Source organism: Sceloporus occidentalis, unplaced genomic scaffold (genome assembly GCF_023333645.1).
Source record: "Sceloporus occidentalis isolate IW3139 unplaced genomic scaffold, rSceOcc1.0.p SCAF_62, whole genome shotgun sequence".
In the NCBI taxonomy this organism is placed as follows: Eukaryota; Metazoa; Chordata; class Lepidosauria; order Squamata; family Phrynosomatidae; genus Sceloporus; species Sceloporus occidentalis.
The window spans coordinates 1,674,750-1,735,697 of record NW_028317042.1 but is presented as its reverse complement, the minus strand read 5'-3'; the positions used below and the strand labels follow the sequence as shown (position 1 = coordinate 1,735,697).

The 60,948-nt window shown below is 39.1% G+C and overlaps 1 protein-coding gene across 1 annotated transcript; it reads left to right on the top strand.

Moving 5' to 3' along the window:
- The first annotated feature begins 5,552 nt into the window (after positions 1–5,552).
- LOC149287279 (tetraspanin-11-like) lies at positions 5,553–28,590 on the top strand. The gene is made up of 7 exons (XM_089493005.1): positions 5,553–5,639; positions 7,348–7,539; positions 18,473–18,547; positions 21,241–21,345; positions 22,441–22,599; positions 23,078–23,164; positions 28,510–28,590. Exons 1-7 carry the CDS (start codon positions 5,553–5,555, stop codon positions 28,588–28,590), a joined length of 786 nt encoding a protein of 261 aa, XP_089349131.1.
- Positions 28,591–60,948: the final 32,358 nt, after the last annotated feature.

The window sequence follows — 60,948 nt, the reverse complement described above, 5'->3', positions numbered from 1 at the left end:
GTATTGGCATTGTTTCTACTCTAAATGAGTTAAATGACTTTTACGTCTTACATCAAGCCAGAGGGTGACAGCAAGCTGCCGAATGTCACTTTATGCTCTCACGAGAAACCCAGTCACATTCTCCCCTCGCATTGAAGAAGATTTTATCCATTCGACAATTCATCCCGCAAGATAATAGGGCAGCAATTGATGCAATGTGGAGCAGACACTGCATGCAGTATTGTGTAGATACTTTGGTCCCCTGAAGCTCTCCCCCTAGGGTGGCCATCTTCAGGGTCATCTACACACATGGGCAGATTAGCCCCGATATACTCAGAAGGGGCAGTAAGTGATGAGAATCTGAGGTGCCCAGAAGGCCTGGTAACCAGAACTGATTTCCAGAGAATCCTGGACAAACCCAAAAGGATCCTGGGTATATATATTAATCAGTACTTGGCCAGTTTTACTTTAACCAAACAGCATCTTGTCAGTTGCATGATATCTGGGAACTCTCTAGGTTTCACCCAGAGTCTCAGGGTGAAGCCTGGCTTCACCTAAACTCTGAGTCTGTGTTGGTTACACTCACTTTCCATCGACTTCCGTTCCACTCCCCACCTGCCCAATGCCATCTGGGAGTAGCCTTTGATGTTGTAGATCTTATTGGAAGACCATGGGCAAATTAGTGACATGAATGTTGTCATTTGTGATGTGGTGGCATCACCAATGTCTTGTTTGAGGTCATAAATCATATTATATTTAAACCCAGTGGTTTAATCCTGATTAAAAAATTAAACACCAATGAGTCCATTATCATATTAGTATACGTATGTTTCAGTCAGCCCCAAATTTAGGCTTTAGCCTAGAACTTTCCTATAATAGTTCTGACAAATGATGTACTTATTTTATATATATATATTTTTTGAAATATAAAAAATTATAATTATAATAAATAATGTTAATTCATTCTTCAGTTCTCCTTCTCGGGTAAAATAAGTCAATGAACTAGAAAAATAAATATTAAAAAATGATAGCTTAGCACAGCGTCCTCTTTTCTGCATGTGTATAAATTATCTTTGTGATAGCTTGCTGGGCTTCCACTGAAGTAAAGAGAAGCAGGCAACTCAAAGGTCTTCAAAGTAAATGAACACAGTGGGTTTTATGTGAACCATACAGAGGATTTTCCTATATGAATATTGAGGTCGAGCCAAGTAGAGGCACGAAAGTAAGTTGCCTAGTGTGAAAGTTAAAAATAGATTAGTCTATAATTGGAGAAAGTGTTATTTGTATTACTTTTAAATTTGGTGTCTGGATGGGTGTCATGAGTGGGTGTCATTAGCCATTTGGGGAGATCATTTGATGTCATAGCATTGCCTCTATTGCAGCTACTGCCTTGCCACATCGCAACACAATGACGCTGAGCGCTGCAAGGTCATTCTAGTAAGATAGATGGTCAGTCCTGGCCTAGCCCCGAGTTTGCCTCTCCCTGCTTATGGCCACAACCTTGAAGCAAAGGTGTGTCTATCTATCTATCTATCTATCTTTCTATCTATACATATATTCCCTATTTCATGACTTGACCAGAGATGATTCAGGATGTGATAATCCTATGTTAAAAACTTCTGAGGCAGGGCATAGTTATCAGTGGGTATTATTACACACTGACCACCAACCTCCAAAAGCTTGATTTCAGAACCTGCCATACTAACACGTTCATTAAGCACAGACAGCAATGTATTTACCTTTTGGCACTGCCCTAGGCTGGACCCAGAAACAGCAACCCCAGCCACCCCCTGCTCAACCAGCATCTTCCCTATGTAAAGGCATGGAGGCTGTGCTGAGCTGGTAGATGCTTCCATAGTGTAAATTGGCCAGTTGGGGGACATCATAGATCTCCTCTGTAACCAGCCCATTGGGCAGCAGCACACCAGAGGACCTGATAGTCCAAGAGGGCAATCTGCCCCCAGTTTTAGCTTAACTCTTCTTTTAGAGTTTTACCCCATGACCATTGGGGCCTTTAATGTCAAGAGGTAAATGTCTGTTATCTATGTGTCTAATCAAGTATGCTTCCATATAAAATTCTGTCTAGGAATGTTTTTTGTAGTTTAATCTTAGTTTTGCATGTTCTAATCTTAGCTCATTACCATTTGTGCACCATATGGACCTCTAGCACCATAAGAATCAAGCAAATCCAGGTTTTTACACATAAATACTATAGCACTGTGTATAAATGTCATACGTAAAAAAAAATCATTAAATATAATTATATTAATATTTTATCCCTTTGCCTTTTATTTTATTTTCAGTTACGGAAATATTGAATTTATGATGTGCCATAAACCTGTTGGATCTTTAACTATCTTGGACTGGCTTGTTTCTTTACATTTATGAAATACATTAGAGAGACAGCTCAATGTGCTCTCCCTCTAGAAACAATGTTGTAGGGGCAGACGCCAACCAGAACATCTTGGCACCACTATAGTCACAGCATTGGTGATGCCCTAATGGCCTTGGTGGCTTCACAAGCCTTTCATACAAAGTCATTCAAAAATGGCCAACTCATCAATTCGCACACATTTCTTATTTATATTCACATACGTTTGCACCACGTGATTTTATTTGCTAGTGGGCTTTAAGAAGAAACTCTAAATTCCCTTAGAGTTGGAATATGGTTCTCGGCTGGACACCTGAAAGCCATCAAATTAACACTGAATTTGAGGGGCAATTGCATGTATGGAAGAATCTGACCCATTTTACAGAATCAACAACGTTATCGGTGAAAAGTAAATATTATTAGCATTATCCGTAAGTATACTCAGTGGGTCTATCAGAGACCAGTTTTTGTATCTCCGACTTCCAACCTGCGTGAATGCCTCCATAATAGGACCAAACAGGTGATTATGCCAGTAGATGGCGGCAGCCAACTGAAATCTAAGGTTGGTGCAGAGCACAAGTTGGAAGGCACTCAGGAAACTTGATCGAACCATTTTCCTCTGTGGCCATCATAATACCATAGGATCTGGCTCAGTCAGCTTAATGATGGGACATGCTCGCTAAAAGCTGCTGTCTCGCGCTCTACACAACCACTCGCTCTTGGAAGGAAACATCAACAACATTGATTGCATTTTACTTTAGAATCACTGCGGAGGCTACATAAACATTCAGCCATAGCACAGCATCACGGTGAGTAAAAACCCTGATGAAGGTCAAGGTGATTTTAAAAAATCCTCTTTTCTATGTTAATTTAAAATGTATGAATTTAAATGTTAAAATAGCTCAAGTTGTGTATTTACTGCGTATTTAAGTATGCTCAGCAATGGTCTCTAAATTGGTACCCCCTCCCCAACTGTACCAAATTGGTAGCCCCCCTTAAGTTTTCGTGCACTGGAAGTATAGTCAACAGGTACATAAATCAAGACAGGAGAAAAGAACCACATGAAATGTCACATTTTACTTATTAATTCTTTAGGATATGTTTATGCACATTCTAAACATTCTTGAATGTTCTCACATTCCACCCTCTGGTTCCGACACTCTTCTTTTTATCAAACATTCCCTGTTTAATCATGAAATAGCTGGATCTTTCTGTCATGTCTTTCCTCTCCATCTACTCTTTTGGTGTATACGTACATAGTAAGGATCTAAGTCCATGTGGGAACACTTTGGGATCCACCATGTTTTGATGACAATACACCAAAAGCTGTTGAGCTGGCTGTGAGGGTATCATGGCTGATAAATATTCAATTAAAGGTTAATATGCAAAATAAATATTAAACCTATTGTAAATCTGGATTATATTGTTCGGTTGTTAGATTTTCCAAATCCATTTAAAGGTATAGGATGAATTGTTGTGCAAAAAATATTACACATCATCATTTATTTAAAATGTTCTTCAGATGACCTTCCAGAAAAATGCATCTATCCTTCTATTGAATAAATGAAAACATTCCTTGTTTGGACCTCACATGCATCCTGTACATCAGTAACATGGATTTTGCTTGAATCTTTGAGATTCCTAAGAGTTTGTCTTAGCAGTTTATAATACATTTATAATTAATAATATATTATAAGATATAATATTGTTATAGATAATAATATATTATATTATGCATTTATCTAATATATTATGCAACTTCATCAATTGATTTAGGTATGTTTGGTCAGATGTTCTAGAAAGAAAATAGCCAACACTGATACATAAATACTCAATTTAATCAAAGAACATGGGGTTTATGTATGGAAAATGATTTTGGTGTAACTTAGTTTTGTCCTTATAGCAATGAATGGTATGGTCCATTGAGCAGGAACATTCCATATTTCAAACTTTATACCAGAATCTAATTTTTAAATAACCCTTTGTCCATTAGAATGGTAATTCCCTATATGATGTAAAGACGCGGGCTTTTAGGGAATCATTTGAACCATAAGTTGTATTTTATCGTATTTACTATATTGCGGAATAGGTAGATTGCCTGCTCTTCTGCCCACTTCTGCACCAGTGGTACACATAGATATTGTTAAAAAATATATTTTCGTCTATGGTAAGTGGAAAAAGTCTAAAACAGAAGTCCTATATCAATACGCCTATCCCTTAAATGTATCAAGTTTACAACTTAAAATTGCAATTTGCTGGAATGTGTATGAGAACTGCGGGTAGCTACGGTAATATATTTAATCTTTAACCTAAAATTGAATCTGTTTCTTTCTATCTGCCTTCAAGCTGTTTTTTTTATGAACAAAAAATAGGTAATTCTGTTCAGATCAAAAAAAGGACATTTTTTTTGTGTTACCCTGTAAGTCTCAGCTTTATCTTGGCACCAGAGCAGTGGGAACCAAACAAAGACTAGGGAACACCGCTAATAACATGTGTAACCAACAGCATATAGGTAGGTTGATAACATATTACCCTTTAGTCTAGAACAGTCAGTAGAGAGCTAGCAGCGAGATGTGCTAGTAGCAGCGGTGGATTCTGGTGAATACAGCAGGTCCAGGGGGGCAGCAGGCCTATTACGTCAGTCAAAAGGGAGGTCACTAATCTCCCCCACTGGTCCATTAACATAATGCAGGATTGGGCCATGTTGGCACAGTCCTCCATAGCTTCCTTCTGCCCGGCACAGTGTGTCCTTAAAAAGTAGAGCAATGGGATATGACGTCATGTCTTGTCTCCCAAGAGACAGTTCTCCATTCTCTATGTGTCAAGGGGTATCTCCATTTAAATGTAGACTACTTTTAAAACATTGAGCTCCAGGATGTACTGATGCTCCACAGCGAGGACCGTGGCCACGGAGGGAGTCAGGCCTAGTGAACACCCAGGTAAATACGCTGCGAGTATGAGTAAGTATGCTGCCCTATTGGCCCCAGGCCCTCCAGGCTTGTGAGGTGGGGTATTAGCCCACAGTGAGCCTGGATTGAAATGAATGTTGTTTACATGCTATCAAAGCTTTGAAAGGAAATCAATTAACTACAGAATGCAGATAATAATAATAATGGTCGAGCTTTCATTTGGGAAAAGCTCCTGGGGAAAAAAGCTGAGCTAGAAGTAACTCATTGACTGTTTATTTTTAGCTGCAGCAGATATGACACATTCCTATGATGAAGAAAGAAATGACAGAGGCACGGTCTTTCTGAAATACCTGCTATTTTTGTACAACTTTCTGTTTTGGGTAAGCTGAACACATAATCGATGACACTTCAGATAAAGAAGTCTCATAATTATATACGAATATTTTTCTTGCAAAATTACAGAATGACAGAGTTCGGACATGGTTACATAATTATGCACACACACACACACAGCAACATACTTACACACATACTAACATACTTACACACACACATACTTACACAAATAGTAACATATTTACACAAGCGTACACAGTAACATACCAACCTACCTAAATACTCACACACACAGTAACATACTTACACCCATTATAACATGCTTACTTTAACCCACCCACACTAACATATTAACACACCCAATAATATATTTAAACACACACTAATACACACACACTAACCTCTTTATTAAACACACGCGCATACACACAAACATGCTTACAAATACACACACACAAAAACTCACCCTGCTACATTTGTCGGCCGGTGGAAGCTCTTCTGCCCCCTCGAGGTCTACACACTATACACTCTTTATTTTTAAAGAATTGTGGTTTTTTTGTGTATAATTCATTTATTCTTGTTCCATTATACATTAGCTAAGCTATCCGGTCAGCCAACACTTACTTTATGGGTTTTTTTTTACCATGCCTTGCAATATAATTACCCTAGGGGTAAATTTCAATAGGTTTGATGTTAACTGCTTGTACAGAGTCAGGGATCTGGGCGACTGCATCACAAAAGATTATACAGATTTCCTAAGGACGTTTTTATAGATTGAAGTTATAAAGGTTGAAATTATTATGGCTGACTTACGTAGTAAGATATGTAGTAATATTTTAGCAGAATACTGAAAGCACCCGAGACAAAAAGACTTCTTCTAGTTAGAAAGAAACAAATATCAGCATTGGGAAGTGCGTAAAAATTCAAGATTTTCTTCTTCTGACCTACTTTAGCTCGGCTTAAATTCAGCTGATTAATTATTAGTTGTTGCGTAAATCTGGCAGTATATAGAGTCTGTATGATCTTGCAATGAAATAGAAAATATGGGAAAACTCAGTTACCTATATATATTTTTTTCTTGATGATTGACCGTTACAGTCCTTTAATAGATTGTAACAACAAAAGCCGTACTAGAGGCAGCCATCTTGCTTTTCCAGCTACCTGCCTACCATACCCAGAGAACTCCAGAAGAACTACCGCTTATCTGGTTCTCTGGGTCAATCTTTCGGCTCGCGGGAGCAGGGTTTTGACACCCTGGTGGTTATATATGGAGCTGCAAGTAAACACAGCATTGAAACAAAAGATTCTTGTAGATTCTTGGCCCCAACTCTTTAAATACCATGGGCAATCACTTTTAATTATTCCCTTGCCAGTTTTGGTTGGCTCCACTACCCTAAATATTATGTAAATGGCTCAGATAATAGACATAAACAAGTATTTTATTTACCCAAATTGTCTATTGAAACATTGAAATGGTTCTTGGAGAATCTCTACATGAAAAGTTGCATAATTTTATTGCAAAAAGTGAAAATAATGTTAAAATTGAAACATGTTATATTTGTCTAAACTCAATGCGGTGGTGTGCGATTCCCTTTCCCTACTAAAGACTGAGATGAATTACAAAACCCCTTAATCAAACAAAATTAGGTCAATTAGGTAAATTTCTAGGTCTGAATTAGAAACTTGTACCAACTCTTGTTGTTATGCTTTCTCTTGTCTTCTTAATGATAACAATTTCCTTCCTTGACACAGATGGGTGGTGCTGCTGTGATCGGGATGGGTCTATGGACATTAATAGAGAAAAGTAGCTACATAACCTTCCTTGCCACCAGTACGCTATCAGTGTCCGCGTCCATCCTACTCTTTGCTGGCAGTGTTGTGATGGTCGCCGGTTTTCTTGGATGCTGTGCAATGTCCCGAGAACACAAAGGCTGCCTTTCAGTAGTAAGTAAAATAAAATATGTAACTATTAGTGAACTGTCATATACTACTGGGAATATAGAGGAGTTGACATATAACCGCTTCCTATGCCCTCCATCCAGTCGTGGTATTGTGAAGGAGGTTAATATCGAATTGAACCTTTGGGGAGAGTCCATGCCATACCACTTTCCCTCCCACCTACCCCTGTTCTGGAGGTGTCAAAAAAACAATTCTAAATGCATGAATCATATGATTTATGTTGGCAAAGGTGAAATGATAGCGTCCACAGGTGTCCACAGTTTCTGGCTGTCTGTCCATGACTTTTTCCAAACTTTCTTGGAGAGGGCCTTCCTTCTTGGCTCCTGAAGCTGCCTCTCTTCAATATTATCCGATATCCTACATCACAGTGAACAAGAAGACGTTGCTACAATTGATTTTGCAGCTAGAAGAGTCATCTGGCATGACCTGGAGTCACCGGAAAAAAACTCTGCTCCCCTGGCTGTTCTTCTCCTGTCAAAAAAGAGTTGCTTTTGGAAACACCTACTGACCTACTCACAGCCCAGATTCTCTCCCATACCGATTCTCTCCCATACCCTGCATAGTTAAGGCTCTCTAGAGCTAGTCTGCCCGCCTGAACAACAAGTCCCACCCCCGCGCATTGTTACCTTTGTCGCCATGCAATGCTACTCCCCAGAAGAGGGAGAGCTCCAGGAACCCTTCGTTGAGAAGTTCCCAGGTATGGGTGTCCTTCAATGGATAAACAAAAACACTTTCATTGGCAAACACTACAAACATGTGTACACTATATGGGATCTGTCCAACCCAACTATACCCACCTTTGGTTTTTTTATCCCCCTTTGCTCACTGAAAACAGAAACTCACACCCTACCCTGAAACGCCATCAAATATTAAATTTTGAACAGTATCATATGGTTTATAAATTATTAAAAAAAAAGAAAATGTTGAGACCCCTAAGAGTACAAAAGAATGTATTTGTACTGTAGGCTATTAATTAAGTAACATGTGAAGGATAGAATGAGAAAATCTAATAACCCAAAAATTATACGCTCAATAAAAAGTAATTGGTTCATTTTAGATGTGGTTAAAGCAAAGTATTAATAGTGACATTCGGAAGATAGCATTCAAATTAATACTTTGATTAAATCAAGTCTTTCCCTGTTCAACCATTTACAAGTTAATATTTTTTTCTTATCTTTCATGATAGCAAGAAAATGTAACCTACCCCTGTTTTTTTTTCTTTAATAGAATGTGTCGGCAGATAAGAACGATTTGGCCAATCTAGTCTGCCCAATTACAAAATTATAATTTTAATATAATTACATTTAAGTGATGGCATAATGTTTAATGTCGGAGGTATATCACCACCATCTTAATAGGCCCTGATTTGATTTTAACACTGTTTAATTTTATCACATATGATGCGTTATGTCTACATGCTGGATAGGAATAAGCTGACTCGAGTACGGCAGCTGCTGCATACAACGTCTGCCATAAGGCTTAGCCCAACTCTTGCTGTCCCTAAACATACCCGGTAGCTTTCTGTATGCGCTGACCCTAAGACTCTTGAAACATTAACCCTTTATTAGCCCAACTTAAAGAGTCTATGTAGTTGCTCACCGAATGTGGCTTTCGGGAAACCAACGCGTTAGTCACCTGCATTCAAGCAGGGGTATCAACCATAACACATCTTAAAAACATTGCCCTCATGCATCCACTCCTAACACAAGAAGCTAGTAAGGCTCTTGTTCATGCCCGCTTTATCCCGTCTTAGCTGATTTGCCTCATTTACAATCCATTATGAATGCTGCTGCTGGAATTATCTTGCTCTCACTTGCATCAATTTACTAACACCTCTCCCCTCTGTCAGTGTCTAAATAAATACACTCCTAAGCAGTCTCTCCGATCATCCGATTATCTCCATCTGTCCTCTCCCCTGATTTCTAGCTCTCATTCACACTTACAAGACTTCACAAGGGCTGTCTCTATCCTCTGGAATGCCCACTTTCCGACCTATCCATCTTTTCCCCTGCCTTTGGCCCTTCAAAAAGACCCACTTCTTTGAGGACACCTATGAACGGGTTAATGTCCATCCTCCTATTGTCCTTTAGTTCACTTTTCTAGTCCCTCTCCTACTTTTGGACAATACGTGTACCAGTGTGTCTGGTCCATCTCTAACAGTGGCGCTTTTACATCTTGCGTCCCAAGTCCCTCTAGATTGTAAGCTCTTTTGAACAGGGCTCTCCTCACCTGTTGTTTCTGTAAGTAAAATTGTTATGTTAAACACTACTTGTTATGTCTTGTTTACCCATTGTACAGCAATGCAGAGTATGATGGCGCCATATAGATCAATAAATAATAATTATTAATAATAATAGAATACTGGTAGCAAAGGCATCATTTGGGCATCATTTGGGAGTCTTATATATAATCACAGCAGAAGAATCTGTCCCTTCAACCCACAGACTGGGGGCATAAAATTATATCCTCCAGAATGCCTTTGGCCACCTTCCTACAGGTATGGGTCTGTTGAGACCCCCATTTCCATGCTCGGAAAAAGCTCCTAATGATTTCAATGAGAACACTTTACAGCCATTGAATGGGTTGTTTGAGCAACCAATCAGTGGTGAGAATTGGCAGACCACAGAGGAGATGGATAGTTGTAGCTGCAGCTTCTCCTTAAGGTAAGTAAATTAAATGTTATTTATTTATTTATTTTGTTTCCATACTAAATCTTTCCTGGGCTTTACCTTTAACCCCTTAAGGACAAAGAGCGGTCCCTAAACCCATTGAAAACAATGGATTTTGAGCCTGAACATGTACAGGCTTTGTCATTAAGGGGTTAAATCCAAATGAACCAAAAAAAGGCTCAGATTTATGGCTCCCAAGGTTATTTCTATGTGATCAAATAAACTGTCCGATCTCTTATTACAGGATATGGCAGCAGTACTTTTTCAAAACAGCTACTTCTCTCACCAACTAATTCAGTTTACAGTAAAAAAAACCAACACACTAATGGATGGATTTTTAACAGTTTTTGACATTGTTTTATGACTTGTCATCTGTGTTTCTCTTGGTTGTCCTTGGATACTAACTGCATTGTGGGGAATATGAGACCTTATGTAATAAGCGCAGCTGGAGCACGCTGGAAATGGTTTATTTTAGGAGTATTTTGCTATTTCTGTGTGTGGTTCTACATAAATCCTCTTGAACCCCGTTAATGAACAGAAGTGTGCGGCAGCTGCAGTCAAAACCGTAGTGACATATACGCATACAACAAATGTGGATAGACTTCTCCTGAGAGGTGAGAACTTGACGTCGTATATTGTCCTCCAGGGGAAAATGTTTTAATAATGGGCTCCCTATTCACGAATCGGATCCATAAATATGCAGAGAGATCCATCGCTGGTGCATGATCACTGAGGGTGCAGGAAGCTTCTCAAGCCCTGCCATGTGTCAGAATCAGTCAATAAGAAGTAGTTAAGGAGGGGTTCGATGATAAATATAGGCCGCCTGCTTGATCGAAGGGTTGCGCTGAGATGGGTGTTGCTGGTGTATGGCACCCAGATGCCACTGCTGGTAGCCAGTAGAGACACTGGCAACACCACCACCCTGGCATAATGCGAGAGATTTGTAAACCAAGGCTGAATTCTGCTGTCACTGTAGTATGTGAATAATAACAAAAAAAATATTCCAGAATTGTATAAAATAAATATAGTTATCCAACTGAGTAGCCAAGAGTTTGCTAATGCATTGGCACAGTGGCATGTATGTATACGTATAGCCCCAGTGCCCCTTAATCCACCGCTGCATTTTTCTTAATTACATCCAAAACTGTAGTCCTTCTTTTCTTCCTTCCTTCCTTCCTTCTTTCCCTCTTTCCTTTCTTCCTTTCTTTCTTTCTTTCTTTCTTTCTTTCTTTCCTTCCTTCCTCCCTTCTTTCCTTCTTTCCATCTTTCCTTCCTTCCTTTCTTCCATTCCTTCCTCCCTTCTTTCCTTACTTCCTTCCTTTCTCCCTTCCTTCCTTCTTTTCTTCCTTCTTTTCTTCCTTCCTCCCATCTTTCCTTCATTTCTTCCTTCTTTCTTTCTTTCTTTCTTTTTCTTTCTTTCTTTCTTTCTTTCTTTCTTTCTTTCTTTCTTTCTTTCTTTCTTTCTTTCTTTCTTTCTTTCTTTCCTTCCTTCCTTCCTTCCTTCCTTTTTAATATAGACTGAACTATGTCTTCAGGGCCGGACTGGGATACCGGGAAATTTCCCGGTGGGCCGGCAGGTCCGTGGGCTGGGCGGCCGGCAGACAAACCCTGAAGACAGCCGCTGAGCGGCTGCAAATGGCATTGAAGGCCTCCCTCGGCGCCAGGGGCAATTGCCCCCCAGGCTGCCCGAAATCTAATCAAAGCGGCCGCTGGGTGCTGATGCGGCCGGCCGGCCGGCATCAACACCCAGCAGCCGTGTGCGATGGCCGTCTAGTGATGGGAGCAGCGTGAGGGGTGAAAGCTCCGCCCCCTCGCACTGACCTTTCACCCCTCACGCTGCTCCCATCACTATGCGGCCATCAGACTGCTGGGAATGTAATCTAAACGGCCGATGCGTGCTGATGCCGCCGGCCGGCTCTGCTTTAATACTTTTTTTTTTACTTTATATGGCAAGCCGATCCAGCTTACCATATAAATAAAAAAAAAAGTGTTAAAGTAGCTCCGGCCGGCGGCATCAGCACGCATCGGCCGTTTAGATTACATTCCCAGCAGTCTGATGGCCGCATAGTGATGGGAGCAGCGTGAGGTGGAAGCTCCGCCCCCTCGCACTCAGACTGGTGCAGCACCGGATGTCAGGTCAGTGACATCCTGTCAGCATAGAGGAGAACAGTGTGCAGCTACCAGAGGACGGAAGTCAAGAGAAGTAGAAGGTCAGTAAACCAATGTATTTTTTGTACTGTATAATATTTTTTTGTATTTGTTAAAAACAAAAAGAATCGGCATGTGTGTGTATGTAAGTGTGTCCCCCTATATGCCACTCTGCCTCCAGAAATGCCTTATACCCCCCTATATGCCACTCTGTCCCATGATATGCCTTTTAACCCCTTATATGCCAGAGTTGCATATAGGGGTATAAGGCATTTCTGGATGCAGAGTGACATATAGGGGGTCAAAAGGCATATCTGGAGGCAGAGTGGCATAAAGGGGGTTAAAAGGCATATCATGGGGCAGAGGAGCATATAGGAGGGTATAAAGCATATCGGGGAGGCAGAGTGGCATATAGAGGGCATAAGGCTTTTCTGGAGGCAGAGTGCCCCATGATATGCCTTTTAACCCCCTTCATGCCACTCTGCCTCCAGAAATGCCTTATACCCCCCCTATATGCCACTCTGTCCCATGATATGCCTTTTAACCCCCTTTATGGCAGAGTGGCATAAAGGGGGTTAGAAGGCATATCATGGGACAGAGTGGCATATAGGGGGTTGAGGCATATCAGGGAGGCAGAGTGGCATATAGGGGGGGTATAAGGCTTTTCTGGAGGCAGAGTGCCCCATGATATGCCTTTTAACCCCCTTTATGCCACTCTGCCTCCAGAAATGCCTTATACCCCCTATATGCCACTCTGACCCATGATATGCCTTTTAACCCCCTATATCGCAGAGTGGACAGAGTGGCAAGCCTGGGGGCAGAGGTGTATAACTCGGGGGTAGGTTGTCAAATGAAAGGAAATAAAAACCAAACATGTCTCAATCATAGCTTTTATTAAATATGGAAAAAAATAGTCTACATGAATTTATAAAGAAATAAAAGTTTCTTACCAGAATATCGTGAAGAATAATGTGATCAGTGTTTTGTTCCGCTGAATAAAATTGAACTTTTTCATCTAAAAATGTTGGCAGTAGCAAATGTTTTCATCCCATTATGTGTAATGTATTTAATTTATTAGGGCCTTTTAACACTTTTGCTTTCTGGCATTTTAATAGAAATAATGAGATAAAAAGAATGGCGAATAGTGTGACGCGGGTATGTATAAGGGGTGCGTGTGGGTATAAGAGCTTGACCGTGAGATAAACTATACGGGGCTGGTCTCCAAATTTTTCCAGGGCTGCTTTTCAGTCCTAGTCCGGCCCTGTATGTCTTGCTAATTTGTTGACATTAATCTGCCAGGTATAAAATCACTTGTGTATGAAAAAATATTTACTCTAATTAAATTAAAATGAAAGTAGATGATATATTTATTTTTCTACATCAATGAGATGTCCAACTCTCCAGTATAAACATTTTATAGGCACCTTATGTTAGACTCCATTATAATTACAGTCCGAGGTTACAGTTCCTGTTACATTGACAAATCGCGCTGCATGGATTTGCTCTACTCTCTAAATAGAAGCTGTCAGAAATGTATGTTTATTATAGGGCATAATAAAGTATCACAAGCTTATTTATAAGGCACATCTAATCTTGTAGCGGCGAAGCATTGTAGCTACGGTGCTGGCCCAGTCCTTTATTAAAGCTAAAGATAAATACTTGTGATAGATTAGCTACACAAAAGCATTCACCAAAAGTAATTCCTCTATGAGCTTTTCCGCGGAACTCGTGTTTTCTTGGTTGCTAGGTGAAGTTTCACATTATTATAGTAATGTAGTAAAAAAAGGGAAAATAAGCAGATTTTTAATTTCCTTCTACTCTAAAATAACAGCCTTAGCACTGTGAAGATTAGGATTCCGGGCACATGGGGGAATGGCTGGTAGATAACACTTCAAGGCTCGTAGAACATCCAAGACGGCAACCTCAAGATGCGACATTACTATTATCATTATTTATTTATGATTATATTTTATTTATTTATTAATTTATTATTATTATTATTATTATATTTCTTTATATTTATATATATATATATATATTTATTTATATTTATGTAGCACTAACTAGTTACACGACGCTTCTTACAGTACATATGTTTATATATATATGTGTGTGTAGATTTGGCCATTGCAGTAACCTGTTTTACAGAAGAGAATGTTCTTTTTTTATACAAAGTGTTAAAAAAATATTCCTGTGTCTTTATTACCATAGCAACCAATGTGATGTTCCTGCTGACTGGACCATTTTGCTTTTTGTGTCTTGGGGACGGAGCATCATTAAGTTCGGCGTGTAACAGTAAAGACATTAAAATCCGCTATTCCTACACATATTATACACAGAGTCGATGGGTCCCCGTGCTATATTCTGCAGGAAGACTCTTTATTATAATGGACTGTAGGTTCTGTTTTAGTTCCTTGCGTTAAAGAGCTTGTAATCAGATAAATGAAAAACAAATTGTTTTCTGTCCTTTCCCCCTAAAAAAATTAATATTGCTTTTAATCTACATACTCTTAGATTCAAATGCATTGCACGTGTATTAGTAAAACCTTGCTTTTATTTTACACCCACCCAGCAGCACTACTAGACAGGTGTGTCCAGCATGGGCCACGCATTTACTAGCCATTGGGCCGGTCGTATAAAAACATACAAAAATAGAATTTGACAGCAGATAGTCTGCCCGCTTTTCCTGATATAAAACCCAGGTCTTAATCAGTCCTTGGTTCAGGATAGCTTTCAGGATCAAGCTCCAATGCATGGTTGCATTCCTTTACTGATGGGAGGCTGTTTAATGTATCTACCACCCTCTCAGTAGAGTAAAAGGTCCTTACATTACATCTAACCCTCTGACCCTCTAGTTTTACACCATGACCTCTGGTTCTCACATTTCTCCTCCGTTGAAATTAACTTCCTACAAGCCATTCCCCATTTTAGCCGCCTTCCTCCGAGCTCTCTCCAGATTGACGATATCCTTCTGGAGATGGGGTCTCTGGAGCTGGACCAAATACTCTAGCTGAGGTCTGATCAGAGATCTGTAACGTGGCAGAACCATCTCTCTCTTCCTGCTATTAATGCCTCTCGCTATACATCCCAGCACCCTATACAGTATATTGGATAACTATATTATATCTATTAACATGTTGGCATCCTCTATAATACAGTTTTGGCTTTTTAAGTCTTTTTTTTTTTTTACATCATTTTTAATGCTGCTGGAATGAAGTGCATAGGGCAATGTAAATCCTCAACGTACTTTAGAAGCAGGGCCAACAACTAGAAATTAATTGATCTTTATAATTACTTCTTCTAAACAGAAGTGACAATTTTCGCTCTATATTAAAGTCCTAATTAGTTATGTTAACATTCCCATGAAAAGAAGTAGCGATGTCCCTCCGAGACCGAACCTATTTTTAGAAACATGAATATGTCGCCCTTAGTAATCTGTCCGGCTTTTATCACATCGTGGTTTCCTAAACCGGCATGCATTCTTTTTGTGGAATATATTAAATTCTAATATTCATCTGTTCTAAGAGGCAGCTAAGAGATTTCATAGGTTAAACATATAGAATCACTGAAAATACCTATAAAGTACTGTGGAATAAAAATTATTTCATAACTTCTGGAATCCGTCTTTCAGACGTTAATTGATTTCTTTATGCTTATGCCTTTACGGTAACCTGTTTAAATGATTTTCCTTGAAATGACTGGACTTCTTTTTTCCCTCCCAATTAATATACAAATAATACACAAATAATACAATTTCAATTGTTTTAAAATCACAGTTCTTAACAATGTTAAAGGGACACTCCAGTGTCCAGGGACGGACTGGCAATGGCGAGGTGGCCCTGGCACTTTAAGGCCAGCAGCCGCCTGATGACGTAACTGCGGCTCAATGTCTGCATATGCACGACTATGTTTTTATGCTTATGTACCATTAGGCCGGACATGTCCGCCCAGTGGCTGACACTACAGCAGCAGATCAGTTTTGTGGTGCTGTTGGCCAGTAGACCAGTTCTTCAGGCCAATGGAACCACTTTCTGCACATGGTGGTGCCCTTAGACCCAAGAACGCTTGTTGAGCCAGTAATGGAGCTGAGTGGCGGCAAGTATATCATGTGGCTGGAGATACGTTTGGCCAAAGAGATCCCCTGAACGGCAAATAGCTGGTGGAGTCTTGGGATAATGGTCAAAAGTATATGGAGAGATTCTGCATATATGGGCAAAGCCATAATTTTAGCTACAGTTTAGCTTGCGGTATAGGTCACTATAAAATATTTTTGTTATTTCAGAGTGAAAACCCTATAATATACACCTACACAACCAATCATTGATGTGAATCCTGATGATCAAGTTCTTGACCAGCTTGTCCGGACTTCTCTGTTGGCTTGACGGGCAATAATCCAAAAGACATTCTCAAATATGAGATGGGGGGGATGAGAACAACCTCAAAATATCATCAGACATTTTAACATACAGTCAAATAAAGTTAAGTGGATAATTAGACCTTGTTTACGCACATTGTGCGGCTAGCTAGATCTGAAACTGTTAGAAGAGTCTAAAGCTCAAGATACCAAAAATTTGAACATTCTCCTTTTGATAAATTACTAATGACGTCTGACTGGAAATTATTTAATACATGCAAATATTGGCGGCATGAGCTGAATAACTCTACCGGGACTGGTAGATGATCCAATGCAATGTATTTATCTTTAGATCTTTATTTTCATAATTGACCAGGTGTGTCTATGCTAAATATACCTTTGACTTACCTTTTTATCACTACAGGAGGGCTCCGGAATAAGCAAGTTTTCAAGCTTTTTGAACATACTTCCCGGGGCTAAAAATCTGACTATTTCCTTTAGATGCTTTTATGAATTTTCTCTACTTTGTGAAATGTATATATTGGTTTTAAAGGAACATCATCCTAAATAAGGTATATATCTTGCTTAAGCATATAAAAATAGAGCGCTTTAATTGCAGATATGTTGTTATTTTTTACTAAGTAACCGTGGAACCTGTGTATGTTTCTTCCCAATTAAAAATTACATCTTATATTCCAATTGATGACTTTGCGTCTGAAAAGTGTTTAGACAGAGATCAGCGAAGCAGGAGGCGAGTGGCGTTGTACACAATGTATAGCTAATGAGATATGGAATAAACACAGGATCATCTTGTTTAGGAGAACTATATTTATTTTTTTACAAAGAGTGTATTTATAATCTATCTCTCTATTAATATGCCATTGATACATCTGTATTTAATTTGGTAATTGTATAAATAGCCCCCCGAAAGATGATTGACGTCCGTATGGTAAACTAATCATGTTTGGGTGGTCTACCATGTTGGTGCTGTTTCTAGAATTCTTTTAGATGCACGGAACGAGAGTTTAACCCCTTAATGACAGAGCCCGTAAATGAATGGGCTCAAAATGCATTGTTTTTTTCAATGGGTTTAGGGACCGCCCATTGTCCTTAAGGGGTTAAGAGCACGTAAATAGCATTTCATCAGATTCCAGGATGGCATTTCCAACCAGTGAGTGATCAACAACAATAGTCAACTGCTTTGTTTTATAACTCCTTCTACGAAATGTTGAATGTCTTTGGCCTAAATTCACTCCCTTTATACGGAATGCTAACCATAACTTATCTTCTCCATTCATCACCAATATACCCCCCCCCCGGGGTTATTAGAATGGCCAGAAAGAGACTTTTTGGTTTTAGAGGATGTGGTCAGTGGCATGGCGAGTGACAGGGCTTTGCTAAGCCTTTTTTTTTTTTACATCAATCATTGTAACAGTATAAGGCACTTAGCTTTAGTTTTCTTTAGATAATTTCATTTATAAACCCATTTTCTGCTGTTTCTATACATATTATTGAGTTGTGACTGCAGAACACTGTCATTTACTTATATCCAGCACATCAGTGAAAGTCAAAAGGGACAATCGGGTTTGGGTCAAAAAAGACTGACTGTCCCTTTTCAGAGCCTTTGTTGACTCCAAAAAAGTGAATTTTATAGCCTGGAAACCAGAGAATATGTTACACTGTACATAATTAATTCAACAGATTTGACTGCGAACAATAATCTGATTTACTGTATTTTTCTTTCCAGTATTTGTCAATAATAATTTCGGTTTATGCTGCTGAACTTGCTGCAGGTCTCCTGGCATATATATATTATGATACCGTAAGTTTGTCCATATATATATATATATATATATATAATTTTTTTGTATTATTATTATTTTTTATATTTTTTCTTTTAGAAGAGGTAAACCTTCCAGGCAGGGAAGTTAAACATGCATGGGAAAGACGTATAGCTCCTTAATCTAAGATGAGACCAAGGACTGATTAAGGTTTAAGTCTTTCCATCACGACAAAACGGGCTGTGGTTCTAATTTAACCAATATTTCCAGATTATAACACCTCCCCCGGGTTAGCCCCCCCATATTAAATTTTTTTACAAAAGATCATGGCATTTGTTAGATCTTTGTTAGATCAGGTTTGATCAACTGTTTTTTTCGTTAGATCTACTCTAAAATAGGCAATATTAACAATCTTTTTCAGGGGGGGCTAACCCGTAGCAACAACAAAATGTTACTGATTATGATAGCTCTACATTAGATCAGGGCTGGCCTGATCTGTACCCATCCCCCTCACACAAAATAGGATTGTGAATACCGCCTCCTGCGTGGTAGATCTAACGAAAAAAACAGTTGATCTAACCTGATCTAACGAATATCTACAAAGATCCATTAAAAAAAATCCAAATTTCAGTTGAGGGGGGGCCAGACCCTATGTATACCCATTACCCGCACACAAAATAGGATTGTGAATACCGCCTCCTGCGTGGTAGATCTAACGAGAAAAACTGTTGATCTAACCTGATCTAACGAATATCTACCAAGATCCATAAAAAAAATCCAAATTTCAGTTGAGGGGGGGCCAGACCCTATGTGTACCCATTACCCGCACACAAAATAGGATTGTGAATACCGCCTCCTGCGTGGTAGATCTAACGAAAAAAACAGTTGATCTAACCTGATCTAACGAATATCTACCAAGATCCATAAAAAAAAATCCAAATTTCAGTTGAGGGGGGGCCAGCCTCTATGTATACCCATTACCCGCACACAAAATAGGATTGTGAATACCGCCTCCTGCGTGGTAGATCTAACGAGAAAAACTGTTGATCTAACCTGATCTAACGAATCTCTACCAAGATCCATAAAAAAAAATCCAAATTTCAGTTGAGCGGGGGCCAGACCCTATGTGTACCCATCCCCCGCACACAAAATAGGATTGTGAATACCGCCTCCTGCGTGGTAGATCTAACGAAAAAAACAGTTGATCTAACCTGATCTAACGAATATCTACCAAGATCCATAAAAAAAAATCCAAATTTCAGTTGAGGGGGGGCCAGACCCTATGTGTACCCATCCCCCGCACACAAAATAGGATTGTGAATACCGCCTCCTGCGTGGTAGATCTAACGAAAAAAACTGTTGATCTAACCTGATCTAACGAATATCTACCAAGATCCATAAAAAAAATCCAAATTTCAGTTGAGGGGGGGCCAGCCCCCCCTCATTAAATATGCAATATCTCAGTAATTAGACTAGATCTAACAAAAATTTTGTCTGATCAAACCTGATCTAACGTAGAGCTATCATAATCAGTAACATTTTGTTGAAATTTTTGTTGAGGGGGGGCTGGCTACGGGTTAGCCCCCCCTGAAAAAGATAGTTAATATTGCTTATTTTAGAGTAGATCTAACGAAAAAAACAGTTGATCAAACCTGATCTAACAAAGATCTAACAAATGCCATGATCTTTTGTAAAAAAAATTATTATGGGGGGCTAACCCGGGGGAGGTATTATAACTAATTAAAAATAATATTTTTGGGTGAAGCAAAATATCCATGATTTTTGATGATGATGATGATGATAAATTTAAGGGTATAATAGTCCATAGATGTAACATGTACGTACCATTTTGGGTAACAGTCCCAGGGATTAATAATAATCTTTTTTTTACACTGTAGTTGTTTTCCCGCGGGAAAACACATTGCTTCTTCATGCTGTGACTTATAGCAGCTGAACACTATTTGCAGTTATTATCCAGCGCTAGAGACATTAGAGACATGAAAAGCGGAGTCTCATCAGCTTGGGCTAGAACATGCTACTCGGAAATTAGAACATGCATTAAAAGTAATGTATTAAGTAAAATAGTTATCCTTTTGGCCTTGTCTTAATTTTTTACATAGAATTTCCCTAACCAAAATCCAATTTAAAATAGGATGTATTGGAGACATCTATAAAAAGCCCTTGCTTCATATTGTTATAACTGCAAATAAACAACCTCTATATTTAGACTTAATGTCACCCAGTGACATATATTTTAATACATAAAATAAGAGAAGGGTTGAGAATTAAAATACTAGAAATGGTAAGATTATCCAGGAGTTGGGGTAATGTATTTGTTAGACAATGGACAGCTGACCAAGTTCTTCTCCAGAATAGAAATGGATAGAAATATAGATCTAAGATTCACGTAAACCCATAAGAACATGGAAACTGTGATCTACAGATCTTTTTATATTTATTTTCTAGATTTAAAATAGAAAATGTATATAAATGTAATATGAAACAGGGATATTTAAAATATAAATCAATGGTACCCCACTTCACAGGTAAACAAAATGTATTTGAGGTATCATGTATAAAGAGTAATTCTGTTAAAGAAATTGGAAAGTGGTTTTCTCGTCATAGCAACAAATGGTTCTGGTGATTGAACCATACTGTTGGTTGTCATGGTGACAACACCAACATTTACCCAGCATCCCTTTTTAAACATATTTTTTGTATTTTTAATATTTAGATCAGCGAAGAGCTTAAAGAACATCTGAATCAGACTATTGTGCGTCATTATGCAGAGCCCGGGAAGGAATACATTACCGATGCAATTGATCAAATGCAGGAAGATGTAAGAATTATTTATTATTATTTAATCTTCATCGTGAAATAAATGATCTGACAGTTTGTAAATCCTCCTTGGCGCCACTGAAAGTGCTTGTCATTTTTATGATGGCCCAATGAAGGGCATCGTCTTCAACTAAAGACTTCGTCGCACGCATTTAGTGCCGTAGACAAAGCTATATTATCAAATATCTTTGGATGAAGCCATCATTTTAAATATATCCAAGACGGTTACTCTTATACACAGCAAATAAGAAAATTTAAATGAAAATGTTAGAAGTGGTACATATCTTGTAGACATGTGCAAATGAGTCAAAAACAATTCGGACAATTTGTTCAGTTCTTTTTTGACCCATTCGTTTTTGGACAACAAATTCTTTTTACCTACCTGCTCGTTTTGGAGGAAAATCAGGGACCATTTCAATTTCGGGAACAAAATTCTTAATCCGGCACCCACATTTACTCTCCCGCACTCTCTTAGACTCTCACTCACTCTCTCACACCCTCTTAGACTCTCACTCACTCTCTCACACTCTCTTAGACTCTCACTCACTCTCTCATTTTTGTTTACTCTCTCTCTCATGCTCTCTGAATGTCCCCCTACCTTCTCTGTTGTCTCGTAGCTCTGCTTGTTGTTCTCCTCCTTCTTGTTCTCATCTTTCCTCTCTTTTCTCTCCTTTCGTCTCCTTTCTTCTCCTTTCTTCTCTTCCCCTTCCTTTGTCTGCACTCAATGTTACCAGAAGCTCCGCCATTTTAAAAGACATTCACATGTGGTTATCTTAAGGCAAAATGGCGGAGCTTCCGGTGACGTCCTCTACTCCAACCCTCCAATCAGGCAACATACAAGTCTAATAAGAATTAGCACCGTTCAACTTTAAAGGGACCATACGAGATAACATTTGTTACTTCCTGTTAATAGTTATATAGAATGGATAGTTGAAAAGATCTATTTCCTTATTGACCAAAAATCTAATTCAGTATAACAGTACATGAATTTTATGGGAATTACAAAGCAAATCAGTATTGTATGAAACTTGGAACTTTCCGTTATTGCTGGGTTTATCCACGTAACGGGCATCTTTGGCTTTCATTCATGGCTCAGCTTAGATGCTGTGGCAGTAACAGCTACGCCGACTGGAAATACAGTTTATATATCAACTCCGAGAAATCCGACGGACGGGTGGTGCCTGACAGCTGCTGCAAGACCGTTACTCCGTACTGTGGGAAACGAGATCACCCTTCGAATATTTTCAAAGTGGAGGTAAGAAATATTTTGCTACATTTCAGCATTTTAAAATCTTGTAATATGGCAACAAGTTGCCCAATGTAAAGATACGCGCATTTCATATTTGTATGTGCACGTTGGTTTCCAAGTGTTGGCATCCAAGGGTCCACAACTGAAGTTGGGTTTGGTCATTCACGTAAATCTGTAACAACTGACCACTTCTTTTAGTGAATATACCCCAGTGTTTTATATAGACATAGACTACAAGGAGACAAAAAAATAATAATATAAATATTCTGATCATGATGAGTCACTCTTATACCTTAATTATTGGAAATGATTAGTTAATGGATCTAACTAAGCTCCAATATCACATTGAATCAGACCTACATCTGTCTCTTATATTCTGCCTCATTACCAAAAAGGTCTTAATTTTCACGCGCATGTGTATTTTTAAGCACCATTGTAAATGATCATTGGACATTGAAAATGACTTCTTAACTTCTGCATACAGATAGGATGTATTTCCAAACTGGAAGAATTCCTTCAAGAACATCTCTTGATCATTGGAGCAGTTTCTGTGGGAATTGCATGTTTTCAGGTGAGAGTTCAGGTCGAAAGTAAATTATACTTAAGACGTACCTTCGTACATTCGATTAATTAATTGAGTGATCGATGTTTGCATATCTCTACATATTTCAATTTACAGTAAGAATTTGGAGTTTTCTTATTCCTTTTATGCTTCCTTCCGTCTATGGTGCTTGAGTGATATGTAGGGGGTATCAGGTAATGTGTATGAGCAGGTCGGGAGGGCAATTGTTATCTTAAAGCAGCCAATCAGTGCCCTAGAATATTGCACCATGGAGGGGGTAGGAAGCTACAGCGGATTAGGTAAGTATTTTTTATTTATTTTTTGAACAATGCATTTGAGGGTACTTTTATATGCATTTATTGTTTCGGGGGAATCCTGGAGTAGCTCCTTAACACAAAATAGGGCCAAGGTGTTTCTTTAAGACTGGTTTATGCTAATAAAGAGATGTCTTTACTCTACCCCAAATCATGTGTCCTAGGGTTGGGCTGCAGGTGGCGGTCGATAAACCATCATGTGTAGTAAAGTCAATCTGCAAACACCCAGCTAATTGAGTACATATAGAACATAGAAACAAAGACTTGGAACGCAGATCAGACCCATTTGGCCCCGTCTAGTCTGCCCATTTTTACTGATGTAAAGACTCAGACCTTAATCAGTCTTTGGTCTCGTCTTAGATTCAGGATCTCTGTCTTACTGATATCTACATTTGTATTAATTAAAGGGGACATGTTTTGGCCAGGATATCATCCAGTTATTTTGAGTATTTTTAATTTTTTTTCAATGTTCATGTTGCATTTTAATATGTTTTTTATCTAGTAAAAACTATTCGTTATATTTGTCATGACTTCATCCACTGAAACAGCTGTATATATATATATATATATATATGTGTGTGTGTGTGTGTGCATTGAACTCATTAATAAATATGTGTGACTTTATTTCACATGGAACATCTGTACAATATTCGATCACATAAAGTTTTATTATCGTTTCGAGTAGAAGTTTGTATTTATGAAAAGTTATGAACTTTTTTTCCTGGATCCGATTCAGTGCTTGTTAAAAACTTGAACGGTCTTTCTATGTATTATTAATATGTTTAACCCATATATACAATCAATAAAAAAGGGGGCTTCTAATGTAAGCTATGACCCCCACAAACCAGGTCTACGTGGGCCTCACAGGTTGAATAAAGTGACCCAGACAATGTTTGTGGCCCTAGACCAATGTAAGGATGAAGATTAAAAAAAACTGGTGAAATAGGTAGGTTTTATTATATTATTTATTATGTTTTATAACATGGGGATGGCCTTAAAGGGAAGTCTAACCATAGTTTCACTTAAAAGCTCTAAAAATGTATTGTCATTGTCTGCTCCAATAATTTCCCCCCAAATTTCAGTGTAACTAACAGCTGCATAATGGCCCTTTTGCATGTGTTTAGGTCAGTTGCAGAATACCTCAGTCTTAATTACCCAGGGGACCATCTACCAATTAAGGTCTATGGGTAAAAGGACTTTTTCACTGAAACAGGATATCACTAGCATTGCCAGAAGGAATCATCTCTGGTGTTTGTGTTTGGAACGTAAATAAAATATCACATGACTGTCGAAAATGGCCAACCCTCAGATCTTCACATAATGTTTATTGGAACGACGTGAAATAAAAACCCAGTACTCTCCAGTGCTATCCATTCCAACATCTTAATTTAATTCCCTTAAAAATTGTAAACGTACACTGCACATTTCATTTCCCTTTAATATCATCTGTTAACAGTATAATGTTTAATGCATAAGGTACGGAAAGTAAAATGTAATTTCCCCGGCTCCTCACAATGAAGCAATCATAATAATCTAAATAATGCAGTAAGAAATGTGCCTGGTATTGCTCCAAATTAAAAAAAAAAAACAATACCAAATTGACTCAAGATACATTCTTGCTTGTTCTGACACTTCAATTAGGAAATGATACATTATATAATGAAACAAAGAGGAAATTGGTTATTTACTTTTACGGTTTCTGCTGCTGGTATAAAAGCAAGAACAAGAATATCTCTTGCCCTGTTATTGATAATGAAGTCTATGAAACAATTTTATTTCCCCCGGCAAGGTCTACTCAACACGATTCTGGTGCAAAGTTTTATCATCAAAGCAACTCTTTAAACCATCCAATAAACATTGGTTACTATGGTAATAACTCACACGCATACATACTAGCATAAAAACAACCACTGTACACATACATATATACATATTCTTTCTCCTGCTCCTCTTCTTCATCTCCCGGGTGGCAATAACTCTAGGTTCACCCCTTACATGCCAAAACCATATGCTGACACAGAGACACATGAAAACATCATACGCTGACACCCACCCCCACACACAAACATACGCCTATACACTCTAACCTCATACCTTAACAGACATCATATGCTCACAAACATTAATAGATTACAGTAACACACACACTAACACACAAGCTAACACCATACACTCATGCACAGACATGCTAACCTCATACACCACTCTAACACTACATGTGGATATAAACAATCATGCTAATGCCATACAGTCACACACACAACACCATATGCTCACAGACATGTGTGTGAGCATATGGTGTTGTGTGTGTAACTCTGTGTATATATATGCTTATACACCTACAGTACTAATATACTTACACACACACAGTAAAACACTTACACATACTAACATACTTACAAACACTAACATACTTACACACAGTAACATACTTTCACTAACACACACATGAACTAATATATTTACACACATTCACACACAGTAAAATACTTACACATACTAAAATACTTAACAACCCTAACAAACTAACACCCACAGTAAAATACTTACACATATTAACATACATACAAACACACTTGCACACAGTAACATACTTACACTAACACATACACAATAATCTACTGACACACAGTAACATATTGACATACTTACACACTTGCACATACAGTAACATACTAACACACATACCTACACAAAAAATGAAGCACTGTGATAGAAAAACATGAAAACAAATATAGCCCATATAATTTATTGGCAGCATATTTTCATATAATTTTCACCGGCAAACTATTTCTGAACTCTAATGAAACCCTAATAGTTTATTTAGATCTTTATTTCTTGCCATTTGAAAATAACAACATAAAATGATTTCCTATGGATTTCATAAAACAAATGACAACAGTGCCACCAACTGGTAAAATGTCATTATTACACATAAAACAAAAAAAAACGTTTTAGAAAGATGTACTATAAAATGGCTCAGCTTAAAATGTTAAGGTTAAGAAAAAAAACCTTTAAGAATGTGAGTTATTGATTCATTGATCATTTATATTAATATGGATTTAACTGCATTACATTTCCCAATGAAATCATTACATTACCTATTCATTCCTGAGAGCATAAGGGGAGTGTAAGGAGTACATTATCCCCATATTTCATGTTCACAGTTTAAATATTTTTTTTTGTCCAGAATAGGGACAAACCCAGCATTTTTAAGGATACGTGAAGAACAAATTTGCCATAAATAGGATGCATATGAAAACACATAGGTCTTTATATCACTGTGGCCAATGACAACATGCAATAGACTAGGACCAACTACGAGAGCATCGGTTTAGTCGAAATCATACTAAATAATATTTGAAGTATGACATTAACCATTTTTACATTTATTTAAATAAATTTCTGAAAACAAAGATCTGTAAAACACAGAAATCATGTTTACAGTAGATGATAAACGGGGAAATCTCTCCTTATTTGATAAAAGTCTGCAAAACAGTACAAATCGTTCTTTAGGTAAAGAGGAGAAAAAAATTTGTTAAACAATAATTCATTTTAATAATCCTTTAATCTCTTAAATATTTTCCTAAACAGTATTACAACAGTGGCATTGTAATTCAGAATATTCTGCCTATCTGCACTGTATGAGTGCTGCTAAGTATGGGAAAATTACACGCAACGGCACTTGGGCATAAGATGCCTTGCAAATATTGTAAAAGTCTGTTTTACCCAACTTCTACTGATTTTAAGCTGACGGACAGTCAGCCTCACATTATCCTGTATGATACTTTATTAAACTTGGGAATTTATTATCACCTTGATGATGGCAAGCTGTCCTGGCACAGAGGCAGCAAGACAGCCCCAAATGATCATGCTCCCTTCACCATACTTCACAGCTGGGATGATGTTTTCATGTTGGTAGGCAGTGCCCTTTTTATGCCATATGTAGTGCTGCATGTTCTTCCCAGGCAATTTAACCTTAGTTTTGTGCGTCAAGGTGCTGTTTGTGAGCACCAATGTTTTTGGAGAACAGCGTCTTTCTTCGTGGTGTCCTGCCATGGACTCTATGCCTGTTTTGCGTATGGCGGACTCATGAACAGAGATTCCAAGACCGGTTCCAATGATTCCTTCAAGCGTTTAGCTGTTACTTTAGGATTTTTTTTTACCTCTTTGAGCATTCTACATTGTCCTTTTGAGAGTTATCTTGGTTGGGTGCCCACTTGTAGGTAGAGTATTCACAGTACTAAATTGTCTCTATTTATGAACGATTTGTCTAAGTCTTTTAGATTTCTTTGTAACCCTTTCCAGCTTTATGCAAAATCAATAATTCTTCATTGTAGACCTTTTGAGATTTATTTATTATTTTGCGATGCATGGTTCACATCAACAGATGCTTCTTGAGAATAGCAAACTCAAAATGTTTTTTTTATGTCAAAGTTGCTCTAAAACACACCTCCAATCTCGTTTCATAGATTGGACTCCAGGTTTGATAACTCCTGACTCCAATTAGCTTTTGTTGAAGTGATTAATCAAGGGGTTCACATAGTATTCCAACCCACACTGTGAACGTTTGAATGATTTATTCAAAACGGAGAAGAACAATACAATAATCTGTGTTATTAGATTAAACAGATTGTGTTTTTTCATCATTGTACTTCAGATGAAGATCATATATTTTATTACAAATTTATACATAAATCCAAAGTATTCACTTACTTGTATCTCCAAAACTTGGAGAACTATAGTAGGGCTGTATCTAAGTTTATAAGTGCCCAAAGTGAAAAGATTTAGAAGAGCCAATTTGTTATGCGATTAATTAAACCAAGTAACACAATACTTAATAACCGGTTGTTTTAAAAAGAGATATCATACTGACCTTATGAGAAATCTGTATCTTACCTCTTTTACAGCCTCCAAGGGAAGCCCTTAGTTACCATAGCAAACAACCTCCCCAAATGTATTTTAGATTTTTGCTTGGCTCAAATAATATATTAAACATTATATAACATTTTAATAACATATTTTGTATGTGTCTTACAGCTGGTTGGTGTATTTCTAACAGCCTGCTTTTTGTGTGTCCTCTACAAAGAAGAAAAGGAAGATTCATATAATGTTACGTGATTCCTTGTATCAAATATATTCGTATTACTATATAAATCATATGACCCATGGACCGTGAATTTGTTAATCAACAAATGATAATAGATTATAATTATATTGGACCCATTTCCCTTCTGATTTATGCTCTTAATGTACTCTTGTTCCTTGTGTATTGTTCCCTGTAGTGATTGTAAGTTTTGTAGATACCGGAAATCAAATGTATTCATGTTGGTGCTCTGAAATAAAATTTTAAACTTTACATTCACTATATGATCAAAAGTATGCAGACACCTGACCATCACACCTATGTGAGCTTGTTGGGCATTAATATGCAGCCCCCTCCTCTTTCAGCAATAATAGCTTCCACTCTTCTGGGAAGGCTTTCCACAAGATTTTGGAGTGTGATTTGGAGAATGTGTGCCACAAAAGCATATGTGAGGTACTGATATTGGATGAGAACAGAGGCGGCCTTAGGCGTTGTGGCGCCCTGTGCGGACTACTCCTCTGGCGCCCCCCCTCACTACCCCCCCTCTCTGCCCCTTCAAACTACCCGCCCTCTCTGCCCCTTCAAACTACCCCCCATGCCCCTTCAAACTACTGCCCCTCAAACTACCCCTCCCCTCTGCCCCTTCAAACTACCCCCCTGCCCATTCAAACTACACCCCCCCTGTCCCTTCAAACTACACCCCCCCTGCCCCTTCAAACTACACCCCCCCTCTGCCCCTTCAAACTACACCCCCCCTCTGCCCCTTCAAACTACACCCCCCCCACTTACCTTGTTGCCGGAGTCCTGCGGTGAGAGCGGGAGGCATCCGTCTTCTCGCTATGCCGCGGTGCCGGCACAGCGACGGAGTCACGGAGAGTAAGGGGCGCCGAGCGGTTGCCGAGAACTTCACGAGCAACCGCTCGGCGCCCCTGACCGGGACTTAGATTTAAGCATCGTTTTTTTTTTTAAACTTTATTTAACATGAATGATGTTAAATAAAGTTTTAAAAAAAACCACAAAAAAAACCCCCGATGCTTTAATCTAAGTCCCTGTCAGGCGCCCCTGCAACCATGGCGCCCTGTGCGGTCGCACAGGTCGCACACCCCTAAGGCCGGCCCTGGATAAGAAGGCCTAATCTGGCCCACAATCAGCATTCTACTTCATCCCATAGGTGTTCAGTCAGGTTAAGGCCAGGCCTTTGTGTGAGCCACTCGAGTTCCTCAACACTACAAACTCATCCAACCATGTCTTTATGGACCTTGCTTTGTGGCCTTCCTTACATTGATACCGCATGATATTTTTCCATCTCTCTGAATGCATACTTCTCTTTAAGCATAAACTTTGGATACCATATCCTTCGTACACCTTGCTGTCCATCTCATAGATTTCATGGGCCAACAGAGGTCCAAAGAGCCTTGCAGTAGTCGATGAAATTCATAGTATAGTATCATTTGTTTTTTTAAATTACTTTAATCCTGGTATGTAGATGAGGTGACATTTTAACTGCCTAAATTCATGTTGCAACTCATTACAACTCATTTTATTGATGCATAGTGAAATTTGTGAATTGATACCAAACTGTCTGATGAACCAACCAGCATTCTCCAGCAACCATATTAGTGATGCGCGAGTAGGAGAGGTACTTTTTTTGGTGGAATTTAATGCACATTTAAATGAATAACAGCGCAAAAAAAGCAAAAGTTATAGCCAAGTAGGCCTTCCTTTTGGTCCACCTCTCTCTCTCTTCAGATGCTTGAAATACACAGTTATCCATTAATAATATGTCTTTCCCCGTTACCATACGGTTTGGTGCAAATCTGAGTTTTTGCTGAGGCCTTTCTGCCTTTCTGGGTGATTTAATTGAAGTCAATAACATCAACTACCTGGCTAATTTTTGAGACATCAAAGGAGAGCCCTTATGATCATAAGCATATTAGTAGAGTCTCTACTGCTGTCTAACAGCTAGGACAAACAGGTCTATTTAATCGAAGTTCCACCACATGGATTTGGACACAACGGTATTTTTGACAATTGTGCCTCTGAAACTATTCCTAGAACACCATAATTGGAATCAATGTGGCGTTCCATGAAAAATCAACACAAAAATAACAAGTCTTATCGGCCAAAAGGATTTATGATAATTTACACCATTCTGCGAAAGGACAGCAGATGGATTCTTTCCAGGGCCAATAATAGGCATTTCCTTCAGTGAAAAAGCTGTCTCCCTGGAGTCACTCTCTTCCTAATTTATTTACAAGGCACGCATTCTGGATATAGTTGTGAAAGTAGGGATTAACATTCGAAATAAAGAATGACTGCTGAATTCTCGGGATACACAGGTCTGTTTTGTGTAAACAGTGGTTGACAACTTAATGTTTCCAGGTCAGAATACATGAATTCCAAGAGGCATACATAGATTTTAAGCATGGAATACTCCTCATACTTATGTTTGTACCAGTTGATGAACTGTGAACTAGACTTCATACTATCACTTTCAAAGGGACGCAGCTATAAAACTATAAAAGGTCTGATAATAGTTTATTGAATAATTATAGAGCAAACCAAATCCGGTCACTTTGTTAGCTAGAAGCAAACAGATTTCCTTGTGAACATAATACAACGGGGCAGGACCAGTGGCGTCTCCAGGAATCATATTCTTCAGAATCTTTAGACATTCAATTTTAACTGTATAATATTTACATATGGACTTGCCCCAGCACCCAGATTGCACCCACAGGATTTGCTCTAGCACGGGATTACACACAAAGGATTTACCCAGCACCCACACTGCACACACAGGACTTCCCCCAGCACCCAGATAATACACAGACGCGGAATTTATCCAAATTTCATCCATAGGTTTTACCCAGCACCTAGATTGCACCCACAGTGATCTCCTTTCCGAGTCCGGCTGATGTGCATCCCTTATTCATTCTATATCCGTCAGGCCCAAAACAGTAACAGTAATGGATAGACTAAACACATATACTCTACCCTTACAAATGCCTGCCCATAAACAATCACGCCTGCACATACACACATACAAACAAACGCACATTCACACTTGCCCTTACACATAAACATCCTAGCTTATGCTTGCCTTGCATCCACACACTTGCTTGCCCTTTGACATACTTGTCCTAACATAAAAACACTTTCAAAACACTTTTTTCTCTGCCCTGTCTCATAATTTCCCATTATCTCTCCTTTTTCCATTATTTCTTCCCTTCATGCCCATCTCTCCTCTTTTTTGTTAACCCTCTTTAGCTCTCCCCTTTCTTTTTACCTGCCTTTCATCTCTTCTCCTCTTTCTCTCTCACCTTTCTCTTTATTTCTCCATTATCTCCCCTTTTTGTTCATTTCTCAACTTCTTTATTTTTATCTCTACCTTTTCTTTCTACCCCTCCCCTATCTTTCCACCCGTTCTCTTTATCTCTCATCCTCTCTCTCTCTTTCCTTTCTCTATAACTCTCCTTTTTCTCTTTACCTCACCTTTTTTTTTCCCATCTCTCCCCTTTTCCTCAGAAATCTCATTGAGGTCAACAAGAGGTCCATTAAAAATTGTTCCACACCATGAGCCAACTTGTGTCAATTGCTAAGAATAGACGTTCTTTTCCTTAAAAACATTAATGTGCTTACAAAATATCTGTCACTGGTAAATACATTTGTTCACAGCTGGAAAGCCCATGGGTTTGATTTCATGGTGGCAATTTGTACACAATGTCTCACCTATTCTGACCAATTCTTCTTCACACTCCCCTTAAAATGTTCGTTTTACTCTTTTTGCGAGACAAATGCGCCATTAGCATTCGTACCTGGGAATATTAGACAGGACACTTGAATCCCATCAGCAAAAGAGAATCCAACAAGTTTTCACTTGTTATATACATTTCCTAGAGCAAAACCGTGCGTTTGAGCGAGAGACTTTAAGGTTCATGTCATTTACAGCATTTCACCGAGGAAGTACCCTCAGAAACCCTCATGTTTTGCAAGTGTAACGAATGTTCACGCTTCTTGGATAATGGCTTCTGTTTTGTCATCTTGTCCTGTCTTTCAGAATCAAGTTACTTATTTATTTTCCAAATAATTAATCTTGAGGTATAGGACCGGAGATTTTTTGCCTGTTCAGTGACTGCAACATTCAGGGTGCGTCAGCACAGCATATGAAGATAAATCGGGCCTAGTACGATGTTAAAATGTGAGCTAAATTTTATTATTTTTCGTCAACATGTCCTCTCAATAAACAGATTATCCTCTATTTTAATTAAGTGTATGAAAGGAGAACTATAAAGAAATAATACATCATTCTTATGTAACAATTACGTTAATAGATCATATAGCTTTTGCCTTAAAATCTACAGTAAATGAAGCGGTGAAATTTTATTTTAAATGGCGCTAACAGATTACGTTCATTGTTTTTTACTTTACCACATGCAGTAGGTTGATATAAACTATAAATCCCACAACACTCAGCTAACAAAGACATATTTTCTTGCTTTTCACATTTATGTACTAATCTAGTCACACTTTTAGTCTTTAAATTACATGGTTTGCTTCTGAGAACAACTCCCACAACCTTTGGTTTGGTATGGATGATGGTGATGTGGTGCATGGTCCCTGGTTGCTTACCTCTGTGCTTTCAGGGAAATATTCATAATTCTTAATTAATAAATTATGAATTAATTAGTTAAAAGTTATCAATGGCCGACCTCAGGTGTTGATTGTACCTCATACGTTTCATTTTAGGAAATCACCCTTGGAAAAGATGACATTATATTTAATGTTAAAAGGCTCTGAGCGGCCCCTCATTAGGTCGCCCGCTCCACCGTACTCGTCCGTTCTCCAGCTGTGGACGGCTAGATATGCAGTCCAGCCATCCAGTCACGTTATCAGGCGGCCATTGTCCTTAAAGTGCTAAGGCCACCTTGCCATCCCCAGGTCCGACCCTGTCTAGAAACCAGGCCTGGTCCTCAACGGCACCCCTTAAAATTTTCATAATTCTCCCTCTTTCCTGCCCATTACAATCAATTCCAACAGTCAATCCTTGTGACAGTAAGACAACATCTGTCTACAAAAAAACAGCAGCCCAAACCCAAGAACACACACACACGTGTCCAACGTCACAAATTAAAACAGCTTGAACCAATTAGAGGCCAAACATTACCTTATATTGGTTAGGCAGTTGGATAATGCCTCTGGCATCAGGCCTCACGTTACCCCGGGGACGTATTAAACCGTCAGGTAAAGTATAAGCTCCCCATTGAGATTTAATACTTAAATACAGTTGCATGGTATCATAAATTCGTTTACAAGGTTAAAGTAACCGTGTCCTCTAATAAGTAATTTTCCATGTGGCCAAAAATCCTGGTTTTTTTCATTTCGAGCTATTATTTTGTTCCACACAAATTAGTTTTATTTTATTGTTGACTTTTGCATTTCCACCATGAAACTCTGTCAGTAACACTATGGCTGCGAGCAATAAATTAGTTTAACAAAGAGTTGTAACCACTTCATCCTTTTTTTCCCTCTGTATTTACCTGTCATTCACGAGGTTCGACAAGATTGATGTCCGAGTCTAAGTGCTGCAATTCTGCTCCAAATAAAACGTCCTCACGTTGCAACAAACCGCAAACATGGTGTATTAATTTTCCTAATTTCTTAGCTTCCGTTGATATTTTCCATTCAGCTTGAAAAAATATTTTTAAGGCATTTATTTTAATTTTTATTATAATAATATTTTCTGAAGAAAAAACTTTAAATCATTAAATTATTTAAATCAGATTTAAATAAAAATAACAAATTGGGTAAACTAAGGTAGAATATTAAACATTAACATAGATATTTATATATATATATAGTATATATATAAAATCTAATATATAATATATATAATATATTTATATGTATTTATACTTTTTTGTTATGTGTACATTATATTGCAATTTAGTAAAAAAAACAAGTTGCGTATTAAATATTTAATTCACATGTAATTTTGCCTTAAATGTGAAAAAAAACCTTTTTTACTCAACAGGATTTGTCCAACATTTATTTTCAAAGCAATTAAATGCCAATCAAATCCAAAGATTTCAATGGAAATACTTTGTGCTTGTTTCGTTTTTATTGTGTTAAGCGGTATTACATTTCCGATTGGCTTATCTGATCTAAAGGCACTGGAAACTAAGCTATTTTATAATAGTTAATCTTTTATAGATCAAAAATATGCGTCTCTTTGTATGTATACTTTTGTGGTTTTCTTCTTCTTTTTAAAAAATAAAATAAAATAAAAGATATTACAAATAAAACAAACAAAAAAAAAGCTTAACCGTACATTGTAGATGATATATCGTCAGGAGATAATTTACATGGGCGGCTAAGGATAGTTCATTGCCATACATGTTGGGATTATGATTCCTAAGTAGCACCATTAACAAAACAAAAAAAAAGCCGTAACGTGTGACAGAAAGCAGATCGCATGGCTTGGGGACCCTGATCGCTGGAATGTTAGCCCTAAAATGTCTGTCTGTGTTTTATCATAAAACTTTAAAATATATGAGTAAAAGAAACTATGACATGTTAACTTTTTTTTTATTCATCACTTTGTAAGATGTTTTAGAGACACATTTTTACTCTAAAAAAAGAAATTTTCCCAACATTCATCTCTGTCTATTCTTGATTGTCTGTTTAATTTTCATCTTTTAGCATTATTGGAACTTCATGTGGCCGGTTCCAATATCAGGAAATAAAAATAAGATAATTTCCCTGAATGCCCCTGCCATAAAGATTATTACTTATTATGATAATAAATAATGAGTGGAAAACGCACTTTCATGCCACTGACAAGATGGACGGACCATGGAGGAGGGAAGCTGCAGCTCTGTAGATGCAGCTCCTACTTCAGGTAAGTACTTTCTCCCCCCTGTAAACTATACCTTTAAGGATGTTGTTTCACTTAGGAAAAAAACATTAATTGCACTCTTTACTATATTAACCCCTTAACGACAAAGCCCGTACATGTACGGGCTCAAAATGCATTGTTTTCAATGGGTTTTGGGACTGCCCATCGTCCTTAAGGGGTTAAGCACACAATTTTATTCTTTCATCCAAAGGTTTAATCACATACAAACAAAAAGGTTTTTGGGTTCTATTACATCAATTTATTAGTACCTGCCTTTGGGTCACATGACAATTACATATTCCTGGCTAAAATGACCAATTAGACATCATTAAAGAATTATTTCTGGGAAAGGGTTTGGGTATTCAACACTACCAAGAACAATGTTTCTAATGTTGTGTTGAGTTCTAAAAACATTAAATTCATCAGTGTAGGTGGAACAGCATCTCAAACCTCTTTGAATCAATCTATATTTCTTGCCAGGTCCACTTACTGCTGAACAATTTAGGAGGTAAAACCACTTACATGAAATATAATGCAAAAGCAAAAGGCGAAATTAGACGACTACATCTGGAAATAAGCACAAGCCACCCAAACAGACAGTAAATTATAAAAAATATATACTGCTTACATCACAGGAAGGGCACGAGTGTTTCATTCTGATGCAGCCAAAATCTTACCGAAATCATGCACACAATTTCCTGTAATATTGACACGTGCGGCAACCCGTGTGTACAAAGTATCGGCTGCTTTCCGGGGGTCGCGGTTCATGAAATTTAGGAATTCAATAAAAATAACAATAAAAAAAAATTCCTGACCCGCCATACCCTTTCGTGATTCAATTATGTAAAATCCCTGGCAGTTGTCGGACAGCGTGTGCGACGGCATCCATTTTTATTGTGTTTGATGTATACAGTAAGTGCAATTTACTACCACGCATAGCTGGCAATAAAAACCCTATTCTTCATCGTTATTAAGGAACACTTTTGAAAAGGCCCTGTGGGATCTGGAAATTTGTTCTGTTTTCTCGATGGAAATATTGTATATCGTCGTTAAAAAGGTATTATCAGATATAACTTATTTCAATTTTGGTTAATAGATAAATAAATAAAAATAAAAGACATTTACATGGATTTTTGTAAAATATTTTGCACTTTACAGAAAAATAAAGTGATGTGTTTTCATAGTCTATTGGTTGAATATTTTTTGTATTTTATGTGTTCATTTGCAACTGGCCCCAGAACAATTACATTGTTCTTGGTACTTGGTCAGTAGGGCAGATGCCCAGGTCCAAACATCTTCAGGGGTCTATCCACAGCTATCCAATTGCCCTGGCTGACCCCTGTGAATAATGCTATGATAAGAGGCATAGAACAATTGAATAAAGGTTTTTTTAATGACTTTATACTGGCTGTACTTCTATTTTGAAATATTTACTTTGTCTACAGTATGTTTATTCTGGATATTTACTACATTTATCTAATATAAATATCAACTTGAACATATTTTTTAAATGGATTCCTACGTATCTGTAGGCAACTCAACTCTGTTAATGATATTGATGATTTGATTGATTTATTTCAAATTAAATAAAAAGGTATTGCTAGGTGGGTGCTTTGTAGGACATCAGGTTTCCTGTAGGTCAATGGTGCACAACTCAAGGGCCTCAAATGGACCTCCATAAATAAAATGTATTAAAGCCAAAGTTACACCGCTGATCTAGACAATTGTGTCGTCCACAGATCTATAGTTAGCAACAGTATGATGTCATTGACATACAAGAAAAAACAAAAAATCTGGCATTCATGCCCATCTCTTTACTTTGTAATAATGTGGTTTTCATATATGTATCAGTTTCATAGAATTTTGATTGTGAGAAAAGCAATGTTAAAAAGACACAAGGCTATGTTATTTAAAATGTTGTTCTCCTGGATAGAATCCGTGAGCTTAGCTTCCCTTTGGATCTTATGATGTCATTGTGACCTCATCAGTAGAAACGCCTACATACTAATCTGATGTTAAAACAAAACAAAACACTTTTTTAGTTAAGAAACATTTACCCTCAACACTAGCTGAACGTAAAAATAATATATACATATTGGCGGACTTTACATGCTGTCTAATGATATAAAGATCACATACGCAAATGCCTTTTTAATGCAGGAATATAGCACTGCATAAAAGTGATGCAAAGCTCATAGATTTTTTTTGCCCAGATTTGTCGGAAAATGTCTGTAATGGACATCAAATATGTAAGCACGGTCTTTATCCTCCATATATCTCTTCTCTAAACCCACTCTGTCCTGTATAAGCAAATCCCTCTATTACGTGCAGATAAATCATCACTTTCATGGTTTCTGCACTAATGGCATCACGATTGCTTTAGCTACTTTCTGTAACATGAAAACAACAGCCGTTATCAAGCACATTTCAAATGTTTTCATTATGAAGGACAAACATTTTTTAGTTACGAATTTAGATTTTTTTCGTCTACATGCAGTAAATGCTGTCAAATATAAAGTTAAAAAAATATATATTTTTTTAATTAATTTGTATAAATTGTTATTATTAGTTTTTGTATGTGTGCCAATAATTATAATTAATGTGCAGTGCAGTTTTACTTCCAGGAACAGATAAATATTGCATGTCATTGTTTCCTTCTTTATTTGAAGAAATTAATTTAGGGGAAGGCAGGCAAAGGGACCTGGGGTTATTGCTTCTTGCATTGCTCTTTCACAGTGACTGCAGTTCCACATATAGCCACCGGGGTATTTGGGTAAAAATGGACATTAGATTGCATGTATACCATTGCCAGATCTATTTTAGGCTCCTTTTAGTAGTATTCTCAGCAGGTGAATGTCTGTTGTACCTTGAATGTACTGTTTGCTTTGGGTTTACCAGAAGGGAGCTGTGAGACGAAGAATATTACTGTAGAGATGAAATCCTCCATCTAAGCCATATGGGTGATAGAATGGTATGAGAAGAAAGATGGGCTGTAGGTCCAGGGGAGGACCAGCACCTTCTGGCCTGGGTAAAGGTAAAGCCATGGGGTGCTATCTGGACCTTTTCCCCAAAAATAACGTTCTCATGCTCACTTGTATTTACTCTCACACTTACACGCACTTACACACCTGTGTTAATACACAAACATTCACACTCACGCTAACACACACTCATGCTAACACACTCATGCTAACACACATGCACACTAACACACACTATCTATATAATCATGTGATGTGCATTTATCAATTCTAGTTATATATATATATTTATATAATTTTTTTTTTTTATTTATTAGAAAAGTATATTACATTAAATACTATTGCTCTAAAATATAAGGTGAGATTTATATCAATTTATTCTCTTTTTCTATTTTCTTATTATGACCAGCGAGAAAGAAAATAAGTAACATTGAATCAATCTTAAGCGGAATTAGATGCTGGAATTGTTTTTAGGGGAGGTATTAGGTAACATGACACTCTTCCTAAATCCTTCTGACATTCTTGTTCTGGGTAATTTATAACAGCAAGTTGCTTCTTACAGTGTCCTGATAATAAATATTTGCTTGATAGACATAGTCGGACAGCAAGATATTTCATTTGTCCGTGTTTTGTGTTTATTTCGATTTAAATAAATAGGTTTTTTTGTATCAGAAGGCATCTAAGAAGCTTCAGTTACGGTTACTGGAAAGATGTCAAGAAAGATATAACTAGAAAATGCAATTTAAGGTGCAACCGTTATTTGCACAAATCCTACTTTTTGGAAGTCAGTATATTAGGGAATCCACTGTGACAAATACGTAATAAATCAGTTACTAAAATATCAATTTGATGTGCAAACAATGAGAACAGCTATATGCATTTGCCATGCTATAACTTTTAATTATTTTTTCCTCCCCTTTGAGTTATCCCCCCACTTTGTTAAGTTGCTGATTGTCGTTGTAAGAAAAAGTGCGAGGTCACTTTAAATTTTCATGTGGTCTATTATGGAAACGCATTTGCCCCCCCAGCTAAATGCCCTGCAGGAGATGCATTCGTCCAAATGCAGTTTTCCATAGAAGCAATTTCCTACCACTGATTGGCTACTTAAGTTGTCAATCAGAGACAGCAACATACTCCCACTGATTTCTTTGGAAGTACGTTAGTACTACTGATTGACAGTTTAAGCAGCCAATCAGTGACAAGAAACTTCAGATTATGGAGGAAGAAAGAATTTTTTCTGTGTCAGGTTTTATTTTATATTATGTTTTGGAAAAATACATATTAAAGCACTTAACTAGGGTTAAGGTGACTTACAGAGAACTTATTATACTATTTTTATTATTATTATCTTTTATTTACGCAGCGCTATAGAGGTGTCATGGACATTAAGTCTCTTTAAGGAGTAGGTTACTCAATGATAATAATATACAATACAAAGAGAAATTATAATTCCAACTCGGTATCATAAAATAAAATTACCTGGCTATTCTGTTTTCTAGTTGGAGTTTTTTGGATATTATTGTATGAAATCAGGACCATGAGCAGCTGTCTAAGAAAACCATTCAGATCTTTAACTAAGACACAATTTTTATGTATGTTTTACTCTCTCCACGGTCAACACTTCTTACTGTACCTTTTAAACCAACATCAAAGAGCGCATTCTATAGGATTAAAATGTTTGTTGTAACTAATCACTCTACAAACACGGGAATTAAGAAGACCTAGATCATAACACTGCGATAAAGCACATCTGCCGATGTCACGAACAATATAGGCTTCGTATAAACATTTTGGAAACGAGATAACATGTTTTATTATTTTTTTCTGTTTGTTATCATTTAATGAGTTGTATTAATTCAATTGGGTCAAAATGGGTCCGAAAAACAGGATCCGGCATTTAAAACATAGCGGCACCAAAATGTAATGCTTCCATGTTCTCTGGCCACTGGGACTTCTGGTACTTGGAAAGCTACTGGGTATCCCTGAACGAACCATATGCCCTTTATATAAATACATTATGTTCTTCCAAAATGTGAAATGGTATTCGCTTAATGGAGTTTTTTTTTAAATCTTGAATCATTTAACTCACAATAGTAATCAGATGTGATCGTTTCAATATGTTCATTTATTTTCATGATCATTATTGAGAAGTAAACACTAAACAAACACGTTAAAAATAAATACGTGCGGCGAGAACAACAAAGTAATTAGCTACAAATGGTAAGCAATTTCAACAGGCCACAGATAGAGATTTATGTGACGGTACGTGAGACATACACATACCAGTCTTAAAAATAGGTAGCTACCTAGAAGCTGTCTCATGTAATGTCTGGAGTGGTAAGTCATAAAAAGATGTAAAGATACATAAGCTTTCATGATCTAAGAGACCTCTTCTCAGTTCCATATTAAGAAGAGACCTCTGAAGTTCTGAAAGCTTATGTACCCTTTCATCTTTTTTATGTTGGCCCAATAAAGGGTATCAACTTTGTCTGAAGTCTCAGTTTTCTCTTGGGCTAATGTGGCTTCTTCTCTTTGGCTTATTAATGGCCTTGGACAAATCTATACATTTTTGGCCAATTTTGAGAAACAGTACGTATATAAGCCCCAAGTGTCTTCTTTGCAGGTCCAGGGATCATGAGGTGGCCCTGGCACTTCAAGGCTGGTGGCTGCCTGATGATGGAAGAATGGCTATGTAAGACAGCTGGTTGCAAAATAAATTGCCCAAATAAACTATATTCTTAATTTTTTTAAATATCCTAGTTTCATAAATAGCTATCACAAACCGCCAAAAACTTCTTGGTAGTGCCCTGGCCCCCCAGCTACGTCCCTAACCACAGCCACTAAAAATGTCCCTCCTCAGCTATGTAAATCAAGGTTGGTGAGCCAGTTGGTGGCATGGCACGAGCCAAACTAGGAAGAACAAATTACCAGCACTCAAATCCACAAACGACTTACTTTTAATAAGGCTTTAGTATTGTAATAAAAAGTACATAAGCTCATCTGCCACCTCAAGGTACCCCATGAGAAATGAGTCCCAAATGAAATACATTGCCACCAAAAGCTCTACAAAAAGTTGGACTTCCAAATCAAGTATCAGTGATAACAAAGAAGTTAAGCTTTTTGGGGCTGAGACAGTCTCGGGGTAGAGCTTCTTGAGCATGCACATGATACAAGCCAGATCATAAACTTTTGTTGTTTTTACATAGTCGGCTTAAGTACATTCTTAAGCGTTGTAACCACGACCCCAATGAATTTCTTACATTCCTCTTCCTTCTGACACTTTTTCTTGTTCTGTCGTCTGCTAAATGTCAGATAAAAAAAATAGCCATAATCTCTTTTTAGGTCCAAATACGTCAAACACTTTTATGGTTTTTAGTGATTCAAAAGAAGCTAATTCAATTTCCCATATCCTGTATATACAATTTAATTGGAAACTTCCCAACACGCACCATCCTCTAGCGGCTAATCTCTTCGTTGTATTGTAGAGGGGCAGCTGCTCGGTGTCCTTGGATGTCATGTCTGACAACCGGATTAGTGAAAGATTCTGCCTTCTCCTCTATCTCCAGAAACTTTGCTCAAAAGAGAGAAAATGATGTAGATTCTCTCAATTAAATATATTCCATAATTGTATTGAGGGCTGGAGTTTTGATGATACTATTTTTGAGGTGTCTGGGACTTAACGGTAGTTATCCTAATGGGCTACCAATTCTCACCAAGCGTTAGACATTTTGCTCTGCCCAAGTTATTTTTATGCCCCGTCGGCAAAGCCTTTTTAAGTAATGGCAGGGCTAATTGCGTGTATGGGCACGGTAAGCCCAGCTGGAATTTAAAGGGCCAAAGAGTGGCTGGAGAATAGGTGGAGATGGGCAGTAAATAGATGCAGCCTTGGTGGGAAGGGACAGCCTTCTCTGATGTAACCAAATCATGTACTTGTGAACTACTGCCTATGAAACTATGTATAATGGTAAACCATGACTTCAACAAAAGAGAACATGTTGACATCATCTATTTGGGAAAAAGTGAAATGCAGATACCTACAGCAAACTATGAATATCCACTTTCTGAAGTCATGACACCTACAACAACTCTAAATACTTCTTAAAAAGTTACATACATTAACACACAGAACACAGCGACTGTGCATGTAGGTCTTTTGCCTACTTGGAAACTCTTCTGGTTTGACCCGGAGTCTCAGAGTAACGGATGGCTTCTCCTGGTCTCCGGGTCACTTCTTTCTTTCTCTGGGTAGAGGGGGAGTGGTCACACAGGCTAGCCCTGCCCCCATGTCTGGATAGCCCTGCCCCCTACAAAAGGTCTCCTCCAGAAGAAGGAGATCCCAGGTATGGTCATGGGAGGCAGCCTGGGTCAAGGCATTACCTAACCAAAATACATCATCAAGCTTATATACTACTGCGTATGCTCGGGCTCTATACATAAGTAGATAGGGGATGGGAAATAAGTCTAATTTCTTAACACTTCTGAAAATGAGGCATGAGCTGGAGTGACTGCAAAATTAACTCATTAGACAAAGATACAAAACTAGGGATTGTATTAACCTTTAAGTTAGTCCTTCTTCGTAGGGTTTTCTCGTCTGCCATTTTTTTTCCAGGTCACTGCAGTATGTAGAATGTATAACCAAATAGTTGATTCCCTTTTTTGACTTTATACACAGGTATACAGCAAAGGTGTACAGCACACAGTATACTGTGTACCGTGCGGTTTCTTAAGATTTTAAATCTGGTATGTACTTTGGAGTATTAGGCACCATCCATGGTCGTCATGAATCCACCAGACTACCAGAAATGGGTCCCCAGTCTAACCAAAATGGAATACACTGAAGAAAGCAATGTGATTGCTTTATTTTAAATCTGAATCATAGTTCGCACTAGTAAGTCTATGTGTAATTGTAACACCTCAGATCCAATGCAAAGTTCCTTTTATTTTTAAAACAATGCGAGGAAGAAAGTGGGAAGTAACTACTTCCTCCCCCTTTCCTCTGGTCAGTATGATATAATAAACCTGCAACAAACCATACATTTCTAGCCAATGCAATGGCCAAATGTGAATAATATTCTTATATTAACCCTCTTTGTGAGCCAAATCCCCCTGTCCTGTTTTTATTCCCGTGATGTCCCTTCTTTTCTAGGAGTTCGGAATGTTTGCTGGATATGAGGCGTTCTACAGCCCTAAAAGTCACAGTAATGTGTATGAAAACAGCAGAAAATGTGTTTATACATTAAACTGTGCAAATAAAATACATTATTCTACTTATAAATAGGTCAAAAAGTCGCATAAAAAGTTTAAGTAAAGCCCCTCCCCTCTAGTCATGCCTCTAACCACACCCCTAAAACAAAAGTGTCCATATTTGGACATAAGCCCACATCTTGGGATTGTCCTGGAAAATCCAGGGCTCTTTGCGGCTTCACTGTCTACCTCCTTTCTCCACTGTGCACGGAAGCATTTTAAAATAAAGCCACATGTAGACCAAACCTCTCAGACTAAAGGTCCTGCTGAACTTCGACAAAACATTAATTGTGCATGTAAAGAAAATAAACTGCGGCACATCTGTCATTTGAGTCTTTCATCCGAAGGTTTATTCGCATAACAACAAAACAGAATCTTTTAGGAAGCCTTCTAAGTTTATATGGCAACAACCTATTAGTGTCTGCTTCTGTGTCACATGTCAATTTACTTGGCACAAGTTATGAAAGACATAACATTTCACATGATTATGTTTGGGTTTACAACATTACTCAGAATGTTAAAACATTAAAACCACCTTGTGCATTCGGACTCTTTTATACAAATTTAAATTTTAACAAAAATGTGCCCATTTTGTTAATTTGTATGTATGTATGAAAACAAGGAGGGACCCTCAACAACAGGGGCGTAACTAGACGCCTCAGGGCCCGGGTGCGAGAATCTGTTAAGGGCCCCCCCACCCCCTCAAAAAAACATGATTTTTACCCAACAATTTTTTTTCAACTAATTCAACAAATTCAATTTACATATTGAATCATATCTGTAAAAAAATCAAAGAAAAAGGGGCGCATGTACAAAGGGCATAATCCAGGGGTGTCCAAGTTTTTTCTGCAGTGGGCCACTTCATCAGAATTGTATACGTCCGCGGGCCGCACTCATTTTTCACCGTGACAAAAAATATGGCCTTTAATAAAATATGCAGATTAAAATAAAATAAAATGACACAAAACCTTTACTCTTCCTCTCACTGATTTCTGGGCCTTGAAAGTTTTGCGACTACAAATTCAGGATTCCCTAGATTTATTCTAGGGATGAACTAAAATGAAAATTCTGGACCAAAACATTCAGGGTTCACTTAGCCAAAACCGAAAATGACCCCCACCTTTAAAAATAATAATAAAAACTCACATGTTTAATAAAAGTAGGTAACACACAATTGGACAAAATTAGCAATATGACTTGGCATGATAGGAGTGTGATTGCTAACAGCAATCACACTCCTATCATACCCAGGCAACCAGTAAATGCTGGTGCCTAGGCATGATGGGACTGTGCTCGCTGTGATTGCTGTTAGCAATCACACTCCTATCATGCCAAGTCAGCCAGTACATGCTGGTACAGGGTGGCTGTAAGTGATGTGCAGACCCCATACTGCTGGCAGCATCACTACACAAGGGGGGCAGCTAGCTAGGTTTCAGCATGTACTGGCTGACTTGGCATGATAGGAGTGTGATTGCTAACAGTAGTCACAGTCCCATCATGCCTAGGTTCCAGCACTTACACATCCATCCAGTAAATGCCGGAACCTAGGCATGATGGGACTCTGATTGCTGTTAGCAATCACACTCCTATCATGCCAAGTCAGCCAATACACGCTGGTACAGGATGGCTGTAAGTGATGTGCAGACCCCATACTGCTGGCAGCATCAATACACAAGGGGGGCAGCTAGCCAGGTTTCAGCATGTACTGGCTGACTTGGCATGATAGGAGTGTGATTGCTAACAGCAATCACAGTCCCATCATGCCTAGGTTCCAGCACTTACACATCCATCCAGTAAATGCTGGAACCTAGGCATTATGGGACTGTGATTGCTGTTAGCAATCACACTCCTATCATGCCAAGTCAGCCAGTACATGCTGGTACAGGGTGGCTGTAAGTGCAGACCCCATACTGCTGGCAGCATCACTACACAAGGGGGGCAGCTGGCCAGGTTTCAGCATGTACTGGCTGACTTGGCATGATAGGAGTGTGATTGCTAACAGCAATCACAGTCCCATCATGCCTAGGTTCCAGCACTTACACATCCATGCTATCACACACACACACACACACACACACACACACACACACTCATTTATTCATATAATCATTAATTCACAAATTCATTCCCTCAATCACACACACTTATTCAAACACCCTTCCCACCCCCTTACCTGCACTGCAGCTCCCTCGAAGCCGCTCACAGACTTCAGCAGGGGGCGCGGCCTCCCTCTGCCTTCTCTGCTAAAGCACAGAGGAAGTAGGATGTCACGTGAACTCCGCTTCCTCTGTGCTGTCCAGAAGACCCTCCCACAAGTAAGTAGCAGGGCTTGAGGTGCGGCTCGTGTAAGATCGGTTGACCTGGCTGCCGATCTTATGCGGGCCGCACCTCGAGGTCTCACGGGCCGCATTTGGCCCGCGGGCCGCATGTTGGACGCCCCTGCCTTATTTAAAAAAAAAAAAAAGATTTCGGGCGGCCCCTTGGCTTGGGCCCCCCTGCCGCCGGGGCCCGGTCGCAGTCGCGACCCCTGCGACCCCGGTAGATCCGCCACTGCTCAACAACAAAAAAAAAGAAAAAAAAAGAGGCAGAGAGCTCCAAATTTTTGGTTATATTTTGTTTTTACTCTCACACTTTCTCACGCTCACTCTCATGCTCTCTCTTAAACTTTCACTCTCTCATGCTCTCTCTCATTGTCTTCCTATCATCTCCGCCAGCCAGTTCCATGTCAACTTTTTTGCAGCTTCATGTGTTGTCTTGCCTCTTCTCGTTCTTCTGTATTCTTTGTTCTGCCTTCTCACTTGGTCCGCTTCCCCCTGCTATCCGAAAAAGAGGGGGTGGGGCTCTGTGCACATCCTCTCTCCCAATTGGAGGAATGAAGGAGAGGGCCACCAACCATCCACGAGCTGTGACTCCGCCCCTTTTGCGGAAGTACTTAAAGAGGCCAAAATAATTCAGAAAGGTTTGCGGAGAAAGTAGAGCTCCGCTTAATCTGGACCTGTCAATGGGCTTGAAACAGAGCCATTTAGTGAAGACGGTAGCCACAGGGGGGGCACCTGGGGTCAGCTGGGGGCAGCTAGAGGTTGGTCAGGTCCACGGCAGCACCAGGGCATATACGCCTCTGGCTTGTAGGGATGAAATTATAGGTTTGTATGTATGCCTATTAGAATTGTAACACAAAGGAATGAAACATTACCTCTGTGTCTCTGATTTTTTTTACAAAAAATCTATTAATTTCTTTTGCATGTTTTTTCTCGTTGACTAATAGGGAATGGTTTTGTAAGGGAAATAATTATTCTTCTATAAATCATATTCTGTGTTAGTCCCTCAGCAGGTATCACCAACTCCATGTAGTTTGCAGCGAAAATGATAAATACTATAATGTGTACAGTGAATTCTGTGGTTTGCAGTTAATTTACTGTAGGTTTTCCTCGGAGATTTGAAATCAAATAAAGCAAGGCATTGCCTGTTTCATATTAGTCTTGGTTTGAAAATGTTTATTCAATTGAGAACATCTTATTTATAGTTTAACACTAAAGCAGTTCTTCCCATGATATACCGCCGCCTGAAGAATGCTATTGTTTGTAGAACTACTTTTTTAGAAATGTATTAATAATAAGTAAACGTGGATGATAAGGATGTGTAAAGAATATATTGTACATTATTCACGGAATAAGTCTGGTCTGTTTAATACCCCATGGGGGTGGCAGTAGTTCAATGGGATCATGGACATTTCTTTACTATAATGGCAAAAATAAATAACAAAAATAATAAAAATAAATATATGAACCACATGCTTATTGGGGATTTTTAAGGACTTTCCTTGCCTTTGGGAAAGGTCAATTCTCCTTTCTGACAAGGCCCTTGAGATTATGGGTTCCTTGCAGGGTAATTTGGTTTTGGTGAAACTCCTCTTGGGTACAGCCTGCGACAGTCTTGGCGCCCTACTCTGAAAAAGGGGGCTCCTGGCAAACCACAAATGGTACTTAACACAACAGATTAGGTGCCAAGCTTCTTCTATGGCACCCTCAGTGTAAGTCCCTGGAAAGATTCCAAAAACATGATATCTTGGTGGAAACTTTTTTTCAGACCCTCCTGAAGTAGGGAATCGTAAATTGTCCATTATTGGTTGACCTAATCAACCTAGTATTTCTTTGCATATATTTTGCCCCTCAGGGGGATCCCTTGGGGTCCTTCCCAAGTGTAACATTGAGTTCAGATGTGGAACTCTCTTTCACCTACCAATCACACCTCTTTGATCAAGTCTATAGAGGGGGAAAAAGGTTGTATGGGGTTATAGGTGCACTTGTACATAGAGGTGTTTCAGTCCTGAACTGCCTTTGTGGATAATGAACGAGTGAACGTCTTTTGGGTGGGATAAGCACCGTAAACCATTGAGTTGCTGTCAGTTCTTGTTTGAGTTGTCCTAGGTTATGGCATCTAAAATCTATATTTATAGAAATATTATTTTGTAATCATTTTGATTGTAAATAGTAACCCAAATGGAATGCTTAGCAGTTTCCTGAGTCCTCATAATTCCGTTTGTTAAATGGGTTAAATAGGGCACTGCTAATAACTGGATTAAAAGTTTTCCCCATCATATTGTTTGATACTACAGATACAATTTGCGACAGAAAAGAAAAGTTACATTTAATGATGACAAAAATTGTTAGTAAGTTTTAAGAAATGATGAAACTCACAAAGGGATAGAGCTGAGAATTTCACCATATGCTTCGAGCTGAGACGTGCAAATTATATGTCACATAAGTAAACTAAAACACAACACATAAACACATTGTCAAAAACTTTAAAGCCAACTGTTGTTTTAGCATTGATTTTATTTAAAAAAAATAATACGTTGGAAGTTGTGTCGGGTGGAATGGAGCAGTGTCACCAGAATATCCACAAAGTACATTGGTCTGCCTCAGGGAGCTGGTCTATGATGCATAATGTGGCTAGCTTGCTAAGAGGAGAAGACAAAGGCTCCATGGCCATACCTAAGAACTTGGTTTCTATACGGTCTCTGGGTATTGAATATGACGTTTAGGTTGTCCAGTCCAAAACCATTCCCCGGCCATCCAAAGCTAAGCACATATTGATCGACTAGCCATGCCTACTACCATACTGCAACTTATCTCAGCTCCAACATGAGCAGGAGGTCTAGACAGACCCAGACTAGCCATTAGGTAAACAGGGCAAATGCCCGTTTGGACCCGTGCACAATGGCGCCCAGAGTCGGCCTTAGGTGTTCTGGCGCCCTGTGCGGACTACTCCTCTGGCGCCCCCCCATCCCAAAAAAAGAAAGGAATAAAAACTTGTAACAAAGCCCCAATCACTATATACTACGCCAAACATTGATGTGGTCTAGGCCTACCACTTAATTGTCTGGCTTAGCAGTAGGGATGCACCGAAACAAATTCTGGACTGAAATCGAAAGTGCAGCATTTACCTGGCCAAAACCGAATATGACCCCCCCAACACCATAAAAAATCTAACACTTTTATTTAAAGTAAGTAACACACCAAAATAGGAGAAAACAATTAAATAATATTTTATATATATATATATATATATATATATAGTCCAAAAATAGTTACCGGCACTCCAGGGACTTTCCAAATAACCACACTAACAACTTCGGTTTTCAAGTCTATATATATCATATATATATATGATTAACAGCAATCACATTCCTATCATGCCCAGGCATACCCAGATTCCAGGATTTACTCGCAGACTTGGCATGATAGGAGTATGATTGCCCTATCTACCCCTTCTCACTCTCTTCTGCCGTATCTACCCCTTCTCACTCCCTTCTCCCTATCTACCCCCTTTCCCCTGTCTCACTCCCTTCTCCCTATATACCCACTCCTAACTATCTACCCTCTCCCCCTTTGAAGTTTACTTACCTTTCAGGAGTCCTGCGGTGGGGGTGAAAGGCCTCTGCCTCCCAGCTCTGCCACTGTATGGAACAGTATAGAATGATGGGAGTTATGATGTACTTTTAGAGCATAATTAGATCATGAAAAAGACATTGGAAATGGTACAGCATAACACCCATCACTCTCACACACTTACCAATCCACACGCATACCCATCCACACGCATACCCATCCACACGCATACCAATCCACACGCATACCCATCCACACGCATACCAATCCACACGCATACCAATCCACACGTATTCCAATCCACACGTATACCAATCCACACGTATACCAATCCACATTTACCAATCCACACATACTAATCCACACATATATACCAATCCACACACATACCAATCCCGACGTATACCAATCCACACATATACACCAATCCACACATATACACTAATCCACACATATACACCAATCCACACATATACACCAATCCACACATATACACCAATCCACACATATACACTAATCCACACATATATACCAATCCACACATATATACACTAATCCACACACATATACCAATCCACTCTCACTGAATGCTTTCCTACCTTTCCTCTTTTCCTCCTCTTCGTTCTTCTTCTTCAGTTCTTCTGTCTTCTGTCTTCTTCCGGGTCAGAGGGCACGGACAGTGGTGGGCGCGGCTTCAGTGCTGTGCGCCGGAATCTGACAACAAACCCCGGCGCACAGCAGCTGTTGCCGCGCGGATCACAAGGGAGCGGTATCGGAGGTCTTTAACAGACCTCTGGCTCCCTTGAGTGATGTTAAGCCGGGTTCAAGGGAGATCCTTGAACCGGCTTAAAATCACTCAAGGGAGCCGGAGGTCTGTTAAAGACCTCCGATACCGCTCCCTTGCGAGCCTGCTCCTCCAGCAGCGGACAGTCCCCTGATGAGCGGCACCGGGTGCCGCTCGCCCCCCCCGCTAGGTACGCTGCTGGCGGCAGCGGTACGCTACGGTGGCGGCGGCGCCCCCTGGAGTGTGGCGCCCTGTGCGGTCGCACAGGTCGCACACCCCAAAGGCCGGCCCTGATGGCGCCTTCCAGGTACCTTCATTACCACTCATGTGGCAGTTCATGGATGGCTGGATTCACGTGGCCACATAATAAAAAACTGTAAGAGCTTAGTGTGCGACCAAGACTACATCGTTTATCGGACGCTGGCCGTAAAAAGCAAGGGACCATTTTAATCCCCAGTCAGGCGCTGGCTCTAAAATAGAATCCCTTGTTAGTTCCCACGTAAATCCGTGACCAAAAATTAAGGAATCTGGGAATTAAATGTGACACACCTTAACCTTATAAACAAGGTAACCCTCTAATAATACCACTTCACATGTCTTCTTAATCAATTCACTTATGGAAGATTTAACCTCAACATTAACAAACAAATGAAAGTGTTGACGAATTTTTGTTGCCTTGAATTAGAATTCATTATTTGGCTCACAGCATTCATTTATAGTTGATGGTTTCCCTGCAGGTATCCATAATTTAATTTTTATTTAGTGATTTTTTTCCGCAACACATTTTGCTGTCACCTTCACCCATGTCTCCACAGCGTCAGCGCTGCCACCAGAGTTACTAATTTCTCTAGCTGTGAAAACGTCTCTTCTCGCTGTGCGGGGATTTGCTACATTTTTTCTACAGCAAATCTTGTTTTTATTGAGCTTGACATCTTAGCACATAAATGAATCATAGGAGATGTCTACCAAAATGTGCCAATTACTGTTATTTACAGAGGGACTTTAGTTCTGCGTTACACATATGGAATATTGGGGTACAAGAATCCAATGGAAGCCAACATACATGACAACTACAACAAGACCATACATGACATCCATAATGGTTTTACCAGCAAAATTCCCAGTGAAGGAAGATAAGCACAGTAGGTTTATGGAGATAAACATCTCACTGTAGCCTATAATGGAAGTCCATTTGAGCCAAATGGAAATCAAGACTAACAGCCTTGCATAATAAGAACAGTAGTTTCAATCCTGCGCATCAACTGCTAATCATGGAAGCCAACTTCAGCCAACGTACAATGCAATGAAAGAGGGCATGAAGAATATGGGCAAAGTTTTCACAAGCAAAATGGGAATCACAAAATAGTAGTAGAGCCTGGTCTAAACATCTCCCAACTGTTTATCAAGGACTTAATTATGAAGAACAAAATGTCTATGACGAACCTGTTGCTGTTTGATAGAATCATCCCCTCCTCTACCTTGCTACCTCAGATGAACAGAAAGTGTGATCATTTTGTGCCCCTCTCCATATAATTGTTTCATGGTCCTGAGATGCAGACCACAAGGATGAAGTATCTCAAATGGACCCATGATTTTGTCTTAATCATTTTCTTTTTCCTTGACTTGAGCCTCTACAACCTATAACAGTTTCTCTTAAAATATTATTATCTCTCATTTGTGTTTTTCGAATTTCACAAACTGCAGATGATGTTCAAAGGAAAAATATTAATACCCAGCATCCAGATATACTTTATGCTCCAACACAATAGAAATGATTAACAACACAGCATATGTTCAAACCCCCATGCTGACTTCCGCCTCTGATAATGTAAGGTCATGCCTGCCTGTGGTTATTCTCCTGAGTCTACATGTCATACACACTATATCTACAATCGTCACAACATGGTGGCTTCCTTCTTCTTTCCAAAGAGGGAGAAGCAATGCATTATGCAGTCCAGAGACAGAAGTTCCCAGGTTTAATGAACACTATGTACGATGATTTTGGGTTTGTGCACTTGGTACTTCGTGGGAACTGGAGCATGTACAATCCTAGAGAAGCCCTTTTTACATGTGCAGTTCAGTAAATCTTACGATGACTTCATTTCTGATAAGCGCGCCTGAGTGCAACATCACTGACCTCCTAACTATCTGGAACCCAAAAACATCTGCGAGAGGATGGAAGGGTAATTTTCAAGGGTTGGTGAAGGTCAAAAGGCAGATTGTATTGCGATCAATGAATGAAAATGAATAACTCAAAACACAGTGATTTTTTTTTAAAATTAAATCACAGAATTGGATAATGTAAAAATTAATTAGCACAAACAAAACGTAACCATACCTGGGATGATGCCGGGTTTCATCTTGTTTTTTTTTTTATTACTTGATTTTTCATCCCAAGTAATAAAATCTTCACCTTTAATTAAAAATAAAAATATTCACTCTGAAAATATCATTTTTTTTTCTAGATGGGAAAACAAACTAAATGCCTTGCATCAACTATATTATAATTAGACTTGGGCGCTGGTCAACTCTTCGTATTCGTCTTCGTGTTGTGTGTCTTCGTCTTTGTCTACGTTTTGCCACCGCCATGTTCGTATGATTCGTATTCGGGCTGAACAATGAAAACGCACCCTTTGTGTTCGTTTTCATGTTCGCCCGAATACGAATGCACAAGTCTAATTATAATCACAAAATATGCCTTTGTGAGATTGTAGATGTAAAACAGACCTAGCATGGGGGGCATGTTCAAAGGTTTTGGCCCTGGCTGCCTAGCATCCCCCCCTCCCTGTTTTTTGAGTGAGAATGGGATAGAGAGCAGGAGAAGGGTGGCAGAAAGAAAAACAGGACAGGGGAGTCAACAGGGGAGGGCTGGTGCTTTATGGGGCAAGAAAAGCCCCCTCTGTACCTAGCACACATACATGTATCACACAGGTCATGAAGCTTCTGGAACATGCGCAGCTTAGTGGAGGGAGCCTTGACAGGGCTTGGAGGTGGGCCCCAGGAGTTTTGTTTTAATTTAATTGGTTACCTGTTTAGAGGGTTGGGTCTTATAAATAGCTGGCATCCATTTTGTGAGCTCACTTTTTAATCGGCTTTTCAGACCTGTGGTTGTCCCTCCCTCCCTATTTATGGCCTGGGGGGGGTTCCCGTTTTTGTCACAGCGGCGGGGTGGAGAGGGAAGTTTGGAGAGTTTTTGAATGGGGGTCTGAGTGGTAAAAGTTAAATAAAGGTTGTTGGTTGGTATGTTTTGTAGGTTTCGAGCTGGTCTGTGGCTCAGAACCTGGGGGTGTGGGGGTATCTGGGTATACCCCTAGTAGGATTTGTGGAAAAGTAAAATATTAGGACTTTATGGTTATGTTTTTGGTTTATTGTTAAATTATTGTTTGGGTCATTGTCATGGTGGGTGGTGTCGGGATACTATTGTTATATTGTATTTTGTATGACAATGACTTTTTGTGTATTGGTGTTTTTTAGCTGTGGACTTATAAATAATTTTCCACTGCAATCTGGTGTCCGTGTCTTAATTTGGGGGTTTGGGTTTGCTGGTGATTTCTTCCCCAGGGGGCACACGAATCGACTATGCTCCTGTCAAGATGCAGCGCTACTACCGTGGTGTTCACATAATGCACTGAGCTTCCACCCCCAAAAGCAGTCTAGTCCAATTCAGAATTTGTACCAGGACATGGGGGCATGTAGCCCCCCAGATCCGCCTGTTGTTTCAGGGATTAGCTAATGACATATTAAATACACAGTTCATAAATTGTAGTTAACAGACACCTGGATCTTAAGGAACGACAAGGTGGTCGTCAAGATAACATGAGTCAAGTTTTTAAGGAAAGTGAGTGTGTGTGCGTGTATATGTGTTGGAAACACAAAATGGGAAATGAGAAATTGCTCCTAATAAGGTTAGCATTACTCTCATCATATGCGTACAAACTTGTATGGCTATTTTTTTGACAGCTGCTAACATTAATTTTCCAAATCCAAACACTCCACCCGCTCGTGTCCAAGTTATGTCGTGATCCAAGCTCTCCAGGGGCCAAGGATCGTTCTGGAGCAAAATCACATCCTGCGCAATAAGAGTATAAAACACTTTATTGGGTTACAACCAGGAAGAAATAACAAAGTGACAAAAATATACATAATACAATAAATTAAGAAACACACAGAGGTAAACTGCACGTGTCAGCTAAGGTTCTCTTCCAAAAGAGCTTACGATCTACTGGGGTACGTGTATTTTAATATTTTTTTAAAAAATTTGTTCTATCCAGCCTTTGGTATGTTCAGTCAGTTATGTAAAATGTGTTGGTTTTATATCATATTAAAGATTTATTTATTTTATACATTTCTGCCCCAAAATAGTGTTTATCCTGGTTGCAGCTAGTTTGCATTCACAAACATGGATACGGGGTCCATACCTGGGAACTTCTCGGCTCTGGCTACCCGGAGCCTTCCCTTGCGGGACGCGACCAGGACTGCACACTGACGTCGGTGGACGTTCCCGCTGATGTCAGTGGGCGTTCCCTCTGATGTCGGTGGGCGGTCCCTCTGACATCGGGAGCGTTCCCACTGACGTCGGGGGAAACACCCCCATGTAAAGGAAAAAAAGGGCAGGGAGCAGGGCGTTTCAAGACCCCGTGACCCGGTGGATTCGGATCTTGACCCAGAGAACCAGAGGAGCAGCACTCAACCGGCGATCTCCGGGTCAAACCCAGAGAGTTCCCAGGTATGACAGGGTCCTTCCAAACTGCAGTTACAGGAGAAAACCGGACAGAAGAGGAACCATATAAAAATGAAAATGAGCAAAAAAGTTATATAATACCCTTACAGAGCATTGTCCACAACTGGAATCTATAAAGGTCTTTGGGTTTTCACCCCAGTGTTTGGATTTTGGTATGAATGGGTAGATTTTCAGGGCCGCAGAGTCTGGTTTTGGCTCCTTCATATTATTTTTAATGATATTTTAACATCCCAGTTAGATTTTTCACTAATTTATCATGGCTGAAATCCCTGCTTGAATACAGGTGAATTCATCCAAAATATATATATATTTTTTTTAAGGGGGCTGTTATTAAAACTGCTTGGTTGCCACTGTGTGCGACAAAAGAAATCCTTGTCATGTGTCAAAAATATTAAAAATTAAAGGGTTAATGTTTTAGGGTTAGCTTATTCAGGTGTTGTGCTGTGCGTCATGCCTCCCAACAGTCCCGTTTTGCGCCGGACAGTCCTGATTTTGCCGCTCTAATCTGCTGTCCCACCAAGCTCTGCCTCTGCCCATGAATCACTCAATCCAACACTATACGCGTAAACCAACTTTAGGTAGCCCGGACTATACTGAATAATCTTTTATTTTTTTATACAATGCGCAACAATTCAGCATCATTCCCGTCACACGGTAAGGACTAATATGTTAAAAAAACAAAAAGTCTAGGAAACAGGATAACCTGCAAATTGAAGTAATCAGAATATATTATGGCATTAATAATGGAAAATGTGACAGGCTTGATAACAGATTTAATACAAGGAAAAGAAGAAGTAATGTAATTGGATAAGTAAAAAGAAAACAATAAGATTTATGTGTACAAATGTCTCGAGTCAGGGGAGCCTAATACAGGAACTTGTGATCATAATTCTACAGGAAGATTTGGATATTGCTCAGATTTAAGATACATTGGGGTATTGGGCCAATGTGTAGCTTATTATAATACAAATCCTGTTGTTTCAATAAAACTTGCCTTAAAGCCAAAATTAACATGACCGCATAATGTAAGCGGCAGGTGAATGAATGTGAATATATGTACAGATGTCAGGAATGACAATAAAACAAGAAATGTCCGCGTTTTGGCACCTTAGACCATACAAGACAAACTTGAGACCAATAGCCTGTTCAAGGTTTAGCTCTCTTCTGCCATTACAGAGAACAAATCTCAATCAGCATATCCGTCTGATCCTTCCACATCCACAGGTGATCCAGAGCCAAAATGCAAGTTAAATTTCCTCTGGTCAAGGAAACCAACACCAATGTTTTAGCCTTCATAGGCCTGATCATTGGGGTCCAGCTGATATCCTTTAAGGCAGAAGAGAGCATGCTGAGGTCTGAAATGTACATCTGGGGTTGGTGGTTCCCTTGTATGGAGCAATTTTGCCTCACATTTCAGTTCTGGACTGCTCTGTAATGGCACAAAAGAGCTGAAACTTGAGGAGGGGTGCACCATAGCAGTGGCATATGTTGGGGAGGGGGGTCCGCCCCGGGTGCTACTGATCAGGGGGATGCCACACTGGCACACAGAGGTCCCAAGTTTTAGGGAAATTCTCTCTCGCTCAATGTTTCCCTAGCTTCTCCGCTGAACGCTTCCATGTTCCTGTCTCCTTTCTCGCAGTTCCGCTTCTTCTGTCTCTAGGAGTACTTCTACTAAAGAGTTGAGCCATGGGGACAACCTCTCCCCCATTCCTCCAACCAGGGGAGAGAGTGTGTCCGGAAGCTACGCCCTCTCTTGGAAGTGTGCCGGGAAGCCTGGTTCACAAAGAAGCAGACGAAGACAAGAATGAACAATAAAATGCAAAAGTAAAGCAAACACGGAAGTGGTCGGTGGAGAAGGTAGGGAGATATTGAGAGAGAGAGAGTATAAGAATGAGTGAGAGTGTGAGTGAGTGTAGGAGAGCATGAGTGAGAGCATGAATGAGAGTGTGAGAGAGCGTGAGTAAGAGTTAACATGTGTTTTTACATTTTAAAGTCTTGATTTAGCAAGAAGGAGCAAGGTATCTGCCCCACTGTTGCCATGATAGTCATCATGTAGAACTGACTATTTAGTCCCTGTCCACCACAACTCCAATGGCAATGAGAACACCTGTGAAATTGCTCCTGTGTTGTGACCTAACAAGAAGCCTCGTGATGTAAACGTCACCCAAACGTTGTAATACAAAAAAAACCATAATCATGGAACCACAATTCTGCTGGAGCTTCCACTAGGCATAAAGTACAACTTCTTGCTCTGCTCTAGCTCTTACATGGAACCAAACTTCGTGTTTGTAGTCTGACCTAGCGATCATATTTCACTCATTCCTGATTACTCAAAATGAAATCACTATTTGACCTTAAATTTTACATTTGGCTCAAAAGTTCTTGAGTAGGTTAGACTGACTCCATAGTTCTAGAGGATGCATGATGATAGGTATCGGCGTGTGGGGCCACTGACAGAGGTCCAAGTAGGATAAAGCAGCTGCCTGAATAAAATTGGACCATATGGACCTCAATGGTACTTAGTATGGTCCCAATGCTTCTCACTTTAGCAGGTTCTTGGCATAGGCAGAGAAGGATGGAGGTCTACATGTAAGGAACTATTAAGAAGAAGGGTTTAACACATAAAGAAGCGGTGGGGGGTGAATAGAGCAGAGAGGCAGCTGTATCTGAAGTAGAAATAAAACATTCGGCAACATATGGCAAGAAGAAGGGAAAATCTTATAGGAAGCTGTATATCTCTGCCTCTGACATATTGATTATGTATAAGAATTTATTTGATATTATAGCCCCCTTTTTCTCTTTTTACTTTATTTTCTCATCCGTGCTTTTAACAGGAAAGCCTGATTTTGTAAAAATATACATGTATAGAAGACTAAATGTCTAAATAAGATTACTATGTTTTATACAAATAAAAGACATTTGATTTTATTAGCAGTAAAGGGCAGACCAACATGCCTTGTAAAGTTTCACCAGTGGAAAAGTAATATTTATTTAAGCTGTTTACGTCTTAAACGTCCTAGGAGGTGGTCCCTATAAAACAAATACTGTAATTCAATTTATATTGTACTCAGAAAAGACACAAAGACGAGAAGATCGGGAATAGCTTATGAGTGACCACAGTTGTCTCTAAGCCCCACTGAGTTATCGATTAAATATAATTACAGAGCTAGACCCCCCCACAGTAATAAGTACTTCATTATGGACACAGACTCTCATGTTATAATCAGTTCTCGATTTACAGTAACAGACTTTAACTCTGTTTCTATGCTTTTTAGTACCAGATGCTTGAAGAACAACCAGCTCTACAAGATGTGCTAGTTGGTCCTCCATATTTAACTAAACTAGAACATAATATTATTGGTGCTCAACTCCAGGCCTTGAGGACCACAAACACACAATAAACTCTGTGTATTACCTGCTTGAAACATACAATTTATTGAATTTTGAATTGGGATATCTATGCTCCAGCTGGGATATCCTAAAATAGATGGTGGCCCTTGAGGTCTGGAGTTGAGCAAAGTTATACGGTTCCAACATGACCATCTTCATTGGAGACTGTCACCAAAAAACATCTAGACTATCCACCAAGCAAATGCCTAGTGGTCCTTTGGCCAAAGGGGCCTCACGCTTACCTTTACACCCACTCGAGCAGCAGGTTCTGTTCCTCAGTGGGCGCCCACCGGCTGTATAGACACAGGTCCACGCTGCAAGAATGTAAATGTGTAGCATGCAGCCGGGCATATTCAAGTATATCATTTATCCTCATTCTTCCAAATTTCCTAATTTATCTATATATTTCATAGATCACTCACATGATATAAGACAAACTGATACAAAGAGGGCCTTGCTCGCAAGTTTGCTGATACACTATTATTAATCATTGATGTTCCCCGAGTCTTGCTCTATGAGAAAGCATGTTGTCTACTACGAGAACGTAATTAGTATGGAAATACTGGAGATTTTTCAATGCATTGGTGCAAGTCTGGCTCTGCTGCAAGTATAACAGAATGTGCTGGCATGTTAAAAAAAACCACAGCAGATGTTCGCCAGCTTAACATCCAGTTTTTGCCATTTTTATTGACAGATTCAAGCTGCGGTCCAAGAATTAGATTTTTTAGTATGAATATAAAAATGTATTCATGGAGACTGCCTTGAAGTGCTGTGATTATCCATATCTAGATAAACAATCGCACTGCCATATGTATGGAACATCTTCGAACTGAAATTGTTTTGTAGGTCAAACCCACAAAACAAGGTTTAACCCTTGCCTTAAAACAGAGAGCCAACTGTCCTCTTGGGTGATGAGGCTCCCTGTAGCTCCACTGCTCAATGGCCTGGTTAAAGAGACGATCGGTGACCTCACCAACCAGCCCATTAACACTTCAGAAAAATGTGTCTTTAAGTTTTTAATTAAAATAATTATATTCTGTCCCAGAACTTATGTCTAAAAATGATTCTGTGCATAGCAACCAAAGAAATAACCCTTGCTTCATTTTTACCAGTTTGCCCCAGAATTGCTCTTATTACACACGTTGATGATGGTGTTGACCATACTTTGGAACTTCCCAAGTTGCGCCACCTGGAGCTCTCCTTCGTCTGGGGAAGTGACAAAGCTAGGAGTGCATGGCGTGGGGCTGACAGCACATTGGGTAGGGCTAGCTGCATATAGATGTGGCTAGCTCCAGGCTCCCTTAAGTGTACTGGAAGTAGGACGGGAAGTGAGCAGGGAGTGGGCATAGCCAGAAACTTCTTTCCTGCCATTGAAGGAGGAACATGACCCAGAGACCCAGACTTCTTTCCTGGTGGGGATTTGACATGGTAAATTAGCTCCTTGAGTCTCTCTATGTGCGTAGACTCTTGGGGAGCAGGGCAAAGTCATCTCTGCACCTGGAAACACTTGTTCTTCTGCTCCAAAACCAGACCACCAGAAATAATGGCCCCAAGACTCCAGAATACCAATCCGTTTGCCAACATTTGTAGGGTCTGGAGCTCCCCTCTCCCATCTCTTAGTAACGCATCTAGATAAATAAATAAGGGAGCATTTGTATAGTTCAGAAAACTCTGTATCTGGAAGATTAAAGCCTACATTTTATTACCTTTTATTTTCAAATATTTACATTACTGTTATAATATGAAATACAGAGAAAATCTGCTCTTCGGAAAAGCAGAAAATTTAATATGACTAGTTTATATAAAAAAGACGCAGATGGAACATTATGTTTCTTCTTGCTGTATTTTTAGTGCTGCACATATGAATACAGGTATATTTATGTCAGCTGTGTCAGCTGTGCTCCTATCTCGGCAATTTCAATTAAAAAATGCTATTTATGTTACAACACTGTTTTTGGAAATAGGGATTATGCGCCTCCCAAAGACCCACATATGAAAATGTCTAACATGGAGAAGTTGACCGTTTTCATGCAATTGAGTATGGTCTAGGACTTTTTCTACTTCCATTTTGAACCTTGACCAGGGCCTTACATTTGGTGCCCATTTTAGATTTCCATCATTTGAGTTTACGGAATTACTATATGGTTCTAAATTAAACCAGCCAGTCCTCCATAGTGTAACTGGTCCAGCTGGGGGGATCAGAGATCTTGCTTATAAGCGGGCCATTGAACAGTGCCGCACTGCAAAGCCTAATAACCCAATAGGGCGATCTGCCCCTGGTTTGGTTCCAGAAGGGTTGGCACCCCTCTATACCAGCCACCCGAGGTCTAGTCTTATCATGAAGCTTCACTATACCTTTAAGACAAGGCTTCTTGTATTCTTGCTGTCTGGCCGGCTGACATCTTTCCATTCCAGCATTGGATTGTACTATTGATGTTTTAAACAAACAGAAAAAAATGCAATAATA

Excerpts from the sequence above, each read along its gene's own strand:
- LOC149287279 (XM_089493005.1), top strand. The coding sequence starts at position 5,553 with ATGACACATTCCTATGATGAAGAAAGAAATGACAGAGGCACGGTCTTT. Across the intron at positions 7,540-18,472 it reads ACAAAGGCTGCCTTTCAGTA|TATTTGTCAATAATAATTTC; the intron begins GTAAGTAAAATA and ends TTTTCTTTCCAG. Across the intron at positions 22,600-23,077 it reads CGAATATTTTCAAAGTGGAG|ATAGGATGTATTTCCAAACT; the intron begins GTAAGAAATATT and ends TTCTGCATACAG.